The 66845-nt window shown below is 33.3% G+C and overlaps 1 protein-coding gene across 1 annotated transcript; it reads left to right on the top strand.

Moving 5' to 3' along the window:
* The first annotated feature begins 6266 nt into the window (after window positions 1-6266).
* Window positions 6267-50329, top strand: Cog4 (conserved oligomeric Golgi complex subunit 4). Its single transcript, XM_076475809.1, has 22 exons — window positions 6267-6499; window positions 7171-7253; window positions 8050-8164; window positions 8488-8589; window positions 9559-9634; window positions 9996-10189; window positions 26047-26203; window positions 26852-26958; window positions 27594-27640; window positions 28149-28245; window positions 29409-29451; window positions 29712-29830; window positions 30556-30641; window positions 33068-33290; window positions 34265-34327; window positions 39442-39498; window positions 40133-40279; window positions 42148-42240; window positions 43319-43420; window positions 46691-46819; window positions 48027-48118; window positions 49320-50329. Exons 1-22 carry the CDS (start codon window positions 6341-6343, stop codon window positions 49360-49362), a joined length of 2334 nt encoding a protein of 777 aa, XP_076331924.1. The 5' UTR covers window positions 6267-6340; the 3' UTR covers window positions 49363-50329.
* The last annotated feature ends 16516 nt before the right edge of the window (window positions 50330-66845 follow it).

Raw genomic sequence — 66845 nt, 5'->3', positions numbered from 1 at the left:
AATGTAATACATACATTAAAGTCTGCATAGTTTTGTAGCTTGGAAAGAAATTAATGCTCTTTCCTTTTAATATTGCAATCGAAAGATCATTCTAACAGTGATGGTTATTCTTATCTGTAGCCATCTGAAAGTCTATGTCGACAGTTTCTCTAGCAATTGGAGCAGATAGTCACTTCTACTTCTGGTGACTACTCATCTGATTTGCTGAACACCATCAGATACGTATCCACGACTTCCTTATTATCATTAGGCAGAAAGAGATTGTTAAAGACAATATTCTCAACCTCCTATAACCAACTGGTTTCCTCTCCAGTACACGAGGTGTTTGTCTCTGATGTATGGATGCAATTTACTGACACATGCTTCACACACGTTTGTGTGCCTCATGTCTCATGTAGCTTAAATGTAGTAATCGGATCGCAAACTATTTGTCCATCACTAAAAATACTCGCCATTTCGCCCATGGGAGAATTACAATGTGATGGTCAATCCAACTATTTGTTGGTAAATAGTAGACCAAGAGTGGGCAATGGTGGTCTTGACTAGCTGTCTCCATCTAGTCTATCACTATCTCTTTGAAATTAAGAATGGCTAGCATAAAAAGCCCTTTAGCAGCTTTGCACAAAATTCAACAAACAAACACGGGAGCTCGTGCGCTGGATGACGAACTTGTCAGAGTATCCGTTACAGACTACTGCAATAAAATCCCAACTACCTTCATACAGCTAGCACATACCTCAATCACTTCCAGTCGCTGCATTGAAGCATCCATTCTTTCACTTATTCTGTCTTTATACTGCCTTACCAAATATTTGTTGGGCGAAATGATGTGCATACGAGACCTTCATACCATCTCATATCATACTCGTATACCATCATTGATTTTACTACTCCACATACTTTCTGGAACATTGATGAATTTTCCTCATAGTAGAGGACCATAAATCACATCGAAAGGGAGTAACAATTCCTATCCAAACTTGACTAAATTCGGCAAACAGCCCGTTTGTCCCTGTTACATTGCTCCATATTATCAATCATTAAATATGACAAGAGTTTATCCAAGCCAGTTCTCTTAGGATTAACAAACTTGGCAAGCATCTACTTGGTAGTCCGTATTACTCATCAAGTCTTCATCACAACTAACAATCTACACAATTTAGTAAAAGTTAACTATTGTAATGAACTTCCTAGTCAATGTAGGTTTACTCCTATGCTCTGGATTATACTATCTAGTACTGGAGTAACATATTCATGATAATTTATGTTGACACACTGCTCAATAAATAAGCATCAGCCCGTTTTGTGAAATAGTAGAGGACAACAAGTGTATAATGATAACATCTTGCAGCCTTATGAATGGACCAGCTATGTACAGAAATCTTTTTTTCTCCAGGAAGACCCAAATATTTTTACATTATTTTAATCAGGTCTGTCAATACTTCACTCCTCTCCTCAATGTAATCAAGAATTTTCTTCCATTTTCATTCACATAAGCAAATACTTCCTTAGTTTCAGTTTCATGTGCACTTGAATAAAACCTTCAGCTTCTTAGAAACAGGCTGAAAAATATGGCTAAACACCAGAACATCATTGACATAGTCCAGGCGTCTCTTCCATTGCAGTTCCTTGAATGTAGGCTCCACCAGCCACTCGAAAGGAGTTGGTGCATTACATAGACTAAAAGGGGTGAAGTGGAATTCATGTTGACTCTCTCCCATTTTAAAAACAGTCTTAGCTTTGCGTTCATCGTCTAGTGCGACTTATCAGCATTTGAACACAAGATCCAAGGTATTAAACCAATAGGAGCCTTCTGATAAATCCAGACATTGGTCTAAAATAAAAAGAAGGCATCAATGTGAGCTACTGCATTCACTAGCCGACTTCTAGAGGACATTCTTATACTTTTCGTTTTATAACAATCGTTACTTGAGATGACCAAGCATTTTTTGAAGTCTGTAGTACTCCGTCCTGCAGCAGCCAGTGCTTGCAACCTCCTTAGTGCTCATGGAAGTCTTTAGAATGGTTATTTTTATCAGACTATGTCACCATGTCTATATGATGATAAGTCACTGTTTTATTGGTATATGTACTAAACACGTCAGTGAGTTGCTTTCTTTGCAGGGAATCCAGAATGTCAGAGCAATCAACAACAAACTCTCCCAGGTGTGATGATGGTTTGTTTGCTCTTTAACGTCGTGTGACGAAAACAACCTTAGAGCTACCTCTAGTATCCTTTACTTCCACTTTGCCAACTATACCTATGATCATGTTAGTGTCCAGTTGGATAGCTTATAGTCCGTACTTGCAAAGCAGCATTATGACTTTATTCCTTGTCATGCTGATCACAACACAAACTAATATTACTTGTTTTTGTTGGATAAAAATTAGTTTATTTTGTTTGTAGACTATATAACCATGTTGCAAAACATTGATGCATTAGATCTCGTTCGTATTAAACTTGGAACATTATCTATGCACATTAAGGTCGTATTATTTATTCTTTTTGCTACACACTCATGCAGTCCACTTTTCCTGAGTTCAGTTTGTGCAGCATTAAATGACCTTTATTTGGAACATCAGCTCATCTCATGCGTAGGCGAAGCTTATTATAAACACCACAATATATCCATCCCTAGAAATGCTTATTACTGCCCAAAGATCAGAAATAACCACCTTCATTCAGTGGGCAACAGAGCACAGATTAAGCCAGAGATAAATCTCTCCCGTAACATCTAATCTATCAAAATTGACAGGAAAAGTCGATATTTTCACTGACTGTAGTAATGTTCTCACTCAGAAGTCTGGAAAGATCACAAGTTACGTTAGGTTTCTTGTTTATTCCATGTATATCACGATCTTAGCCTCTCGTCTTGCACTCTTATCAGTGCATACCAAGCATATGGCTGGTGTAAATATCCTTGTTTGATTTACTAATTGTAAACATATTGACAAAGTAGATTAGTAAGTTATTGGCTGAAGAAATAGCTTTGTTTTCTTTACTGCATTGGGAGTACAGGCATTTCTATCATCAGTGCTCCACAACTGCACAAGCAATTCCCATTCTGAACAATATCTAGACAGAGTAATCAACCATGGCTGCAATATTTTACATGGATAGTCCTTGTGGAGGAGCATACCCTTGTTATAGCACATAACTCACAAACAGATCTCGCATGACATGCAGCATATAACCCTTGAAAAGACATGCATTTACTATAGAATAGAATGGTTATCTAATATTTCTGTCCCATAGATGTAGCTAGGTGTTAACCCTTTGACTGAGTTCAGTCTACTGCAGTGGAAACACCTGGAGTGATAATTCCACCAATGGATGGTACAACTCTTGAAAGCTTTTTCAATGAGCTTATGTAATAGCACCTTCATAAGTTATTGACCAAGATGTCTTTCAGATCTGAAGAGGCCATATCTAAGTATATTTTTAGTGGCAACTGGTAAAGACAATCTTCATATGGAGCCAGTCCCTTCGTGTCAGTTCTCTTCTGAATCTTGATCATAGCCTGAATGATTCCATGAATCTTTTCTGCATCAAACTCTAATAACATAACTCAAACATTTTGGTTTCCCATTTGTATTGCTGGTCCTCATTCAAGTGTTCAACAGCATTAAGGGCCAGATCAACTAAGCTCAGAGCCAAGTATTACAGAGGCTGCTTCTGAGTCCATCTATTTCAGGCAGTGATGTGCCTCAATAATTTCAGGAATCAATCTATGTCACCCATTTCTGTTTCCTTGAATATTTTATTAAAACTGTTGTATGACTGACTTCAATCAAAGAATCTAGTTTGTCGAGCCACAATCTCTCTCTCTCAAATCCCAATGGATGCCATTGACATCCTTGGTTCCAGATGGAAGCTACTCACAGGGATTCCAATACCCAACTAACAATCAATCCATGATTCATGGCTATAGGGTGATGAGCTACTGCAATGGTTCGTTGTTCAGTTCTGCACAACTTCATGTGTCTCTTACTACTGTCACTGTTATGGGGAGTCTTTCTGTTCTGAAAGGTGTCTTTTCCATGTACTACACTCTTTGTCCGTAGATTTACGTTGCCACACTTGCTTGAAAGACAACTCTGACTAACAAAAATTAACAACCAGTGTTATATTTAGCATCTGTCCACTTTTATGGTCTTGACCAGAGTTGGATCTCATATAGTCTGACTAGTGACAGCCTGGGAGCTTAGTATATGCTTCCCCCCAACTGAAATAAAACATCAGGGTAACTGTTTACTTGAGTGGGCTGGGTCCACCATATATGAGAAAATATTTTGAGTCAGTAGTTGCAAGAAAAGAATTCTCGTGTACTTAACAGCTCTGACAAAAGTACTAAGTAGAGGAGACGAGTTTTCTTATACTCAACACCTTTCCAATAAAACTGTCTCTCTTCTTTTCTGTTGCAAATGCTTCCAAATCCAGAAACTGTCACTCTTTTCAATAGAAGTACCACTTGAATCTTTTTAAACTCATGTGATCAGGCAAGTGATTATAAAGATATTACCATTTGAGATACTTTGGTATTTTCAGTTAAATACTAATTTCCCGACGAGTATCAGAGCGTTCTTCTTAGTGTGTGAACAAATGGACTGAGCAAGTTTGAAACAAATAAGCAGAATCTTTATTAAAACAACAAAAAAGATTCAGTATGCATACCCCAAAATGATAGTTAAGTCTTGCTCCTCCCTAGCTAGCATTTCGGGATGAAGTTTTCCTTCACTCGTGGTCCCCCGCTTGTACAGCGATAAGTCTACGGATTTACAACGCTAAAATCAGGGGCTCGATTCCCATCGGTGGACTCAGGAGATAGCCCAATATGGCTTTGCTATAAGAAAAAACACACCCTTCACTCGTCACTGAAAGCTCCAGTACCAACCACAAGTGTCTTCTAGTAGAAAATATGTCTTTTACTGCAGACAAATCAGGAGCACTGTTTCAATGGAATTTCAGACAATGTAGAAAGTTCGAGAACTTTAATGGAGTAAAACCGCTTTTGAAAGACAAGTGGACAAAGTTTCGTCTTCTATACAGTCTGAACTATATATCACATGGCCATGAGACTCTACATAAGTAACTACAGTTACCTGAAGAAGACCTCAGTATAAAAGCTAAAAAGTTGTCTCTATTTATTTTAACAGGCAGTTGTAGTCAATTAAAATTATCACACCTAGCGCAATAAAAGAAAACTGGTTGATAAAGGAAATGTATTTGTGCTCCAAATATCAACTTGATTTCCTAGTCCAGTGAACAGTTTCACCTCTTGATCTCTGTTAACTGACAACATTGGTTAGCTGTAAGTTTGAATTAACTTTACAAGTGGTCAACAAAGGATATTCCAGTTTCAGCTCATTTAATCTAGATTCAATACATAGCATCAAACGATGTCACCTACTAAAACAACAAAAGGATAGAGCACCTAGAAATACAATGTCAGCAGCCTTGAACCACTTAATACTACCATGAAAGTGTGAAAATTAATAATCAATAAGTTAGAAATGTTACATGATACGATAAAAGGCGGAAGACCATGATATGCCTGAATACTACAAAACTATGCAATAAATTCTGATGGCACATCTCCTGTGGCCTGTCTACTTGTATTTTCAAGTAAACCCGATTTTCTGACGAGTGTCAAACAGACAAACCAGTAAATAACAGCAGATTCGAAGAATAAATAAGAAAAATGTTCTGTAAATAATAACGATTTCGGATAAGTTTACATAAATTAACTATATCTTTATCAAATAAATTGAAACACAATGTTTGTTTTTGAATTTTTGTGCAAAGCTACAAGAGAACTATCTACATTAGCCGTCCCTAATTTGGAAGTGATAACTAGAGGGAAACAACTAATAAACACCATTTAAAGCCGATTCTTGACCTCTTAGAGGTATGCTAAGAATGATTGTTATATATAACGTTTCAACAGCTGAGATGATAACATATTCGGCGACAGGTTTCTATCCCACCACTCACATGTTATGGGTCAAGCGTCCTAACCATCAAGTTAGGCGAGGCCCAGAAAAGCCAGTATTAGAAAGTATTCAACAAATAATATGTAGAGTAAGAAACATACTGACAATGCGTCTACTTTGGAGTAGAGATTATTTAAATAATTTTTATATTTCATCATTAATATCGCAAAGATTTCTATGTAAATAGCTTTAAAATGCTAAAAAAATTATCATAGGTAATGCAACACTCTTTGTTTCCTTCTTAAACAAGATATCAATTTATTTGAGAAATTTATGAGATTAGCTTGAATATATTTTCAGACTTCAAAACTAGTCTAAAAGAACCATATTATTTGTTGTGACGATAATGGCGAGAAGTAATCTTACGTATAACTACGATTACCAAACAAAAAGTGTTAATGCATTTGCAGATGAAAATTTTACTACTAATATGAATATAGATTTTGCTGAACTTAGGAACTTAGATGATGTAATTAGTGCTTATGACAAAATATGTCAAGAAGAGGTAAGTGCACGTCACTGGATTAATGCTTGACTGTTTACGTTATTTACTCTTTTTAAGTTATAAACTTATTCTAAGCCTATTGCGCTCAATATACCGGTACTGAGATAGTGACACTGACATACGCCATAGACTTTAGAAACGATTATAGTAATACTAATGGTTCTATTTAGGTCGTAATTTCTGATAACATCAACCCATCAAAATGAAATTATAACTAGGCACTAAAATTAATTTATCATTACAGTTTGTACTATTCTAGACAATTTATTGTAGTACTAGTAGATTCAGAAATAAATGGGAAATCTGAAAGAAGATAACTAAGCATTTATTTTTAGTAACATTTTGTATCGTATCTAATAATTTAATTTATTTTTGGTATAGTTTTGAACTTATTGGTATTTTTGATGCTATATTTACAAATACATACTGTTTACACATACTAGTGGTTATTTCAGTAATACAACTTCTGTTGTCCCATTACTAGTATAGCAGTAAGTATACGGATTTACAATGCAGAAATCATGGATTCGATTCCCCATGGTAGACGCAGCAAATAACTCGATGTCGCTTTCATAAAAGGGAAATGCACTCAACTTCTGTTGGCCCAAAAGTTTATTTGTCCTTTCAGTCTATTTAGTGTTAGATGAGCCATATTTACATTTTCTTTTTAGGATAAAGCTGAAAAAGAGTTAGAAAACTTACTTAAACAACAACCTCATTTGGAAGCCAAAGTTATGTCTCTTCAGAGAATGCTGTATGTATGAAAGTTTATATTTAATATAGTTTTTATGATTAGTTTCACATTTGTTTGTTTTTTAATAGCAAATCAGTCCTAGAGACCAGTGCTGTTTGTAAACATTTTATGTGGTTAAATATTCTTACTTCACTTGTCTGCTAAAACTAATTGTTGTAATAACAATATCAACACAAACTTTATTTTAAATAAAAGTTAAACTTAAATGTGTGATAGAATGTTTTATAATCATATTAAACATTTAGTTCCATGTTTAGAGAAGCATGTTCAATCTCAACTAAGAATAATGTACATTTGTTATCAAACATTCATTGTGTTATCTACAACATAACTGTAATGCAGTATTTTTAACTTTTTTACTGAAGAGTTTTATATACGTGTATATGTATTTATTGTTTGTATCATCAGATTCAAATAAAGCATTATTTTTAAATTGCATTGTAATGATAGTCCTCTAATGTATTTAATCTCAACTTGTAATACAGTAATTGTGATGTCGTATCCAAAACTCAAATGTCAGAAACATAAGTATTAAATTAATATTCATATAATTTAGACTTTTTTTTCTTTGTTGTATGGAGTATACTACTGTAAATAAACTCAGTAGTTTAATGTTTTATTTATCATTTAGTAGTTTCATTCTATGTTTAATAAAAACATAATGATTCCAATTTGCTCAGAATTAGCTAAAACAAACTAACATAAAAGACTTATACTGGTTCTTCTTGAACGTATTATCACAGTAAAATGCTTAAAAAATCGTTAAGATTATGTGACTATTTATCATTATATTCAGACCGAACCTTCAGTTAGTTCATACAGATGCCAAACAATTATCTAGTATGGTGGCTTTCACTTCAACATTAGCAGAAAATATAAGCAGTAAAGTTAGACAGTTGGATTTGGGAAAGGTATGTCACTTTTATTATGATAACAGCTAATTAGGTTAGTACAAAATGTGCTAGTTGGAAAATTCAATCTTTTGAAATAATAATGTTACCAAGAGTTACAAGTGAATTTGAAAACCATGAAATATTTAAATGTGTATTCATGTATAGCAGTTAAAAAAGGATTTGTTTGGGAAAAAAAAAGGTTATTTCAGGGTTGTGCTCTTTAATATATTATAAAGGCAATGCTGTATGTACAGTTAAAAAAGACGTTCAGAATTATTGTGGTCAGTGCAGTAATAAAGTTAGGTTACGTTTGTTGATAGAAAAACTTAATCTGATTTTAGAGTCGTGTCAGTGAATGCATGCAGAGAGTTGAGGATATATTGGACTTGAAGTTCTGTACTGATGGAGTGAGTACAGCATTAGAAAATGAAGACTATGAACAGGTATAGTGTTGATTATTATACATTAAATTTGTAAAAGCTGTACTGATGGAGTGAGTACAGCATTAGAAAATGAAGACTATGAACAGGTATAGTGTTGATTATTATACATTAAATTTGTAAAAGCTGTACTGATGGAGTGAGTACAGCATTAGAAAATGAAGACTATGAACAGGTATAGTGTTGATTATTATACGTTAAATATGAAGAAGCTTTACAACATTTGACTGCCTTGATACATTTGTCTATCTAGCTTAATTACAGATGAAGCCTAAATTTGCATGTGTATAAATCATGAACATAAAATTAAAAAAATAGGTACCTGTTGATCTGTCTCGGGCATCCTGTCCAATGAGTTAAGCTTAAAAAATTTTCTTTGTTTTTGAATTTTGCACAAATTTACATGAGGGCTATCTGCACTAGCCATCCTAAATTTAAGTGGTGTAAGATTAGAAGGAAGGCAGCTGGTCACCACCACTCACTGCCAACTAATGGGTAATTCTTGCCAATAAATAGTTGATTGATTGTCACATTATGGTGTCCCCACACCTGGAAGAGTGAGCATGTTTGGTGTAATGGAGGTTTGAAGCCATGACCCTCAGATTATGAGTCAAGTGTCCTAACCAGCTAACCATACTGGGCAAACTATTTGGAGTCAGTATTTTTTTAAATGTTTATCAAGCTTTGCATAAACACTGTCTGTATTCACCACTTCTGAAGGCACCCTATTCCAATTGCCATCCAGACATTTAGAAAAATATATAAAACTATCATAGTTAATGTTTTATCTCTTATTTTTCTGTTTAAGAATCAGTTTCATTCAGTTCATATTTAATTGTTTAACGGTTCTTATGTTTATAGAATTATTAAGTATTAGTTGGTCATGGGTAAACTTTATTTTGTTAAATTAAACTCTCTATTATGTGAAATTCTGCTAGTCTGAATATGTTTTCACACTTCTATTCAACATAGGCAGCAGCTCATATTCATAGGTTCTTGAGTTTGGATGAGTCTGTGTTGAAAAGGTCTGCTGCAGATAGTAATGAAGGTAATACATTATGATTAAATGACATGTTTAACTCAAATTTTGCTCATTTTTGAAAGTCATCATTAAGCTCTTGTCCTAAAATCACAAAATAGTTTTTGCAGTTTCCTTTGTTTTCATTTGAAGATTGAATAAAAAATTTATTAAATTTGCTCTAAATTCAATCTTGCATTTCTGATTTATGATAAGGAGTCTTAAATGTTCACTTTATTTTGCTGAAAATAAGGATATTTTCATAATTTTTTAAAATGATTATTAAGTATTTTTATCTGGTTTTAAGTATTATTTAATCCCATGTTTGTTAGTATTATTAATCCATTGAAAGTTCAGGATGTATGCTTGTCAATTTTACTACCTCTTGAAGGAAGTAGCTTAGAAGAAGCCTTCTCCAGACTTCATGAAGCTGAATTCAAACTGAAGACTATAGTCATGCAGAAGTTTGACAAAGCAGTGTGTGATGGTGATGTGGCTTCAGTGGAGAGGTTTTTCAAAACTTTTCCACTTTTGAACCAACATGCTGAAGGATTGAAGAAATTCTCTACCTATTTGTGTTCACAGGTGTGTTTTGTGCTTGTGATTTTTTTTTAATGTTTCTAAACCTAAATGTGTGTTATACATATATTTCCCATATGCCAGTGTTGTTGTTTTTTTTTTTTAAAGAGTCACAAAGGATAAATATTTGTGATGATGAGAAACCCACTTGAAGTAAAAATATATTCTTAAGACAGCTGGTATGGGTATTAAAACTAATTGAAATGAAGTACAGAACAACTTTTCGACCTTCTTAGGTCATCTTCATATAAACAAAGACAGTCTCGTTGTTAACCTGAAGAAGACCTAGGAAGGTCAAAACGTTATTCTATATTTTAATTAAAGTTTTAATACCCATACCAGCTGTCTTGAGAATACAGGGGATAAACATGTTAATCTTAAATGCACATACTAAAATAAAAAAAAAAATTACAAAGCTGTTGGGCATAAAACAGTTCTTGATTGTTTATATATATAGTGTGGACCACTAAATAATATAAACTAATTGGTCAGCAGATGCTCAAATGTAAATTTAAACAACACTGATAACTAGTGCAGATTGTCAATGTTGTTTCAAAAAATAACTTGTAACTGATGTGAGTGAGTTTATGGATTGTATTTGGATAATCTATGCATGGAAGGTTTTAAAAAGGTTTAATCTCAAGAGCAAGCTATTCAAAAATAACTTTAATTCAACTTGATTATGCAAATTTTGTCATGCATATTAATGCCTGAAGTTTGATGTTGGAATATACTAAAATTATAGGAAAGGCATTGTTGTATGAGAATCAATAACTTTCTAAACTTGCATCGATAAACATAATTATTTAGCTTTAACAGCAAAAGTATAAAGGTTACCAGCAAAATGTGTATTAGCCAATAAAGAACCATTGGTGAGGAAGGCATTTTACAATACCATACATTATCTCCACTCACAGATATAGCTATTCTCATTCAGTATTGCCCTCTATATGCATTTCTTTTTCACTTACACAAGTCTTGCTCTCTTATGCTCCCCACAAACATCATGGTTCAACTATGTGTTGCTTACAAATTATTATGTGACAACTTTCAACCAACTGCAGTGGGACACACCCTCTGATGCATATGAATTCCTCTATTCGATTCTGTCAAACTATCACTTTTTATTTTCCAGTGCTGTCGTTAAGACATTTTTTTTATTTGTGCTCCCTTTCCACATTTACTTCTAAAGTTTCATACTTCACTCTAACAGTTTTAAGTGACAACTAACTTATATTGTTCTTAACTTTTTATGGTTTATCACAGAAGTTTATTTTTCCACTTCAAAATTGATTTCATTTACTTCAAGCACTTCATTGCAGTGGCAAAGCCCATGATGCCTATGATTGTGAAACAGACCCTCATTGCATCAATTGCAATGGTTCTCACCTGTTCTACCTTTGTTCTTGGCTTAAAAGGTCGGAAGAAAAAGAGGTACAGTATTTGAAATTGATTCAAACATCACTTTACCCTAATGCTCTAAAGTTACTGTCCAACACTTCATCTCAGATGTATGCTGCCGCACTTTGTTTCATTACTACAGTGGGAGTGCAGAGGAATCTTTGCACCTCCAAAAGAATTGTTCTCAAACCAAATGAAAAGTCTTTTGAACTCCATGGTTAAAAAAGTTGATGAATCAGCTTCAACACCCATCTCTGTCCCTAACATACAGCAAATCCCAAGATCCACTTCCTTTGGTTCCAGGTAAGGGCATTTCCTCAGGTACATCTTCTTCTCCAACCCTAAGATGCAAAACAATCCTTCATTCACGTCCTCATTTGCTGGAATCCTTTTCCAACAGCAAAGACCTGCTCAATCAACCCAGGGCAGGATCCATGTAGGTTGATAGACCTACCTCGAATAAAGACAATAAAGAAAACTGACCCAATCATAAAAAAAAGGGCTCTCCAATTTGCCTACACATAAATAAAAATGGTCACCTTGATACAATGGAACTGTTGAGGTTTAGGTTCTAATCTGGATGGCATCAAAGCACTGAGTGCTTCCTACCATCCTATATGTCTTTCCTTACACAAAATATTTCTGAAACCTGCTAATACAGTCACCTTTCAGCAGTTTTCTTTGTACAGAAATGACAGGCTGTGTGATGGACAAGTGCATGGATGGGTGGCACTGTTGGTTGATCAGCATGTGCCCTCCCTGTCTTTACTACTTGACACACCCTTGGAGGCCATAGCCATCCGTGTTTCCTTGGGTCATACCATCACTGTTTCTTCTCTCTACTTGTCGTCTGGAGAGACCTATGATCAATCGGACCTTGATGCTCTCATTGAACAGTTGCTGTCTCCCTTTTTAATCCTGGGGACTTTAATGGACATCATCCCCTTTAAGGAAATGCTGTTATTGATAGGAGAGATCGCTGTGTAGAGCATATGCTCTTTGATCACAATCTTTCTCTTTTCAATACTGGTTCTTCCACTTATTTTCACGCACCTAGTTAGTCCTTTACCGCTATTGATCTCTCGTGCTCCCCTTCATTATTCTCCCATTTTTCATTGAGGGTTGACAATAAACCACTGGGCAGTGATCACTTTCCTATACTTTTGAGAGATACTGGCCATGGTCGATGCCACCCTACCCACATGCCTCGGTGGAAGCTGGATCAGGCAGACTGGTTTACTTTCACTGCTCTCGCAGAACCCGATCCTGCCATCGTAAATCAGCCATCAATAGACGACTGTATGTCAGCGGTAACTGACTGTATTATACAGACAGCTGGTCAATGTATTCCTAAAACCTCAACGCGTTTTCCATGATATCCTCATCTGTGGTGGAATCCTATCACATGGCACAGAAGGCCTAAAAACAGACCTGGGAAACTTTTCATAGGTCACATGGGACAACATTCAAAAGGTCAGTGGGCAATATCTTGTTCTCTTATGGCTAGAAAGCAGCTGATACCCGGAGCATCGCTGATACTCTAGGTGAAAGCTTTTGCTGGGTATCTAGCACTTCTGCTTCTTCCTCCATCTTTATAGCCATGAAGCCTCAGACAGAGCGATCACCTCTTTCCTTTTGAGCTGATTGTCTCTATGACTATAATCGTCCCTTTACGCTGATGGTACTCAAACTGGCCCTTCATTGGTCTGGCAGTATATTGGCCAGAACTGATGATGTACACTATGAAATGCTGCGCCATCTATCTCCTGCTTCTCTTGCTATTCTTATGATTTTTTTAACCGGATCTGGCAGAAAAATGTTTTACCTGATGCCTGGTGCCAGGCTATTGTCCTACCTTTCTCTAAGCCTGGGAAGGATCCCAAGATTCCTTCAAACTCCTGCCCAATTGCTTTGATGAGCTGTCTCTGTAAGACCTTAGAGAGGATGGTTAATGCTCACCTTGTTTGGTTCCTGGAATCAAACAACCTCCTTTCGCCCACCCAGTATGAGTTTGAACAACAGCGCTCCACCATGGACCACCTGACTTGACTTGAAACGTCAATGAGAAAAGCCTTTTTGAAACTTCTTGTATCAGTATTCTTTGATCTTGATGAGGCTTATGATACAACATGGAGATATGGCATTTTGTAAGACCTCCATGTGTATGGGTTACTGTGCCATTTGCCCATTTTTATTTAAAAAAATTTTTTAATTGACAGGCAATTTCAAATTCATGTGGGTTTGACACTTTGCCATTCTTTCCTACAGGAACTTAAAGTCTCTCAGGGCTGTGTTTTGAGTTTTACACTTTTCAGTATAAAGATTAATGCCATCACTGAACCACTCCCTCTTACTGTTGCAAACAGTCTCTTTGTTGACAACTTTCACATCTCATGTCAGTCATCAAACATGAGATATATTGGGCAGCAGCTACAGACTACCCTCAGTCGTTTACTGAAGTGGATCATAGCAAACGGCTTTAACTTCTCTCTCTCTAAAACTATTTGCATGCACTTTCACTGCGAACGGGGTATTCACCCTGATCCTGAACTCTGTATTGGTGAAGTTGTGCTGCCTGTGGTCTTTGAGACAAAGTTCTTGGGGCTTATCTTTGACCATAAGCTGACCTTTATACCACACATCAAGCTGCTACAAGAGCACTGAACATCCTCAGTGTCCTCTCTTCCACCACTCATGGAGCAATGATGTTCTATGCTAAAGATATATTGTGCTCTTATTCAATGGAAACATGACTATGGATTGCTGGTCTATGGTTCTGCCAGGACCTCGACCTTAAAGATGCTGAACCCCATTCATCATCAAGGATTGGCTCTGCACTGGAGCTTTCCTTACTTCCCCAGTTCAGAGCTTGTACACAGAGTGTCATGAACCTTCTTTGCACCACTGCTGTTTGCAACTGTCTTTACTATATGCTTCAAAACGTCATTCCTTACCAAAGAATCCCACCTGGGGTTGTGTTTTCTTATCTCAATGGACCATACTTTTTCAGAACAGATGATCTGCCATTGCTCCTTTTAGTCTTTGTATCCAGGTGCAGTTGGATGAATTGGGTCTGCCCTTGGATAACATTGCTGCATCCACTAGTTAGCATCCTATTATGGCTTATTACAGTTCCCAAATGTGACCTATCTTTAAGTTACCTGATTAGAAGTACTGTCTTCTATTTGCTTAACACCTTTCAAACCATCCTTCCGTTCCTATTTATATAGATGTTTTGAAATTAGGTGACTGTGTGGGCTCTACCATGATTTGTTGTGTTCAGTGGTTGTGTGCAGAATCTCCTCTATGGCTTCTGTGTTTACTGCTGAACTGTATGCCATTTCTCTTGCCCTAGATCACTCAGAAGTTAAACAGTACTCAAATTGCACTATTTATACTGACTCGCTTAGTTCTCTACTGGCCCTGGAATTGCTTCCCATTAGTTCACACCCTGTTCTCTCCAGTATTCAAAATCAACAGGCTCATTTTTCTTTAACATCTACTTCTGTCTAGTTTTTCTGGATACCAGGCCACATTGGTAACTTCAGGAACGGGCTCACCAACACTGCAGCTAAATCTGTCTGCTCTGGCACTATCACTGCTGTGCCTGTTCCATTCATGGACTATGGTCTGGTGTTCAAGGCTCGTCACCATGCCAGTTGGCAGTCGACTTGGGGTGAGCAATGTGAAAACAGGTTTTTTCTAATAAAATCCTCTGTTGGACTTTGGCCATCTTGCTTCCGTACATTTTGGAAAGAGGAAGTTGTCCTCACTAGATTACGCATTGGTCACAGTTTTTTTACTTATTTTCTTTTATCTGGGACTGATGCACCAATGTGTTGTCTGTGTAACACTCAGTTCACAATAAGCCACATTTTACTGTTTTGCCGACGTTATGACTCTGAACAATGGCACCATTTTAAACATGTTCTGCCCCAAGGTTTATCTGTAATGTTAGAAAGTGTTAGTGGCAATGGTTACACTGTCCACCTTAGAAATGTTTTTAGTTTCTTAAAGGCCATTAATCTTTTTAATGCTACTTAAGTTTTTTAATTTACACATTAGATCTTTTTTAATGTGATTCCCTTTTAAGTACATCTAGTTCGATTTGAAATTATAAAATGGCCTTTAATTTCAATTAACTCAAAACCAGGACTGGAAAGGCCAACTTCAGATGACTAACACTGCTATTTGAACAACTCATTAGTCATCCTGGGGAGTTATAATTAAAATTGTGCTACATGTCTTTTAGAACTTTTATTAATTTTCTTTCTGCAAATGGCCATAATGTCAAATAACTTGAAACCAGGACTGGAAAGGCTAACTTCAGGTGACTAATGCTGGTTTTTGAATTTGCCTATTAGTATTTCTGGCGAGTTATGATATTTACAATTATGTTACAGAAAGTCCTTTACAACATGTATTACTGTAGTTTTTCCTTACCATTGTAGACTAAATGTAAATATTGGTTTTAATGCTATTTATGTTTTTTAATTAAAAAATTAAACATTGTTTTGTTTTACCTTAATTTCCTTTTATGAATTTTACTAATTTTGCTCTAATTTTAAATTTTTACTGGATGTTTGGTGCAGATACCCTAGCTGCTTTGTGCCATAAAACACCAAAACCAACCAACTGCACACCGCAGTTTGAGAAGTCATTTTCAGCAACCAACTCTGTCTGGTCCATCTTTCTCGTTTTTGATTGTATTTGATGATGCCTTCAGTTATCCATACCATTAATGTTAACTGCATTACTGCTGGGAAGGTTCAATAGAGTTAGGGGATGTTGCTTCTGTGAGAGTAAGTATCACTTTGAGTTTAGCACATATGCAATCTGTTCAGGGGATGCTACATGTCTAATGGAATGTGGATAGGGTTCCTTCGGATTCCCATAGTAACTTTCCTTCTTCCCTCTTCAATAATATACATTGGTTGAATAAAGCCACCATGTTATCAGGTTTACTGCTTAATCCTCCTGATCTGGATTTATTTCTCTTTCCAGATGCTTATCTCCAAAGTTGGGTGTGTGGTTTAATCATCATGAGGCTTCAGAACAGTAGTATATGGCTGAAAAGTCTTACCATGTTAACACCTTGGTATTTCTGGCAGCCTAAAGTGCTTCAGTTCACTTTCTTTCTGTAGTCAGGATTTAACTAATCATGAATCATTCTCACAATTTAACGGTGGTCACTTTTTACACTTACAAATGCTGCCTGTTCTAGTTTCCTTTCTGGTCGACCTAGAATCTCTTTTTGGAATGCCACACTTCACATACATCTCCTGGTGTGTCTTGTTCCAGATACTTTCAAATTTGTTGTGGATCATCTTTCCAGTCCTGACACACTTTATCCCACAGAGTGATCTCTTGATCCTTTATATTTTCCAGTGGGGTACTCCTCAGAGAAATGAATTTGTCTTTTTACTCAATTCTTAGTTACCTTATTTTGGTCTTCAGTTCCTCATATACTCACCCTTACTGTTTATGCCAGCGTTTTCCAAAGTACTGGTCCATGAAAAGAAATGCTGGTCTGCAGAAAACTAAAAAAATTAGATTAATTTTAACCCTTTTACAACCAACTGCCATTTTTAAACTTTCTCCAAGCTCTTGTTTTATATTGAAGAAAAATGTAATTAAACCAGTTAATATAAATATATTTTAATAAAATTAATATTCAAATATATTATAATTTAAATTTTCATTTCATGTAACATGGATTTCTCAATATTTCAGTTAAGCTAATATAATGGGAAGAAAAAGTAAAAGTTTGTACTTAAGCTATGGAACTATAGAATTCACATGTTGACAGTTGCCTTTAAACCTTTAGTCCCCCAGGAATTAACGTGTTCTCACTTAGTACAATTTAGAGACCCTAAGATTAAGTTTTAAATTTAAACCATACATTAACTAGACATGTCCCACTGTAGAGTCCAAGTTGATCTTCCCTTGTCTGCAGGTAAAATCAAAGAAGGGATTTTGTCTTGGATAAAAGGACCATTTGTTCATTCAAGTTAACCAGTTCTTCAATACTAACATTTTAGGAATTTTGCTTCAATGTGTTAAATTTGCTTACCTTATTAATGAAAATTGACAGGTATGCGAAACCTGAGTCTTACATCCGGTAGCACAAGGTGGCAGCAGACAAATTGCTGGTGGCCAGTGCTAGAAGCATCAGTTTCTTCTGAGAAGAGTGATAATTGTTTGTAACTTAGTTTGTACTAACTACAAATTGTTTAAGTTCATCTCCAATATGGATAGATGGCCAAAGAAACATGAGTCACACACAAAAACCTCAAGTGATGTGCAAATGCAGCCTAGTTCTAGGGAAACTGAAGTTAGTGAAAATAATAGACCTAATTATAAATGTTTAAATGATGTGCAGTTTGGTGTCAAAGAAAATAAAACAAAGACCTCTTGGACTTAACCGTATTGTGATGAATATTTGAAATATGGTTTTATAAGTGGTAGTAGCAATAATGAATTGCCACTGTGCATTCTTTGTTGTTCAACATTATCAAATGAGAGCATGAAACCATCGAAACTGAAATGTTGCTTGGATACTAGACATCCAGAATACTCATAAGCCAATAGATTTTGTCATAAATAAGAAAAATAAAATAGTTTTTCCAAACAAATAATTTTGCACACTTTTTCCACGAGATCTTCCAATGATGGCTTGGTCATGTCCACATATGAAATTTCAAAACTAATAGACAGGACAGGTTTTCTGCATACAATTTGTGTAACATTAACACTTTCTGCAGTAAAAATAATTATATCTCGTGTTTATAAAATAACAAGAAAATCAGTTGAATTTACTGTCCCTATTTCATAATACAGTGAAGATAGAATTGTGGATGTGGTGATACATATTGAAGAAACTCATACACTGAGTTCACTGTAGTCCATTTTTTTCATTAAAAGTGGATGAAAGCACAGACAGTAAATAATGCCAGTTTAATGTACTTTGTAAGATTTAATTATAAGGATACAATTCATGAAGAGTTGTTATTTTGTAAACCACTTCCAACAAGATCAATGGCTGATGAAATTTTTAATTTAATCAATAATTTTATAATTCAGAGTAATATTCAATGGGAAAAAAATGTGTTGGATTGAGTACCAATGGTGCTCTCTCATTGGCAGGTTTCCATACAGGAGTTTTCCAGAGAATCTGAGCAGTGGCACCAGTCTCTGTAGCATTGCAGCATACACTGTGAAGAAAATTCCCTTACTTTTGAATTCAGCTCTGCAAGAATGTGTTAAATTCATAAACTATATAAAATCTAGTTCATTGGATTCCAGAACCTTTACTGGTTTGTGCAAAGAATTAGGAAGTGAACACAAGCACCTTTTATTACACTGTGAAGTTTGGTGGTTATCAAAAGGAAATGTCTTAAAAAGGCTCATCAAAATGAAGAATGAGGCTATGTTATTTTTGGAGCAACAACCCCATCAGCAAATGATGCAATATTTTAATTTAGAGACAGGTTTCATAATTTGCATTGGTTAATTAAGGTGGCCTCTATATGATGTTTTAAACTTCTTAATTGCATTAAATCTAAATTTACAAGGTGCTAACATAAATATTTTTAAAGTCCATGGAAAGATGGAAGCAGCTATAAAAAAATTAACTTATGGGTACCTCGAGGTGGGTAGAGAAATTATAAGTTTTCCTCAACTTTAAAAGAATTAGAAAACCAAGATAAAGACAGTAATATACCAGATGAGATTTCTTCATCAATCAAAGAGCATCTTTTGTGGCTAAAATCATGCTTGAAGGAATATTTTCCTCCAATTGATAGCAGTAAAATGTGGATCAGGATCCCTTTTACTGTTGACATGGAAAATGAGGAAGGATTACAACTCGATAAATCAGAAATTGATTCTATTATTGAACTGTCCTGTGACACTGCACTGAAAGGCCCTTTTAGCCAAGTCTCATCAATTAATTTTTGGCTGAGCTGTCATGCTGAGTATTCAGATTTATTGGGAATAGCAGTAAGATTGCATGTGCCCTTTGTCACGACTTATAAATGCGAATCAGGCTTCTCAACATTGATTTTCTTAAAAAATCATGTACAGGAACAGATTAGATGTTATGTCAGATTTGAGGTTTAAAATATCTTTTCTTCCTGAAGTTGCTGTGTGATGAAAAACAGCATCATCCTTCTCATTAGGTAAGTTATTTCTTAAAAGAGCATTAATAAATATACAGTTAATGTAAAGATTAAGTAACATTGAAGTATTATTTCTTTTTACACAGTAGTACTATAACCACCTGTACATTTTACAATCAATGATGTTTTGATAGAACTATTGCTTCCAGCTCGATGTTAAGATTTAGCCATATCTTAGCAAGTTACCTAATTAGATACTGAAGGAGGACAGGCCTCATAAAAATTACAAAAATAAACCTAGTTGGAAAAGTTTAGGAAATGCTGGTCTGTACATTCAAACATGTTTAGGCCAGTTTGTACAGTTAATTTTCTCATTCCATCCCTCATCCTCCCTCGGTGATTTTGTACATCTATGCTACTCCATATCAGGTCTGTCTGATTGTTCTTTCTTGGCTGGTGCAGATTTGGCTTTCTTCACTGGATCAGGTCAGTTTATTTTTTTTGTTCTGGATTAATTTTTTCACATTTACACTTTGACAACACATGTGGAATGCTCTTCCATTTCAACATTTTTGTCTCCTTCCTTCTCCCATTGTTATTTTTGGCTGGATTTGGATGTGCATGCCCTTGGTTGTTTCACTGCCTTTAGGGCTTTTTTCTGTGGTTCTCCTTCCTGCATTTTCATTCCCTGGCACCATTTCTCTGTTTATTACTTTTTCTTTTTTTTCTTTCTCCCTTAACAATTGAATTTGGCTTCTAATTTTCATTGGCCTTTTTCCTCCATGTCTTCTTCTTTTCGTAATGCATTCCTGATGTTTTTACTCCAGTCAGGCACCTTATCTTTTACCTCCATCTTAACTCTGTCATACATTGGAAGTAATTCTTCCAGTGAGCACTAGAACTACACCTCAATACCCTCATCTCCCATTATCCTATACTTTTGGTAGCTGTTCCTTCCTTGTCAGAGTACTGTCATTTACTCTGCAGTGACACTGTGCATGGATAATTTATCCATATTACATATACCTTATATTTTTCAGGGACATGTTCCTTTTTTTCTTCAAGGATCCTATTTTGTGGCAAGTGTTGCCTGTCCAGGTATACTTAAACTAATCCAATCTGAAGTGCAAGGCCATGATTACTTAACGACTATAATTTTCATGACCACAAAGCTTATGCTGGTGAGATGTGTTCCACAAAATTGCTTGTAGCTTTTTCTTCATAATATATTTGCTTCATTAATATGCCCATTTCTGATCGTACTAATCCATGTACTTCATGAGTAAAGCAGAAGGAGATAACTGCCCATCCCTGCCATTCCTTAAACTGTATAAATCTGGAATGGTCTGCTTTTCAAAATAGTGTGGTCATGGTTGGTCACCAGTTGCACTATTTCCAGTGTTGCCACTTTTTCAGACTTTACACCATGTTTTCCCTGCTTTTTCTTCCAGTGGAGTATGGGAGTCCTTACAATCTGCCAGTTCCCAGCTGCTGGGGTGGACTATGAATGTTATAGTGATACAAACAATAAAAGAATTCATTTGGTTGAGAGTAGGGTGATGATGTTTTATTGGTTTAGATAAAATACGTTCTCCAGTCTGATACTCTCTATCTCTTAATGGGTCTATCCACAAGGATGTTGTAGCTTTTGAGTGAGCCATTGAAATTGCAGTTCACCACTTTAATTGGAATCCCTCATCCTACCCCCAAGTATGTTGGCTCCCAGGGGCTGGGTTTCAAATTCAGAGCAAGACCATTCAACATAAGTTCTCACACATGTGTTACTGGTGTTACTGTTCCTTTGTTTATTTGGCCTCATGTTCATTGTTGATGTGTTGTGAGTCACAATGAATGAACATGCAGGTTGTAATAGTTTTTCCTTTTATGCTAATCATCAAAGAGTTGCATACACCAAGGATAATACTACACTGGAGGTGGTTTCTATCTTATTGATCATAAGTGGGATGTCACACATAATGGTGATGTCTTTATTATTCTGACTTTCCAGATGTCAAGTTTCCAAGTAAATTTATTGTAAATTTGTTTACGTGTTTTGTTCATAGGTCAATAGGCATAGCTACCTCCAGTCTGCTGAACTTGAGATGATGATTGTATGATCCTCTTTCCAACCTCCCATTGGATTTCAGTTCCTTGTGGCCGGGTTTGGATGCAGTTGCCTTGCTGATTAAAGTCCATCATGTCCTAGCCACTGCACACCTTGAGGCACATCCTTTTTACTCTCACCCATATTACCTTCTGTAAAAATAACTTCTCTGATGTTTCTTTGAAGGGATTGATATCCTGATATAAGGTGGTTTGGATTCCTATCTAACTATTTTAGTCTCTCTTTTAGGATATGTTTCTACAATTTTCCACCAATGTCTGCAACACGTCTTTCCACACTGACTTTGAGTATACATGATACAGAAGTGATGTGATCTTCCATCTATGGTTCTCTACTGTGAGGATCTCTCTTTTTAAGTATTCTTCAGATGCTTTCAAAGGATACTTCTTTCTATCCCTTGCACCAATCCCTTCACCTATTCAATGTGGAATTTTAACTATTTGTGAGAATTTTCTAATTTTCTTATACTAAAAATATATTTCTGATAGGTACTTTTCTCTTTCACACTTTCAAATCATCCTCCCCATTAAAAAATGGTGCTTATATTTTCTGCCAAAACTCATGAAGTAATAATTTGGTAGAATTTAGTAGAGGGAGTCACATGCATCAAGAGGATGTGCTGCACTTCTATTGGTGGAGGGTTGTTGCATAATACTTTGTATGCAAAATGCAGTTGAATCACAGTAATTAGAAACATGGGAGTGGGAGTGCAAGGCTAGTACCATGCAAAAAATGCATATAGAGGGCAGCACTATGAGAGGATGTAAGCACTATTGGAAATACGTTTTCAATACACGAAAAATATAACTTTCGTTCTGTTACCAGACTCCCTACATCTCTGAATAATTAGTCTAGTATACAAAAGGCACAAAATCAGATTGTTAGAATGGTCTACAACAACTTGGATGATTTGGGCTATACTGCCATTGTAATTGTACTTGTAAAATTCAGACTTAGTGTACATTTCAGCAGAATGAAACGCATGAGAATTTACTTTAACAAATTATCAGCTTATGTACCTTGAACCACTTTAGAATCTTATTTTAGACTGTGTATTCTTGTTTATTTTGTAACCAAAAGTTACTGCATGTATAGTGAGGATGCATGTGAGATGCTTAGCAACAATCTCTCAGCAACAAAGATTTTGAAAATGGAGTTCAGAAATTTGAAAAAATTACATTAACAATAGCCTCAAATTTGGTACTTGCTTTGGATCACATAGAAGCTAAGCAGTGCTCAAATTGTACTATTTATACTGACTCACTTAGTTTTCTACTGCCCTGGTATTGCTTCGTGTTAGCTCTCATCCTTTTCTTGCTGATATTCAAAACTGATTGGCCCATTTCTCTTTGACATCTACTTCTATCCAGTTTTTCTGGATACCAGGCCTTATTGGTATACACAGTAACAAGCTTGCTGACACTGCAGTTAAATCTGTCTGCTCAGGCACTATCATTGCTGTGCCTGTTCCATACATGCACTATGGTCCTGTATTCCAAGCTCAGCTTTGTGTCAGTTGGCAGTCGACTTGGAGTGAGCAACATGAAAACAAGCTTTTCCAGATAAAACCCTTTATTGGACCTTGGCCATCTTGTATCCATAAGAATCAGAAAGAAAAAGTCTCCTAATAAGTTTTTTAACTCATTGTTTGCTTTTATCTAGGGCTGATGCACCAATGTGTGGTCTGTGTGACAATCAGGTCACAATAGTCCACATTTTACTTTCATGCCATTGTTATGACTCAATGATGTAGCACTGTTTTAGACAGGCTTACCCATGATGCTGGACAGTGTCATTGACAATGGTGACACTGTCCACCTTACAAATGTTTTTAGTTTTTTAAGGGCCATTGGCCTTTTTAATGCTATTTAAGTTTTTAATTCAAAAATTAGATTGTTGTTTTAACATGATTCCTTTTTATGAATTTGAATAATTTTACTTTTAATTTTTACCAGTTTGGTGCAGGTAGTATAGTTGCTTTGGGTCATCAAATGCCAAACAAACAACCAATGAAATTTAGTACTTGCAAATAGCTGTTTTTCTAGCACAATAAAAATTAAACAAGCTTAATATGACATAAATTCTCTCACATGAATAAGGTATTTCTACAGAAATACTTAATTTTTCTTATTTCACTTTTTAAAGATCATATTCTCCTCTGAAGTAAACAAAAAGTTATCTACTTTTCAACACTGTTTAAAACATTATTTCCACTACAGTGTCTTCTAAGTAAGCAAACAGACTTTATAAAGATATTTCCTTGAACTTTCGTGTGCTGGCTTTCTGCCATACGAGTTCCACTGAAGGGTAGTTTAGGTGAAACTGTTGTACGTGGAAATATATTATGTACACAACATAACATGAAACCTTGTAATAAGCTGAAAGTACAGTTAATATCATTCTTTTTGTGTCTCTGTACAAATTGTCACAAGACTACTGTATTAAAAATAAACATTATTTGATGATATGAGTTTTAAAGCAGAAAAGTAATAAATATAAACATAGTATTCCAAGGTTTTATTAGGCATTATTCTTGTATATGGCCTTTAAAAATATTACTTGTATAGTTACAGATATCGCACCCCAGTAAGAGTTAATAGGGTAGACAAAATAGCTCTAGGTAAACCTGTAGTAATATGGAAAACAATGGAGGTATTTACTTGTGTCAATGTTACCCTGTATTCTTATAGGCTGGGACTACTCACAGATGAAGGATTGAAACAAATCTGTAAACACCTTCCAGGTCAATTATAATGGTTACATGGTTACTAAGTGAATAAAAAAATGTATTTCTCACTGTTTAAAAATAGTTGAAATTGCAGAGCTGTTTGAGTATGACCATTTTTTAGTATATACTTTTTGCACAAATTTTAAAATTTATGGTCTCTATGCCTCATGTCACTCTGACTACATGTATGTAGCAAATATTGAATAAACAGTATTCATGATTTTAGGAAAATGCATTGGTTTAATATATCATTTTAACTCTAAAATACATTTTAGCGTTATACAGCCTTAAGCATAACTTAGTGGTTTGGGTTGTTATCTCATGGATGAAGAACTGGTGTAGTGTCTGATAGTTGTCAATTTCAAATATGGATTTTATTATGGCATTTTGGAAATAATTTTTAATTTTGAAGTCAAATAAAAGTAGTAGGATTCAAATGTGATGAAAGAAACAAAAAAAAGAGGCTTCAAGATTGACCATTTCTTGGTAGTAAATTTTTTATAGTTATTTAGAGTTAATGTGACATATCAATGACCATTGAATGTGAGTAGAATATTAAGGCAAATAAAATGAATTTGAGCAATATTAAAACTTTTAACAGCAAGCTTTTGGTCCTAATTATAGGCCAACTGAAAATTATCCTGAAGTTACAACCAAGAGCATGCTTTAAAAGGTAGTTCTGATGTGGGGTAAATCTCCACAGTGTATCTTAATATATAATTAATTAACAGTAACTTTCTTTGTTCTTTTTCATACTTTAATTAATCTCCAACCACAGGATCAACAAGTGGCTGAGCTTAAATTTGTTGGAGGAATTTTCTGAAGACTTTTTTAACAGTTTTTATTTGTTATATAACTTAGAATATCTAGTGTTTCTTGATAGATAAATATAAGTACACTTTTCATAGAATTACATTTTTTAAAGGGGGGAACAAGACAGTTGTCTTGTGAACTTAGAATATTTGGTTAAGTATTTAAGTAGACTAGGACTAATCTGAAAAATCAAGTATTAAATATTCATATGATCAGTAGTGTATTTTACAATGGTGATTGTATAAGTATTTTAATATTTACATAATTTGCTTGAATTTTAACCTCTTATCGAAAATCAGGGTTTTGTGCTGGTTGCTGTTGGTTAAATGTTAAGATTTTGCCAGTTATTGTCCACAAAAATTGCAGGAATGATAAAATATTGTAACATTCGATTGTGCTTGCTACATTTCTGTGCAACTGAGAATCTTGCATTGACAGGTACAACTTTAATACATTTAGCTTTATCTATTTATGTTTTATTTTTTCGTACAAGATTTATTTTGAATAAGAGTAGATATTAACAACAAATTTGAAAAGTAACATACATTAGAAACCTACCTTTAAATAATGTTATGGGAATTTTAAGTTTATTCATGGAAGGTAATGTAGTTATGTGAATCAGTGCCATTTCTCTGATCACATTGTTGAAACAAAATGTTGGGCTTATTAATTTCAGATTACTGAAGCTGCTCAGGAAAATCTTAAAAGTGCTCAGAGCTCTGATCCCAATGAAAAGAGAGCAAATGTTATCTATGCAGACACATTAACTCTGTTGTTTGAAAGTATCGCAAGAATAGTGGAAATCCACCAACCGTTAGTAGAAACTTATTATGGTAAGTTTATTGAACAGTGGTTAGTTATCAACCAGTTTCTTAACATGACACTGTTTAACCATAAATCTTGTTCTCACTCAAAAGGTATTTCAAGTTTTCTTCAATTTTCAACAATCGGTCTTTGTCATAGTTGGATCACATTGTGCATACTATACAAGGTTTTACCTTACCAGAGGAAGAATGATCATTGGTAATAAATAAAACACTGAACTACAAATCCCAGTCATGAAAATTTTGAGTTAAAATAACATTGATCATTGTTATAGAGTTGAATTCTTATGCCTTTCTGTGATCAGAATTGTTTTACTATGGTCATCTAATAATTTGAGTTGAGTAGTTAAAAATGAGAAATAATTATTTTTGTTTTTTAGTTGTTAAAATATATAACATTAATTGCATGGAAATGTAGTTTTTTACTATGTTCATGCCAAATGGGTGAGTGTTGTGTTTTCAGAACATGGCAGACTACTCAATGTTATTTTTTAATATTTCAGCCTGTGGCAGATTACTGAGTGTTATTTGTTTCTTATTTTAGGCTATGGCAGACTACTGATTGCTATATTTTCAGACTATGGCAGACTACAGAATATTATTTTTTGCTTTTTTCGGGTCATGGCACGATTGACTATTATTTTTTGCTTCTTTCAGGTCATGGCAGACTACTGAGTGTTATTGAAATCTTACAGAAAGAATGTGATAGGCAGGTTAAGAAAATACTGGATGACTTCAAGTTAAACAGAAATTTTGAAACTAAGGTGAGGATTGCTTGAGTGGAACAACTGCAACCTAAAGCAGTGAATTGCAGTTTAATGAAGTTACTGTATAATTTGTACATTTACTTTAGTTCGATCACTTTACAACCATTTCTAATTCAGAAGGTTAAAAATACAATTGGCTAAATCTTGTGGATAAACATTAATAAATTAGAACATCACATATATTGTGTAGTGTTGTAATTGAAACATTAGTAATTTACTCTCAAGTTGCTGATATCTATGGTTTCTGACAGAATTGACATCTTACATGGATATTGTCAAAGCTTTTGTTGTTGTTATTGTTGATGATCTTGTGTGTATCCATTGCAATTCAATTAAACCAATCATCTTTAGCTCCTTCTCATACTTAGGTTTTAAAATCAAATTTGCAGTTGAACATGTGTGAACTACATGCATGAAGTAAATAACATAAAGTTCTATAAAAGTGTTGATATTTTTGAATGAAAAAAATTGATAATTTTCTAGAAACTTTTGTTCTAATGTTATATAATTTTTTGACATACTAATTAAAATGAATAATTTTTTTAAAATATAAACTAGACAATTATTTTAGGGATAGTCCTGTATGAGTTACAGCTGAAATCTAATCAGGACTGGATATACTTTTATAATAGGCAGCAGTCGTGGCAAAATTGGTGGAAAATCCAAATGAAGGAGAAAAGTAGGTGTCATTACTTCGTAATATTCCAGGTTGTTAAATACATCTTTATATAAAGTACTTAAATAGGTCTTCTACATATAGAACTGTTTGTGATGGATAAAATACATTTTATTTTCATATAAAAGCACTATAACCTTGCAGATTATTAGTATCAAACTTCATATTTTATTTACTATAGAATTTATTGTAAAAGGTTCATACCTAAACTTTAATTTTCCGTCATAAATGTGCATAATTGTTTCATTTGCAGCTCCTGACATTAGTGAGTAATACATTTAGGAATTGTCATAATAATACCTCCTATGATATATAATAAGACAGAATTAACCAATTTCTAAACTTACAACTCTTTAATATTTTCTAAGTTTGCTAAGGTTGTTTCCTTTTCAAATAATGTTTAAGTTAAAAACTGTAGCATAAGTACCAAATCAAAAGTTCTATAGCACATGTCATTAGTTTTGTAGTTGGAATTTATTATTCTTTAAATCTTAGTTTTTCTTTTTTGTAGGTTAGATCCAAGGGAGTTAGATGTGCTTTTAACTGAGATGACTTTGATTAATACTCGAGCAGAGCTGTATTTACGTTTCATTCGACGTCGTGTTTCAGTAAGAAAAATATCTCATTGTTTTATCAACTTAGGTTTTTTTTTGTTGTTTTTTTCCATAATTTAATATTTTGAAATGCAATATAACATTTGTAAAATTGATCCTCTGTGAGTTGGTGCAAGGGTGTTATCTAGTATGAAAAAAAATTTGTAAAATATGAGTACTTGAGGAAACTTTAAATAACAAGACTACAGCTGTGAAGAAATATTTCTATTCTTAAGTCCACTACTTATTGTATCTTGTACTGAGATATGTTTTAGTGTACCTTTTGTAGTGCAAGAAATAATATTAAAAAAATCATTTATATTTCATTAAAAGTTTGTAAAAAATCTTGCTTAAAAGTTTACTTGTGATAATACCTGTGTGTGTGTGTGTGTGTATATGTATGTATGTGTGTGTATGTGTGTGTGTGTAATATTTGCTTGTAATTAATGAATATGTTTATAATTTTTAATTCAGAAATGGTAATAATACACTACAAATTTGATAATCATGTAATAAATACACATATATATATAAAACAAGCGTTTGTAAAATTGTTGGACCTAGTTTTGAACTTGACATCATAACAGATAATGCCTGTGATAATAGCACCCAAATGAATTGTGGATATCCCATTTAATGGACAGTATCCAAATAGTAATGATAAACTAGGCAGTTATTATAGAAAACCAATAAAGGGTATGAATTCAATGTTTACACTTGCAACATCTCAACTTTTACTGCCTTTCACACTCTACAGCCACTTGTCGGAAGGCTGTTAACCTCATAGCCATTAAAGCTTCCTTGATGCTTACGTTATATTGTAGTTTTATAGTACGAGTTTTAATCATGTGTTAACAGTTAATATAACCCAGTGGTTCCCAACCAGGGGTGCGAGATAATATTTGTTTTGGCCACCTTCACCTTTATTCTTAAATAAATAATTACTGTGAGGGGTGTGAGAACATATTAAAATGTTTTAGGGGTGTGGGGCATAAAAATGGTTGGGAACCACTGATATAACCAATAATAATGTTACAGCTATGTATTTATGAATATATACATATTTGTTATAAGTTATCTTTGTTATCAAACTACTAGAATGTTGACGGTTAGAATCTCAAAAGAAATTAATGTCTCAAGTTTAATTCTTGAATTGTTTTTGTTTCGTAAATGTCTAGGGAGATATTGAAGTGGCTTCTCAAGAAGAAAATGTAAAGCAAGGTACTAGTTATTTCCCCTACTCTATTTATCATATGTATCGTTTGTGTTCGAAATAATAATCTGGTAAAAATGTATTTAGATAAAATGTTGTACTACAGATTTGATAAATTAGGTTTTGTCCATGTATTTTATAATTAAAATAAGAAAGATATCTGAAAATCTTGCAAATTAGCATTATAATTTCTGTAAAACATATTTGTAAGCTAAGACTGTATTTGTATAAGCTATGTAATTTTTAATCACAAAACTCCTTCTTTCAGAGCAATTGAAAAGGCTAACTGTATTAATTAAAGATTGTGAGCTGAGTCGAGCCATGCAGGAGTTAATTTGCCGATACATTACAATGGAAAAGTACTTTATGTGTGAGTCTGTCAGCAAGGTATGTTTTAGTTAATATAGCTGGAGGTGCTAGTCAAGAAACTGTTTTTTGAACAAAATTAACTAGAAATAATTTAAAATATTAACTGAAAGAGTTATTTTGGAAAATACTGAGAGGATGTAACACCAAAGTCCTTTATGTTTGCTTACAATTATATTTATTTTTCATACATTGTTTTTATGAAAACTTATGCCTCAAATTTTATTTGAATAACTACTAACTAGAAACTGTTAACTAAAGCCTTTTTTTGTTGGACGTTTACACAAATTGTTCAATTTATCCAAATGTTATTACTTTATGGATTCTCTTTGCTACACTCCAAAAATTTGGCAAGAAGCTTGTATTTCACAAATTTCTAGATTTGATTATCAGCAGAGCATTCACTCCTTTATATCTAGAATATTTATAATAATAGAAACTTTACGAGATATAATGTGTTTTTCTTGTATGTATTTGTGCTAATTAATTTGTTCATAAAAATTTTGTGCAGTGTTATTTATTCAGAAAATAGGTTTAAAGCTTTTATTCGGACAGTAAATGAATATCTACACATACAGTTTGATAACAGTTTCAGTAATTAATTTTTATAGAAATAAAAATAGACCATAATAGAATTACATGTGTTATTCAATGTAGTCATAACCAGGTGTTACAGAGCAACACTACTATTGGGCCAGAAGATACACACAGAAAAAACTATGACAATAATTGTTTTTCACTCACAGGCTATCATTCTGGACAGAAAAGAAGAAAATCCACAAACCTCCAATATGGTAGATGATGTGTTTTTTATTTTAAAAAAATGTATCAGGTAAGATATTCACTTGACATACGAGTAAAACTTGTATGACCTTAACTCATATTTGTGGGTCTACTAATGGGTCAATGGTTAGTGTGTCAGGCTGTAGTATATAGGGTGCAGTCTGAGGTGTGATGCCACCAGTCGTGCTCTGCACAGTCATTCAGCTGTAGGCATATTACAAAAGTAACAGTCAGTCCTGTTATTTGATTGAAAGAGCCAAACAGATAACTTGTGGTGGTGAGAGCTGCTGATGGCTGCCTTTCCTTTAGCCAGGATCTCAAAATTAAGGATTGTTTGAATTTGTTATAAGAATAGTTAAGTCAAGTGTTTGTCATGAGGTATGAAAGATTTATGTTTCTAATACAGGACAAAATTAAGTCAAGTGTTTAAATTGTTGTGAGGTATGAAGGATTAGAATTTTTAATACAGTTAATCATATTATGATCACCTTTCAGGTGTCAAGTGTACATTACATATCATATTCCAAATTTTAAGTAGAATTAACAATTCTAGCTATTTTAACAACTTCTAATATAAAATGTTTTTAATAGTTTTAACTTTCATATCTGTATAATTCTGAGAAGTTTTTCCTGTAAACAACACAGTTATTGTTTTATTTTATAATATTTTCTGCCTATCCCAAAGCATAAATTTTATATTTGTAATAAACTATATATCTTGAAAATAAAGTACTCATTTATTGTTTTTTACTTGATTTTTCTAGTCTTTTATTGCCATGCATTTATGATGGCACAGCATGTGGTATGAACAATTACCAATGACAATGAGCTTTTAAAATAGTTATAGCAGCAAGTGGTTCAATACAGGTTAAATCCATCTATGTCAGTATAACGCATAAAAGACAAAAATGGTTTTAGCTGAAATATATAGTTTTTCAAGATATTGTCCCTCTGGAATTCCCATATGGGGTGGATAAAAAAATCTTGTAGGCATTTTAGATTACATAGGAGCAAAACATAGATAGTAAAATTATTTTCATAATTTACTGATGGAATTTTTTCATTCCTAAAAAAAATATTTACAAGCTTTTCCTTAAGCTCCCATAATTTAACCATGTTCAACATCTCTGAAACAAATCTTTCCAAAGGCCATTCATCCTGTTAGGAAAGATAAAGCTGTCTTATCTCAAGATCTCTCCTATCTTGTCAGAATTTGTATTTTTATCCCCTAGATCTGCCATTCTCACCATTAAGTAGAAAAAAGATGATGCTTCAACAATATAACTTCCCTCAACAATCCTAAACACCTCAATAAAATTCCCTCTTGCTTACTTTTTCAAAAGAAAACAATCTCAGGAATCTTAATTTGTCCTCATATGACAAACATACCATCCTAGGTATCATCTTAGTAGCTCTCTTCTGAACTTTTTCCAACATTTCAATGTCCTCTCTAAGTTAAGGAACCCAATATAATTCTCCAAATGTTACCTAACGAGTGATTTATGCAATGAAATTATAACCTTTTTAGGCTTTTATTCAGTATTTCTGTAAATATAACTTAAAATCCTATTTGACCTTCCATTACAACGGCACACTGAATGACTTAAGAGACTGATCAATCAAAACATCATTTTCTGTAGCACTGTTAATGTTATTGTTGTCAAAATCATACTCATAATCCAATTTTATGATATCCCATAAGCATTACCTGTCAATTATTATGATTGGAAAGTTATCTGCCATTTATTTGATCAACTAACCAAATCAAATTTTTTGTAAAGAAACATCATAGTCAGCAATATCCAATACCTTAATATGATAAGCAAATTTAAATAATTTATTTATCATACCTTCATCTGTATTAGTGATCTAAATCTAAAAGAGCAGAAGTCCTAGCACTGAGTCCGAGATACCTCACTTATGACATTAATCCAGTTTGACCAAACTCTATTTGAAGATTATATAAATCAAATTTGACAGTTTTGGGATGAAAAAAATATTTTTAATCTTAAAATCACTTTGTATAATCAACATTCAAAAAAATTAAAATTAATGAGTAAATCATTAATTTAAAAAAATTTCAATACTTAATTTAAAAACCTGATATTTTATGTATGAAAGCCTTGAAATGTGAACTGATATATATAGTCTGAGAAAGTTTTGTGATGATACACCTACATTATCAACAGTTAATAGAATAACTAATTTCGTGTTTACATCGTAGGTGTTGTGTTTAAAACAAATCTTTTTTCATCAAACTGCTACTTTGTTTCAATTCTTGTCCCTTTTGTCTTTGGAAATAGTACGCTGCTGTCTGCTTCAAACTAAACCTTGCAATTTTTCTTCATTAAAAAAAACACTATTACATCTTTCAATATCAGTTCTTGTTTTTCTCCAAACATATATTAGTGTCTCCTTTAAGGTAAATTCTTAATGTAATATTTTTTTAAACCCAGCTATTTTTATTTTTTCTAGGAGATCATTATCAAGTTCAAGTGTAGACTGTGTTTGTGCCATGTTAAACCACACATGTTCTTTGTTGGAAGAAACATTTTTTGATGTGTTGAATGGACGAATACGACAAGGCTTTCCTTCTGGAGGTATAGACCTTGCACAAACAATTAATGTCATACAGTCTAGTCTGCAGCAAGGTCGCCTTCAGGCTTCAGATACTGAAAAGGCCCGTGCAGTATACCTGGTAAGTGTGCCAGAGATGTTAAACCTAATGAATTGCAATTTGTGTTGCTACTTGTTAATCTCAACTTGAAAAAATAATACTGAAGTGAGAGAAGTATTATGTTTGATAAATTTACAGTTTCATCTTATGTACATAAAGTTGTATTCTTCGTATTTTCAATGTGATGTTATAAGAATAATGTTTTACTATATTTTTGACACGTGATTTCAGACAACAGTAAACAAATCCTGGAGTGTAATTATAGAAAAATAATTGTACCATGAGGTTAAATTGTTCATTATATTTGTATGTTTAACATAGTACTTTGTGTAATGATTCTAATAATGTCAGTTCATGTGTGATCAATCTTGATACAACTTTAAACTGCTTTGAAGGATTTTCTGCTATCTGTGAATGGTTTTAACATAATTAAGCTCTGCATGCATACTGTAGACAGAGGTAGTTAATTATAGCTAATATCTATTGATTTCTTTTTTAACCTAAAAAAATGGATTAGTAAGTATCCTGTGACATGGAGTTACAGCTTTGGAAAATGTTTTTGTTTCCATTAAGTAATATACACTAAAATGTTTGTATATAGCTGACTAAGTAAGATAAACATCTCATTACTTTCAAGGAGGTGCTATTATTTTAGAATTAATGTTTGAAATTTTTGAAAAAAATCTTTGAACAGCTCTTTGAGGACCTAGGTATTATAATGGATTGTGTTATGAAACTGTTTTAGGACTGCAGTTATATGAACATTATATTAAATAAGTTAATAGGTTAATTAATTTAATGAATGCTAGGTGTTTTTGTTTTTTCCCAGAATTATTGATGTTTCTTTAATAGATATTTTACTAAACCAATTTTTATTCAGTGGAATGTTACTGAAAGTAATTGTTTTAAGATCATTTTTTCATTAATTGTATAATTCTAACAGTGCTGATACTGACTCTAAGTTTATTAATTTTCATTGTTTATCATATTTCTAGAAAACACTGGATAATGCAGAAATGGCATGTGAATACATTCGAATGCTAAGAAGGAAACTGGAGGTAAACTTTGTTTTCATTTCACCTGAATACATCTTTACATGTATGTATTCAAAACATAACTGTGTTATAGCTTTGGGCAGTACTGTTTGCTGCTTGTTTAGTGTTCAAATACTAAATAAAAAGTTACACTTTTTTCAATATGATTCTTAGTTTTCCATCTTAAAATTAAACATAGTACTTTCATGAGTAATTTAATGTTTTAACTGACTGCTCATTCATTTTAATTGTCATAATTGTAATTCTTTATTGGGTAGGTTATTTTCACTTGTATGTTTATAACTACAGTGGTGTTCTAACGTAACACAAATGTTGCAATAATGTGTCACAAATTAAAAGTCTGTACAGGATGATTTGTGTACATATCACATAATTGCAATGAATTGTCAAAGCATAGAGATACAATTGCACCCTATTTAAATAATATATCTAAATTAGTGCATATAACAAATAACTTGTACAAATTAGTGTATGATAATTAGTTATCTAGGTTTTTTTTTGTTAATGTTGGTTTGAAATATAAGCTGTAGATATAGTTTTGCCATGGTTTAAACTAGAAAGTTAAAAAATTTAGAACACTTGAGTGTATTGTGTCATAGACACATGAAAGAGAATATGTTACTCTTTTTTACATATTTAAACTGAATTTTCCTCTCACCAGTGTAAAAGTCCATGATATCATCTATGTAGAAACTTCTTGGAAATAATAAAGTAGTGTCTTTTTATGAGAAAGATAAACATGTTTATCATTAAATCAGAAATCATGTCTGTGGTAAGTGTAAGCCATGTTATTGATGATGGATTTTACATCAAGAACAATTTAATTACAGCTACAAATAGGTTTCATATTAACATGTTAACCATGGATATACCCAGCGGTTAAACTCTCACTCAATGGGGAGTTAATTTAGTCGAGTACTGTCAAATTTATTAGAGTCAATTGGCTTCTGCATATTGAGTTTTTCATGGGGAAGACGAGTTAACTCATCCTGATGTCATTTTTGAAATGGGAGACTGTTTTATCTCGTCCGAGCAATTATTTTTTCATTTATAGCTATTCTATATTGTTTACCAGATGTTTTGGTTATATGGTCATGTACTGTTGGTGTAATTTAACAGTTTTTTTACTGCTTAAATAATGGCATCAGACAGATGTTGTAAACACATAGCTCTGTCAATTTTGACAGAAATGTTAGCTAGTGACGATTCCTATCATCAGATTTTAAAATTGATGACAAGTCTGAGTTTGACTAAACTATCAACGTAACACTCGGACTTGGCATCGGTTTCAGAATCTGATGATGATAAGGAATTGTCACAACTGATGCAGCCATATGCTTACATCTGTTTGTTGCCATTATTTCAGCAGTTAACAACTGTTAAATTACTCCACCAGCACATGACCATATAACCAAAACATCTGGTAAACAACATAGGATAGCTATAAATTAAGAAATAATTGCTCAAATAAAATGGCCTCCCTTTTTCAGAAATGATCAAATGACATCAGTACAAGTTCACACATCTCCCCCATTTAAGGGGTTAATAAAAGCATATTGATCAGTTGGTATTGTTCTTGATCTCATAGTAGAAAAGGAAATTTCAAGAACAAATAAGATATAATAATAATGAAACTTAAATTATTAAAGAATTCAGTAACTTATAACCATAGGAACCACAACAGTTATAACACTGTAGTAGAAAACAATTGTACTAGTTTGAGGTAATATAAAATTTTGTAGTTTAGAAATTCTGCAACATCATAATTCAAAAATTACAGACATATAATTATTACTTGTATGTTTGTTGCAAAGTTCACTACAACATGATGGGCAAAAATTTTGGGTAGAGTAAAAAAACAGTATAAATTGGTAATTTGAGTGAACATGATTGTTGATTTCTGTTGTTACTTGTAGCTTCTTTTAAGTGAGATTTGTATTGTGAAAAACTCAGAGTTTTTTGTTCATTGTTTTAAACACCACTAAAGTTGCTCACAAAATTACCTAATGTAGGAATGGCAAATGTTTTTGAAAGTGTGTACCCAAACTGGGGATAAACTTCTGAAAAATTCTCCCATGTGCCCATGGTAGTTTTTAGCAACAGATTATCATTAGTATTATTTTACATGAAACAGCTGTAGGAGTTACATGTTATTAATAACTATAGTAATTTTCAAGAAGTACAATTAATGAATTAGTAAAAATAATAATGGACTTCTTTTTTAAGGAAAAGAAGAGTTATCATCTTGCTTATTTATGTTTATTCATTGTTTTACTATTAACAGAAAGCATTTTGTGAAATGATAAGTTTGGTTCATATTATGTAACATAAAAAAAATACACCTTGGAAAGTTAAATAAGCATATTTTACTTCTAGTGAGGCTTTTGCTGCTGTACCAATGATGACAGATATTTTGTATCAGGCTTGTATTTGGTTGTTTTGAGGGTGTGTATGCAGCACTAGCTTCATCAACAAGTATATTCCTATAATTACACTTTACAAAGTTCATCACTGAAAGTAATGACTCACAAAATATGTTGATGAAAATACTGTTAATACTGCCATTGCAACATTTTTCAGACAGTCAAACGTTTCAGGAATAAAAATTCAGAGTTTCAGAACCTCATTTTCTGCATTATTCCAATCATTAACCAATCTCTTTCAATACTTTCTAGTTCAGCTCTTAATTCTATAACTTTTTGCCTCCGAATTGAGTTGCTTTGTAAATCAATCTGTTGCATCTCAAAATTATCCAAGTCAATCCACTGCAACATTTTCAAATTCAGTTTGTCTAACGTTACACTGTCTGCATACTTTATGAATTTTAAGTTTTTCAAATAACCTAAACTTAATAAGTCTTAAAGAAAAATGTAAAAAAGAAAAAAACCTCTGAATGTATATTTTTTCTTGAATTTCAAGATCTGTCATGTGTTTTTTTAAGTTTGGGAAATATTTATCAGTTCCATTGTAAATGTCTCTTTTAAACATTTTCAGTTTGATTTCCAAAGCTTTTATGTTATCAAACATAACATCAAGTGTTTTGTCAGATCCCTGCAATTTGGTGTTCAAATAATTTAAATGTAATTTAAATCTATAAAAAAACATCAATCTACAAATCCACACAACATCAGATAATTCTTGACAAGAAAATTTTTCATTTGTCAAAAACAGATGAATTTCGTAAAAACACTCAACAAATTATTTAAGGACAGCACCTCTATTTACCCGACAAATATTGTTGTACATAAGTAGTCCTGTGTACACCGAATTCACCTCCCTTGGTAAATTATGAAATTTTCTTTTTTCAAAGCATGCACAGAAATAAAATTTAACTACCTTGGGTTCAATTTCCATCATTTTTTCAAGCTCCTTAAGGCCAGCTTTAGCACACAAAGCATCCTCGTGTATAATACAATGAAAGCCTACCAGTGGATGTTCAACATAGTTTGCAAACAGATTTACAGACCATGCTTCTTTACCAATCATGCTGGGTGCACCATCAGTTGTCACGGAAACTGTTTTTGAAAGGTCAACCTCTCAATAGGATAACTTTTTTACTACTGCCTTATATTTCAGCCCCTTTGGTATGTTCAGATAACATTATCAAGTTAACCAGTTCAACAGAGTTCATCACCCCTACAAAATCGAGTAATGATGGCTAGCCTAGCTGATGGTGTAATATCAGTGCTCTCACCAATATCTTTTGTTAGCTGTTCTGACATGTGTGTTTCCATCTTTGATGTTTTATCTTTTACTGTGTTTCTACTTACTGGCAATTCCTTATTGTGCTGAATATATTTTTCTTTTTCTGGAAAACCATCAAAAAGGAAAGTAGCACATTCTAGCCATGATTCCTTAACTTCATCCCCATCACTAAGTGGTTTTCCATGTTGAGCAATAATCTTTGAAATCTCAAAACTAGCAGCAACTAAGATGAAACTACCTGAAACAAATTTCATCGAAACATTTGACTGCATGTTGTTATTGCTGATGTGTTGAGAAATGTGTTCTTTTTGTTCTTGCTCATGCATATCATAAAGCCATTTATGAACAGTTTCATAATGCCACTTTACAGTGGAAGTCCTACACACCAGAACATGAGATGCATAATTCTTTATCACCCTTTTTGATCATGTCAAATCTTTCAGTCCACGATTCTTGAAAAATACCTACTGCTGCTCCTTCCATTTGAACATTTTTGTTTCTATGCTGATTGAGCTGATATTCTGAAAAGATGAAAAGGGTAAATACAATTAAAAATATTTCTCCAATTAAATTAAATACAGTAAATTTACTTCCCATAACATAACAGCAGGTGAAAATTTGATATAAAAATCAATATAATTAACCAATTGATCAAATATACACACCTTCCATACCAAATTACATAATTTTAACAATTCTTATATTTACTGCAAAAAAATAAATGCATATTTACCGTTATTATCATTAACTATCTAGTATTCACTCACAAACAACAGAAGAAAAACATAAGCAGAGAGAAGCCAATGCCAACAGGTTATTTATATTTTTTACCCATACTGATATGTACACTGAGTCTGCGAGGAATTCGAAATGTGTCATATGTTCTTGCAACCTCAAAGCTGGTGCCAAGAGGGTGCGAGATGTCTCCTGTGAACATTTCTCACTGCTCCAGGGTTGAAAAAAAATCAGTTGGTGATAATGCTAATCATTATATATATATATATTTGTTTGTTTATCATGGGTTAATGTTATGGTTTAAAGAATCTGCCATAAGTTTGACATCACTGACCTAAAAATAAGGTATACAGGCATTTTAATTAATTGAATTTTTTACTTTTTTTTTTAATAAGAGTATGCTCTCAGAAACAACATTTTTATGACCACATGAATTAGTACTACATTGTTATATATATTGTTGTTTTTCTCATTATTTTTAATAATTGTACAAAGGTACAAAGTTTTGGAACAACTATTCATGAGGGTACGTAAAATTTTATCGTCACAGGAAGAGATAAAGTTATATAAAATATTTCAATAATAACAATAATATGAGTGTTGTGTAAAAATAAGATAACTGAATTTTCTTGATTTTGAAGACTGATAAGTAGTTAATTTCAACACTTTCCCAACAGGAAGAAGCCAGCAAAAGTTTTCCAAACTCAACAGAACAAGAAAAGGCAAAGTTAGAGGTGCGATACAACTCTAGAAAAAAAGATATTTTATAAAGATGAAAATATTTTACAATTGTAAAGATAAATTTTCAGTCTGATTGGGTGGCAACAAATAGGTGATAATATGCTAAATAGAAATTCTAATTAATTGAACAAGTCAATTCTAAAAGGCACCAATTGCAAAGGTTAGGAAAAAACGTTTTGTAGAAATAACTAATTAGTTTGGGAGGCCCATTTTAACAGGAAACAAATTTTAGTGGAAAAAGTGTCATTGTCAAAATAAATAGTGGGCATAAACTATACAGTAGGTATTACCTTAAATGTAATGTATATCATGTCCTGATGATGCTTTGTTTACAGTAATAAAACATTGATCAGATTGCATGTTACATGTTTAAAAATCATTTCATCTTGAAATGTTAATGTCCACATCTATGTTTATTGTTTTTTATCTCCATTTTATGTTTGTATTATTTTTTAGAATTTCAACTGTGATGTCCTTAGCATTTTACTATCCAACCTATTTGTAAATAAATATTTTCAGAGTTCAACATGTGTAAACATATACTTGTGTGTATAATGTGTTCTATTTATGATTAATTGACTTTTATATTGTGAAGTAACAGAGACATATGTATTGTCCTTTTTTCAGAGTGGTATTTCAGACTTAAGTTCTGTAACTACCAAGTTCCAGTTGATTCTTAACACTGGAATGACTGAATTGTGTGAAAAAGCAATCACTCCTTGCATTGAAACATGGGTGGACAAATTTAAATCAACAAACCATGAGGTTTCTGAGGTGAGACAGCTGTCTTGGATATAAGCTTATCAAAGTTTATATCAAAGTATAAGTAGCCAAAAATATGGTGTAAAAATAACTGTCTCCAGTTTTACTCTTTTTAATTTTATTAAATATTTTTTGATTAACCTATCTTGTATTTTTTATTGAATTGAGATATGTTTAGTTTTCATTTCATTCAGATAGTCTTGTATATTGTGGCACTGAACCTTGTTAGTGAAGTAAACTGTATTTTGTTTTTTTATGTAAGTGGCCATTAGGAGAATTATCGGTTATCATGTTTAATACCAGTACAAGATTTTTAATTTTTTATTGTTTTTATGAAACTTATTCCTTTCAGCAATAATTAAACTTTTACTTTGAACGTAAGTTTGTGTTTGAAGTAAATACTTTTTTTTTTGTAGTTGATCAAAGTAAAGTTGATTTCAGTTTTTTTTAGTTTGGGCAGATTCTCTTAACTTATGTATTAGAATAATTATATCAAACTTTGCATTAGGTTGTGCATTTTTATTCCAAAAACGTAACTGTTTTGTTACTTAAAATGTCAGGTTTATTGTTAAAATTCTAAGTCTTTAATTTGTTCAGTGAATTATCTTGAATTTTATCATTTATTTTACATGACCATTATGTCATGAAGGTTGTAGTTTAGGAATTTAACTTGAGAGTTTTAATACAAGTATTCCATTAAAATCCTAGTGTCAGCATTCTATTTTTAATTCCTGATGTTATGATACTCCCATGTCTTCTGTCTTTAAATATCCAGTTAAAGAAATAACCTTTCATAACTATGCTTCTGTTCAATAACCACCCATTATCATGAAGAGATTATTGTTGTTTGTTACCAAACTGTCATACTACTTTCTGCACCATGTAACAGTTAATGTGCCACACTTTGGAGCTGAGGTTCTGTGGTTCATGTCCCGTTACTAACATAAGTGTTTGGGATTGTGAGTACGTTATAATTAGTTTAAGAGTTTGCAATGGGTGGTGTTAACTTCCTGCCTTTCCTCTAGTTTGTCATTTCAAAACTTATATTGGTGAGTGAAGATAATTTGCTTAAAATACAATAAAACATTCAAGTAATTTATATTTGTGCATTTCTTTAGCTCAGAAAAATCTCTTGATACGTCAGTTGTTCATGCATCTTATATGTGTGAAAAAATTTGGTGTTATCTTTACTTGTGTGTGTGTTTAGAGGTCCAAATAGAATGGTTAGTTGATATAAACTTATTGATTTGAGCAATTCCAGTATTTACTACTGAGGTGAACATTTTCTGTTTTTTTTACACAAATTTCAAACACAATGGATATTAAGCTAATGTTGTGTATTTCTGGATTTGTTGCTGGGATTGATTGATTTTTATCATTTTCAAAAAATATAATTGGAAAACATAACTTGTACATTTGAACTCTCTGCTCTTCTTATGTTTAACAATATGACAAATATTTAACCACAAAAGAATATAATTAGAAAACATAACTTGTACATTTGAACTCTCTGCTCTTCTTATGTTTAACAATATGACAAATATTTAACCACAAAAGAATATAATGAGAAAACATAACTTGTACATTTGAACTCTCTGCTCTTCTTATGTTTAACAATATGACAAATATTTAACCACAAAAGAAAACATAACTTGTACATTTGAACTCTCTGCTCTTCTTATGTTTAACAATATGACAAATATTTAACCACAAAATAATGTAATTTTTAGTATTAAGTTTATATCATTTTGTTCACGTAAATTTATATTAGTTTAACATTATTTTTCTGTTGTAAACTTCACTTTCTTACTGATCATTACCTCCCTGTATTTTAAATGCAGTTAAGATCTTTCTGTACTTACGTATTCTGAAATTTTTAGGAAAAGTTCTCTCAGTATGAAGCAAATGATGGATTAAGAAGCTTTATTCAAGATTTTATTATGAAGATTGATGAAACTCTTAATTCTTTTAAAGTAAGTATTTTTATCCTAAAGAGTACAGATCCAAGAAAAGTAACTGGATGTTAAACCCCATTCTCTGGTAGGTTTGCAGACTTACAACACTAAAATTCAGTACAGTTTCTAACAATGGACAGATTGCAGATCTCTTTGTATAGCATTACACTAAAACAAACAAATTAAACTGTTGTAAATTTGACAAAGATCTTACATCTAATGTTAGCCAAGTTTGTATCTCAAGATGGCTGGTATGGGTACTATAACTTTTAGTAAATTAAATTAGAGAACAACATTTCAACCCTCTTAGGTCATCTTCAGGTTAAGAAAGAGAGTTGCAACTTACTTGAGGACGAGAGTGTAAACAGGTATGGGATTGAAGGGGGCGTTGCAGTATATGTTATTAATTAGTATAGGTATAAAGGTGTTTCTTTATATTGGTTTTAGTTGTTGTATAAGTAGGGCTTTTTTAAATTTATTTTTCACTTTAATTTAATAAAATTTATGTATCCATACCAACCGTCTTGAGATACAGTTTTACTTCAAGTGAATTTTTCATCATCACGAGTTAGCAGAGACTTTTAATTACTAAAGAATACATGGGCTAGTGCACATTTCAGAAGATTTTGAAGAGAGCTATATATTTTAAAAGTTGTTTCTAACAATGAACTATTAACACATATAAGCTTTGACACAAAGAGCATAATGTTGTCCACTTTCAATGTAAGTAGAACAGTTGTTCATACATAACTCATACAATCTCAAATTTAATATTCTCAGGACAGTGATAACAAAGTACATTTGACTTGTGGTAATGTAAAATGATTGTGCTATCTGTGTTATTAAGACAATAAAAAATTAAAATGGTATGTGTATCCATGTATTTGTATAGCATGTAAAATGGGAAACAAGATTTGAATAATATATAGAAATGTGAATTCACTTTGGGTTGTATAAATAAGTTAGAAGGAAGTTGTATTTGTTTTATTGATTATTGATATATTAAGGTTGATTAGTATTAAATAATAAAAATAAAACACACTTGCAACCTTAAAGAAGAACAAGCAACTAATTTATACTTATTTTACACCTTTAGGCCAGTTTATCATCCAGTAATTATGATGTTTTGGTGAGTCTTCTTGCAACCGAATTGACAAAACAACTAGAAAAAGCTGTTCTGGAGTGTAGATTTAACAGAGTAAGTTTACTGTTTAATTTATTGACAACTTATCTTGTAATTTCAAGGTAGTATTTGTGTAGTATTTCTCAGTTTATAAGTTGAGGAGTTCAGTCATTTGAGGTCTTGCTTATGTAGTTGTTTTTTGTTTCTATTAAAAAATAAAAGAAGTATTTTATAATTGTATAATCCAAACCACATCTATTGAAATAAAAATGTTAAGCTAAGTCATATGTCATTATTTCTGTAAACTAATGCAACTACTTAACACTGGGCACAGGTTAGACAAAGTATACATCACAACTTTTCATACATAGTTATATTCAAAAGTTAATTAAATGACTTTACTATCAATGTAATACCAATAAACTTGGCATGAATGTGCAGTTTATAATTCAAGTTTTAAAGTTGTATAATTATTAATTTCTTAATATTCACTTCTCTATATCACATGACACTTTTTTACCTCTGAGTTGGCCATTTTCATTTTTTCTTTCCATCTTTGGTAATATTTAATATTTTTAAATTGGATATCTGAATTTGATATGTAATTTCTGAGGCACTACCACAAATACAAGTACAAAATAAAGGTTGAAAAAGACAGTATTACAAAAGCAGTTCTTGTTTTTCATGTGTATTCTTTATTCATTGTTATAAAAGTAACTAAAATATAAAAATTAGAAATTTGTTGGGTTACATAAGGTAATGAAGTTGAATAAAATGCACATTGAGCTGCACAAGGTGTACTTGTGTGTTTCGATCATGCTTGCTAATGACTCAAGTTTGTTTATGCTGCTGTCTGACATAATAAAAGAACTATTTCTGTGTTGTAAAGAAATAAAATGAAAAATCTATGAGTTTTGACTGTAAAAAATACATAAAATGTAATTGTCTGTTATGAACTGCAGTCATTCTAGAAAGGAAAAAGGTAACTTAGATTTATTTAGTTGTTTTTTTATTTGGTGGTTATAAGGTCAGTTAAATAGACTAAGGTGAGTAAAGTTAGTGTTAGGGTAAATAAAATAAGAAATAAAATAAAAATATAGCATTATTGAAAAACTTGGTATTTGTTTAGGAGGCTCCAGAGGTTATGCTATTGAAGTTTGAAAACTGAAAGATAAAAAAATAAGTTTTTATTCTAAACATGAAAATTAATTTGTATTCAGACTGACCTAGTAAAGACTGGAAATTCCCATACAAATCTTTCATAAAAATACTTTAATAAAAAATCTTATTTTTTTATGTACAACGTCCTTGTAACGTTTACTAAAAGATTGCAAAATTTAATCATTTACTACCTTAAAAATTATAGCTTTGTGTTTGCTATTGATAATTACATGATCAGATAAAGTGACTGAGCCTGGGTATGGAGAGTCAAACTATTTCCTTTCTTAAGGGATTTTCTTCGTAATATACTTTACAGGAAGAACTAGTTTTCTTAGTTGGATCTTCTGCATACTATACATTACAGGAAGGGCTAATCTTGCTGGTTGGACTGCTTTCTGGGTTAAGAGATTTTGTGTGTATTGTATTTTACAGGAAGAACTAACCTTTCTGGATGAAGCACTTAGTGAGTTATAAAAAATTATATTCCAAAACATAATTACCTTGCTGCAACTATTACTCAACTGTGTTTTCTTCCTTTTTCCATCTAAGCACATGTCTGAATTTTCCTTACTTGCTCTTGTATTTTTACTTCCCACTTAATTATCCTCGGTGATATCTGTCACATAACATTATTCACCTATGTCAATGCACCCTCCATCTTGGTACTCTATGTAAGCATCTCATTCAGATAATATTCTCTTTCTTTCTCGACAAAGCATTCTTTTTTCTTTACTACAATTATTGTAGATACTTTAAACATTCTTCCATTTGTAAAAAAAAAAAAAAAAAAAAAGTCTATAAAAAACATGAATTTCTGGAGGGAATTTAGATTCACTTTTTCCTGTACCTTCCTTTATTCTGTTTGCTCCTCAGGAAGTCAGTTTGGGATCTGCTGCCTTGGGCTCCTGTTTTTCAGTTGGTCCATCAAGCGTGTTATGTTTTGGGTCTTTCTTCAGTTGCATTTGAGCCTGCAACTTTCTTGATGAATGAAAGATCTGGGAACAAATATTTAGTTATACATCATATATAAACCTCAATGCTCAGTTACTTGAAACAATAGCTATTTGTTGTCCTCCATGGTTGTCAGAACTGTGTGATTAAACCTACCACTGCCAGATGGAAACATTTTCTGACTCTCAAACAATACATCTGCTCCTGGACATTTGGGATTCTATAGTGGAGTCTATAGTTAACCTTAATAGATCATAACTTTCTGATTCTTTCCACCCAAAGTTATTCATTGTCCCTCTAAACTTTGTTGGAAGAATTTCAGGATGAGATGGAATCATTGTTACCATGTGCATTGATTTGATTATTAGCTTCTACATTCATCTCTGTTATCATTGGTGTCTCGACTTTCCTTGGCTCATATAGGGGTTTGTATTTCTGCCCATATTCAAGGGTCCCAACATCAGCCTCTCAAGAAATTGATATCCAGAATAGATTCTGTCCATATATGTTGGTTCTGCTTCTTGGTCAGAATGCTGCCAGCTGTAGGGGTTTGGCTTTGATAATTCCTGGATATGTGGTACACCTTAATCATAAATACAGTAATGCTACAGGTCCTTGAGTCAGCATTAGCAGTTCAGTTCAGAACTTATCTCTCATTATTCATCCAGACTGTAGTGTTTTTATCTTTTGCAGATCCTTAGATTTCAAGCGTAAGGTCTTTTAACTGTAGTTGAATTTGATGTTATTGAAAACAATTTGTTTGAACAGATGAATTTATTCTATTATGAATCTATTTCACACTGTAATTTGGAATAGTATAGTTATAACTTTTCAAAATAGCTGCTATTTATATTAACTTCAAAATAGAAACCTCTAAATGGCATCATTTTCAATCCAGGCTGTAAAGCATTATTAATTTAAATTTTACATTGATTATATCATATATCTTCAATAAAAATAACTTTATGTAAATCAACTTTTCTTTTTTCCAGCTAAGTTGAATAGTTAACTTGATCAGTAAGTTCTGATGTAGAATTCAACTTATTAATAAAGGTGTTAGCTTTTTTTTTTTTAGAATCACATTGTTAATGTTTTGTACTGTTTAAATTTTAATGTCTGAGTTTCTTTCCATAAGTGACTCTTTTTATCTTTTAAATTTATTCCACTTAATGATCATCTCATTCCAAATTCATATATTATTCTAAATTATACTTTTTTTTTCATAATTTTTAGCTGGGAGGTCTGCAGTTTGATAAAGAGCTGAGAGCATTAGTAACATACTTAACTTCCATAACTACATGGACCATTCGAGACAAGTTTGCTCGTCTGACTCAGATAGCTACAATTCTAAACCTGGAAAGGGTATGACTAATTTTCAGTTGTTTTTTTTGAATGAAACTTTGTAGTGTTAATTCTGCTATCATATTAGCAGCAGTTAAAAGAACAGAAATAAAATCAAACTGTAATAGTTGGGTAGACTGCTCTAAGATAGAACTGTTTATTTTATCAAAACTGACGTAAGAAAAAAAATGTAAGAGTTGGGTTATTTAACTGTTTCATTTCATATAAGTGTTAAAAAAAAGAGAGAAAAGCTCAGGGAATTTATTTTAAAAACTATTCACTACTTGTGGCTGTGAATGTTGTTAATCTTTAGACTCTGAACAATATTGGCAGCTTACTGTTCATACTGAGTAGGAATCTGTGATATTTTAACACCAACCCAAAAAGAGAGAATGAGTCATCTCAATTTATTTATAGTGCATTTGATTTGTCAGAGTATCATAGCTGCAGATGTTGGTTTTGTCATTGTGGCAGACAACACGTAAATATTGTTCAACCTAAGTCTGTATATTTTAATTGTTTATATACTTAAAAACACTGAATAATCACATAGTCATTGATCACTATAGCATCATTTGCTTCTAATATTTACTAACTTTTCTTAAAATAATTTTCCTTGGTTGTTTTCAAAATCTATATTCACAGTGACTCCGTTATCTGTGTGGCTGGACTTGAAACACTTAGTAAGCTTTGTAAGAAGGCTCATCTGCTTTCAACTGTCTCTATTGCAACACAGATAAATTTTTAAAACCAAGCTAAGATATGTCACCTCAAAGAATAACATTGCAGCACAGGAAGATCTTTGAGTATGTTGATGCAAAAATGTCTAGCTTTTTGAAAATTTTACCTCAAAAACAAAGTAGATATGGGTATTTAAATACATAAGAAATATTTTATTTGTTATAAATCCTTGAGGAGGTTATGGATTTCTTTTCCTCTGATAAATGACCACAGTTTCATAAGTACTTTTTTCTGTATTCAGGTCAGGCCATGGTAAAAATTGGTAATGGAAAACTATTTAGAATTATGCAAACATTACCCAAAGTCTGCACACATGATGCTTTAAAAATATTCTGGATTCTTTATTTTCATGTTCCTTTATCTCTTTTGTTATAAAATGATCAAAACAGTAGTTGCCCATCATTTAAAATGTTATTCTGAAGTACTGAATTACACTCTATCAGGTATGTATTCTTAACTAAATATTTTTACAACATTGTTTTATCAGGTAAATGAAATTCTAGATATATGGGGATCCGATCCTGGAAGTTTAACGTGGAGGCTGACTCCTACAGAAGTGCGAACTGCCTTAAAACTGAGGTAACTGACAAAGTTTCAGTTTCAAATTTGTACTGAATATTAGTAGTTTACAAATATTTGTGTCAGTTTTGTTGGTTTTTTTTTATATTTTTGGGTAAATGACAAACCTCAAGTCAAATATGAATATTCAAATTTGCAAGTCAAAGTTGAATACAAACTTAGGTTAGCTACCAAACACTCAAGCCAAACTCAAGTCTGAGCTTACAAAAAAATAGTGAACTCTAAGGTTAAGTAATCTGAATAAGTAAGGTTCTGTGTCTTGTTCTTTTATACCTCACCAGCTGAATACTTCTGTTAGCAGGAATGTGTGGAATAAAACATGTTACATTTCAGAATTAAACAATTATCAAATGTTGATATGAAGTAGAATATAAGAATGAAATAAAAGCTGTTTCATTACAAAAATATTTACACCACCTTAGCCAAAATAATTTAGTGTTGGAATTAACTTGATAAAACTAAATTTTACAAACTTGATTTTGCTTCCATTAACAGGAAGTAGTAAATATCACTTTATGTAAATAAAAATTTTTCATTTTCAGAATAATAAAATGAATGAGGTATCTTAAGGGAAGGTTAAGAACCACTGTAAGGGGACAGCTATGTGGGAAACGATAGTCATGAAATTTCATGTTAGATGCACCAAAAGAAAAGTGATGATCATGAACCATGATATTAAGAGATACTTCTGGAAAAATGAGATCATGGACCCTTATATTAGAGATGTTGTGGTCTTTCTTATATCAAGAAAACATGATAGTCATATTTCTGTTGTGAATCTTGATATTAGACGTACTATAGGGAAAATGAAAGTCATGTTTATATCATGAAATTTGATGTTAGAGGCAGTGTAGGAAAAATGACAGTCAGAAATGTTGACATTAGAATGCTGAAAAGATAATAATATTATTTTAACCTAGCACAAAAACAGATTTGACAATTATATTTGTGATGGCAAAATTACCTCTTGATAAATACAGATTGTAAATTAACTAACCAATGCTAAACATGTCATCTAAGAAAGATGTCGATTATGTTCTAAGAAATTAATGATAATTGTACTGTGGATTAATGATTGTCAAAATATATTGTTACTCATAAAAAGTGTGTTAATTACATTATCTGTAAGTAATGTATACAAGCAAGTTTTTTTAAAAAACTGTATAATTTACAAAATTAACTTTGTTTTCTTTCTTCTTAGAGTTGACTTCAAGAAAGAAGACATTAAGAAGTTAAAACTGTGATGTGTACTTTTATATCATTGTTTCACATCTGTTGAAAGGGTAGAAATATTTAAACCTTGCATACATAACACAACATTCCTGGAGTCCACACAACTGCCATTCGTTTTAGACATGGGTGCACTGGTGTCAGTTGTAACAAGCCAATTATTATTGTAATGTTACAAATTAAATCTGTCTTCAGAGATGTTATTTTCCTCTTATTCTGTTAAATATATTTAAACAAGTGTGTATAGCTTAAAAAGTATCACAATAATCTGCATTTGAAGGATTTTATTTTGTTATATATGACTATTGTGTTCTTGAGATTTTTAAAAATCTAATACTGTATATCTAATGAGATACCATATTGCCCCTAATTAACACTCCTGGGGATGTTGCAAACTGTAAAGAAGGTGATAATTATAGTATTTTTGTCAGATTCTATTTTTCACATATGATTTGTTGACTTCAGTGCTAATGCATTTCTTTGTTTTGTTTTTTTCAAATAAAGTTACAATAATAAGATGGGTTATATGTTGGTTTATTATTGCTTTCACACAACATAAGCTTTATAAAAATAGTCGGGGGGGGGGGCAATAAATAGAGTGGAGGCATTAATTGGGGTAGTTTGGTGGATTTAAATTGTCAATAATATATTACATATTGATTGTAGCAGGACTTATTTTTGATTTATGAACTGATACGACATTTGTTTAGTGAACGATTATGAACCAGAAAATGTTCATTGTTACCAAAAAGTATTGTAAACAGTGTCTGTGTATTTGTTAGGGATAAAAGTTGGTATTAGGAATACTTGTTGTTATTGGAAACACAGGTACTTCAGTTATTTAACTAAAGTATAAAGTGTTCCCTGTATGTTAATAAAAAGTCTATATCTGTGTCTTAAAGCATGTAATATTAAAGTTTTATGTAGTTGTTTTTTTTCCCTTCCTTCCAGGAATAAAAAAAATGTATATAATTTGATGCCAAATGATTGGTATGTTTTGTGTGCACTGACAGTCATTTTGGTCCATACAGAGAGATTGTTTATACTATTTTACTTTTATATATCATGTTGAAAAACATATTGCAGTTTTAAAACTAAATTATATATTTGTTGGAACTTACTGTCTGTTACTGAATAGCTTTTATGTGTGGTTCCATGTTTTAATAAAGACATAAGGTGTTAGTAAGTTAAAAAATTACAGCTGGCTTAAAAAGTTTATTTAGGAAGTTATTTTATGGAATAGAAATTAGTAGAAGTCATTATAGTTGGCTGTGTTTACAATGTTATTTATTTATGAAGTCATTTATGGATGTAAATTAGTAAAGTCATTATAATTGGCTATATTTATACTGTTTGTTTAGGAAGTCATGGGATATAAATTAGTAGAAGTCATTATAGTTGGCTATATTTATACTGTTGTTTATTTAGGAAGTCATGGGATATAAATTAGTAGAAGTCATTATAGTTGGCTATGTTTACACTGTTGTTTTTTTAGGAAGTCATTTTATGGAATAGAGATTAGTAGAAGTCATTATAGTTGAGTGTGATAAGTAATTTGTAGCTTTTCAAGAAAATAGAGATCTGCTGTCTTTGTAAAGATTTATTAGTGAAGAAACAACTGAGAAATGGGTTGTTAGTGACTAACCAACCCTTTATTGGAGAAGAATTGCTGCCTATTAATTCCAAATTTACATCACGTATCTGTACAAAATGTACATTTTTTACTAAAATATATACAAGTCTGTTGCACACAAAAAGTTGAATGTGTTACGAAAACATTTATATTCAGTGTATGTCTATGAATTGACAATCAATCTGATTCAGAATCTAATAAATAGGAGTATAAGGTAATATTCAAGTGAAGAATAAAAATATTTTTTCCATCATACAATTTCCATACTACACTTACACAATCTCTAGAATATCCAAAATGCATAATGACAGTTCGATATCTTTGTACGTTGTGTCTGGTATTTAATCTTTTATACCAATAACTGTTGCAGTGGCAGATGAAATGAATAGATGATAAATCTCTCGCCAAATGTACAATATAATGTTTAATAGTATTTTGTGAAAGGTCATTGTATTCACATTTTCACCCCAATCCATGCACATAGGATTAATAGAGCAAACTGTAATAATACTCAAGTGATTACTTTACAAAATATTAAGTCCTAAATATTGAGTCGTTTTGTAGTTCAAAATGTATACAATTTTCTTGGAAAGTTTTTTTTTTCTATTTCATATGTTTAAAAAAAAAAAAAAAGTTCATGTTTGCCTCGAAATTTATGAATCATATTTTTCCTGGATGTTGGCTTAACAATATTGTTTACTTTCAGTTAGTATTAAATGTTTGACTTATAGTGGTGCATGATCATGAATTACAAAATTAGACTTGAACAGGTTCTTTCACAATGAAACTGAAACGTCTTGATTCGTTGTCAAGTTTTTTAGTGAAATAACATAAAGCTCCACATAAATTGACTTTGGACAATAAAGTAATGGAAAATGTAAAGATAAGGTTGATGATTGTATTAAAAACCATGAATTCTTCAGTATATCACTGATACGCCCTTTAAATCACATTTATATACATATTACATAAATAAGCTGTAATTCAGACTTATAGTGTTTCTTATAGAATCCATAACAATGCAGTAATAACTAATATAGTTGCTTTAACATATAACTAAGTTTGTAATTAAACCTGTGTGTGTGTGTTTTATTATAGCAAAGCCACATCGGGCTATCTGCTGATCCCACCGAGGGGAATCGAAACCCTGATTTTAGCGTTTTAAATCTGTAAATTAAACCTGTAAGCATGGAATATAATACAGAATTAAATATAAGGCATGAATGTTCTACAGAAAGCAGGAATAGACGCTCAGTGGTTTTCACATACATTGTCTTTGCAGTATATCACATTGGTACAAATACACCAATAGTTAAGAGGCCAGGTGGGTTAAGGCGCTCAAATCGTAATCTGAGGGTCGCAGATTCGAATCCCAGTCGAACCAAACATGCTTGCCCTTTCAGCCATGGGGGCGTTATAATGTTACGGTCAATCCCACTATTCGTTGGTAAAAGATTAGCTCAAGAGTTGGCGGTGGGTGGTGATGACTAGTTGCCTTCCCTCTAGTCTTACACTGCTAAATTAGGGACGGCTAGAGCAGATAGCCCTTGTATAGCTTTGCGCAAAATTCAAAACAAACAAACCAATAGTTATGTCAATGAGCATATCAATATGCAGAGCATTTTACTGTTGAATCGGAGAAAACTGAGATCGCTTAGACACAAGGTGTACGAAATTTGAAAGAATACCAAAACATTCCTGGCAATGGTAGAAATATCAGTTGGATATCTCTATATACAAGAACGCTTGCAAATGGAATATTAAATCTTTTTATATTTGTGTTGACAACTGGGAAGAAGCAAAAGAAATTAATTCTTGATTGCGAGAAACTCGCTTGAAATAAAAATAATCTCAGAACGTCTGGTATGGGTATTAACCTGAAGATGACCTAGGAAGGTTGAAACGTTGTTCTCTCCTTATCAGTAAAAGTGTTAAAACCTATACCAACCGTTCTGAGAAGAAGTTAACGATTTGGAAAATCCGTGCGAAGGAAGGCATGAATAAAAAGTACCAACAAGCAGAAGATAAAAGGAGCATCAGAAAATTTCGGCACAACAGTCATACCCAACAACAACCTTTGCTCACTCAAACTTCAGAAGTGTGTGCTTGTCCCAAATAGGACTATATAATGACCGTATAGCTTTTTTGTGTGACTAATACTGCAAGACTTACAGATGCTCAGTGTTACTACTAAATATAGTAAGCAGTTTGTCACCATAAACATCTCATTATAATAATATTTTTAATGAGATAAAGTAAAGAGACTGCTAAAATATAATTTATGAGATGACAGATACGCTAATGTAACAGCCTTCAGCATGCCAAGTGAAACTGAGAAACAAGTTAAAATGGAACTAGTTGAAAGAATCGTAACATTAAAAAACAACGCGATAAACGTTAACTTGCACAAAGTCAAATACTTTGAGTCGTGAAAAAGTCATTTTAAAGCTAATTCATGTTCACTTTGAAAGATGAATGAAAAAAAATAAAGGTTAAATATACGATCAACAAACTCAGATTTTTGTTTCACTTTTTAATTATTTTTCTTCGTAAATGTATCTGATTTTGTTTGTTTTTGAATTTCGCACAAAGCTACTAGAGGGCTATCTGTGCTAGCCATCCCTAATTTAGCAGTGTAAGACTAGAGGGAAGGCAGCTAGTCATCACCACCCACCACCAACTCTTGGGCTACTCTTTTACCAACGAATAGTGGGATTGACCGTAAATTATAACGCCCCCACGGCTGAAAGGGCGAGCATGTTTGGCGCGACAGGGATGCGAACCCGCGACCCTCAGATTACGAGTCGCACGCCTTAACATGCTTGGCCATGCCGGGCCATGTATCTGATAAACTTTTGTAAATGCAACAACTAGATAATTCTGGTTGGTGGGTTCTCCATTTTAGAAGTATATTTGTGTATATTACTTACTTATCTCTACGCCCCTCGGTGTGAATTCCTGTACGTGGTGAGGGGACCTCCCAGGAAGGTTCTGTTTTTCCGTTTACCTCCTCTGGGATCTAAACATATACCCACGTGTTTGCCATGCGTGGTGACCTGTGAAGAGTAGGAGATGATCCTAGTGGTTGAGGGATCCAACCCTAACACACCACTTTGACTTTGAATTCCTGTAAACAGTCGGCCTTGGGTTGGCTCATTAGGCTCAACCGAGTACCAGTGTTGAATGTTCTTAACAGGTGTTGTGGACATTGTATCTGATGCTGGTGTTTGGGTATAGTCCTCACGACATCCCGGCGTTGCTGCAGTGGCCTTGTTTCGCATTATAGTGCATTCCTTCGTAGGACTGCATGGTGGGTGGGGTCAGTGCGCGCCGAAACATTCTCTTTTATTATGGATCCTCCAAATAAAATCTAAAATAAGATAGTGAAAAATAGTCCATAGGTAAACAACCATGTCTTAAATATTTTGAGAAGCAATTTTCAACATCTGTTACACCTATACCTCATTTTATTATATTACATTTTCTTTCAGACAAACCTTTAGGGCAAATGTCTCCATTTTTTTTTATTCAGAAGGGACTTGCTGACTCTCTAAAGACAGTCAAAAAGCTTCGTGCTGGTGACATATTGGTGGAAACAGTCATATCTAAACACAGTGAACTTCTCTTACATTTAAAGGCAATTGGGATATACCCATTGAGGTTACGCCCCATGCTACTTTGAATCCATTAAGAGGAGTTATTGTTGAGAAGGGTTTTAAGAACATTCCCGAGTCGAAGATTCTCGATGGTTTCTCCACCCAAGGAATTTCTGCAGTGAGGCTTATCTCCACTCGCAAAGATGGAATTATGATGCCGACCAATGTCTCATTTTAACATTTATATCACCTGCCACCATCAAGGCAAGTTACCTTAATTGCAAGGTACGGTCATATGTTCCAAACCCTCTCGGGTGTTTCCAGTGTCAGCGGTTTGGTCACTTGAAGACATCATGTCATGATTCCTTGACGTCTGCTCGTTGCAGTGGCAAGGATCATGATGCCTATGAGTGTGAAAGGGACCCTCATTGCTTCAATTGCAATGGCTCTCACCTGTTCTACTTTCTTTCTTATTCTAAGTAGTTGTGCAGCGTTTGAAGACGATTCAAAACATTACTTACTCTGAAGCTCGAAAGTTGCTATCCACCACTTCATCTCGGACACATGCTGCTGCACTTCGTTCCACTCCTACAGTGGGAGTGCAGACGGATCACTCTGTGCTTCCAAAAGAATCGTTCTCAAACCATATGAAATTTTTTTTACCTCCATGGTTAGAAAAATTGATGAATCAACGTCAACATCCATGTCTATCCTTAACATTCATTCCAGCAAACCCGAAGATCAAATTCATTTGGTTACAGGTACGGGCATTTCCTCGGGTACATCTTCTCCCGCCCCAAGATGCAAAACGATCATTTGTTTACGTCTTCAGTCGCTGGAATCCTCTTCCTGCTCAATCGAACCAAACAGGATCCATGGAGGCCTAAAGACCTCCCTCGAATAAAGAAAATAAATAAAAACACGTAGTCGAAAACAGAAAAGCTCTCCACCCAATTCGCCTACATAGATTAAAATACATGCTCGGCAGGTATAACGTCAAAGCTAGAAAGAATCTTTGTAAAAAATCACAACCAGCATCTCTTCTACCACCAGTTCCAAAGTCATATGGGACAACATTCGAAAGGTCAGTATAATTCTGTCCCCCTCTCAATCTTGCTCATTGAAGGCAAGGAAGTACCTGATACCCAGAGCATTGCCGATACTCTAGGTGAAAGATTTCGCCAGGTATCTAGCACTTCTGCTTCATCTTCCACCTTCTTAGCCATCATGACTCGGGCAGGGCGATCACCTCTTTCCTTTCGAGCTGATTGTCTCTATGACTATAATTGCCCCTTTACACTGGTGAAACTCAAACTCGCCCTTCATCGGTCTGGCAGTACATTGGTCGGATCTGATGATGTACACTATGAAATGCTGCGCTATCTATTTCCTGCTTCTCTTGCTATTATTTTGATTGTTTTTAACCCGATCTAGCAGAATAATGTTTTCCTGATGCCTGGCACCAGGCTATTGTCCTACCTTTCTCTAAGCCTGGGAAGGATCCCAAGATTACTTCAAATTATGGTCCAATTGCTTTGACGAACTGTCTCTGTAAGACCTTAGAAAGGATGGTCAATGCTCGATTTGCTTGGTTCCTCGAATCAAACATTCTCCTTTCGCCCACTCAATGTGGGTTCTGACGACGGTGCTTCACCATAGACCACCTGATTGGACTTGAAACGTCAATCAGAGAAATCTTTCTCAAATGAGACATCATCTTGTATCCATATTCTTTGACCTTGAGAAGACTAATGATACTACATGGAGGTATGACATTTTGCGATACATCCATTTATATGGGTTACGTTATCATTTGCCCATTTTTATTAATTTTTTTTAATGAACAAGCGATTCCAAGTACATGTGGGTTCGACACTTTCCCATTCTATTCTACAGGAACTTGGAGTCCCTCAGGGCTGTGTTTTGAGCTTCACACTTTTCAGTATAAAGATTAATACTATCACTGAATAATTCCCTCTTACTGTTGTAAACGGGCTCTATGTCGACGACTTTCACATCTCATGACAGTCGTCGAACATGAGGTATAATGAGCGGCAGCTACAGACTGCCCTCAATCGTTTACTAAAATGGGCCACAGCAAACGGTTTTAACTTCTCTCCCCTTAAAACCGTTTGCATGCACCTTTGCCACTAAAGGAGTATTCACCCTGCTCCTGAACTCCGTATTGGTGAAGTTGTGCTATCTGTGGTCCCTGAGAGAGTGTTCTTGGGGCTTATCTTTGACCGTAAGCTGATCTTTATACCACACATCAAGCTGCTACGAGCCAAATGTACAAGAGCACTGAACGTCTTCTGTGTCCTCTTTTCCACCATTTGGGGAGCGAATCGATGTTCTATGCTAAAGATATATCGTGTTTTTTATTCGATCAAAACTAGACTATGGATCACTAGTCCATAGCTCTGCCAGGACCTCGGCCTTGAAGACGCTGGATCCCATTCATCATCAGGGACTTTGGCTCTGCACCGAAGTTTTCAGCACTTCCCTAGTCCAGAGCTTATACACTGGATCTTGTGAATCTCCTCTACACCTCCACTATTTCCAACTGTCTTTACTGCATGCTTCGAAACTTCGATCCTTACCACAGCATCCCACCTGTGGTTGTGTTTTCCTTCCTTTGTGGGCTATACTTTTTCAGGACAGATGATCTGCCATTGTTGCTTTTGGCCTTCGTATCTAGGCACAGTTGGAAACTGGGTCTGTCCTTGGATAACATTGCTGTATTCACTGGTCAGCTTATCCCACCATGACTTATTAAAATCCCCAAATGTGACCTATCTTTAAGTCATCTGAGAATAGCAGACACTCCTGATTGGAAATACTATCTGTTATTTGCTGAACATCTTTCGAACCACCCTTCCATTCCTATTTATACAGATGGTTCAAAATCAGGTGACTCTGTGGGCTCTGCCATGGTTTGTTGTGGTTCGGTGGTTGCGCGCAAAATCCCCTCTACAGCTTCTGTGTTTAAACTGCACTATTTATACTGACTCGCTTAGTTCTCTACTGGCCCTGGAATCGCTTCATGTTAGTTCTCACCCTGTTCTTGCCAATATTCAAAACGTACTGGCCCATTTCTCTTTGACACCTCCTTCTATCCAGTTTTTCTGGATACCAAGCCACGTTGCTGTTCGTGGGAACAGGCTCGCCGACACTGCAGCTAAATCTGTCTGCTCTGGCACTATCACTGCTCTGCCTGTCCCATACATGGACTAGGATACTGTGTTCAAGGCTCGGCTCCGTGCCAGTTGAGAGTCGACTTGGAGTGAGCAACGTAAAAACAAACTTTTCCAAATAAAATCCTCTATTTGACTTTGACCGTCTTGGTTTTGTTCGAATCTCAGTCACACAAAACATACTCGCCCTTTCAACGGTTGGAGCGTTACAACGTTACGGTCAATCCCACTATTCGTTGATAAAAGAATAGCACAAGAGTTGGCGGTAGGAGGTGATGACAAGCTCCCTTCCCTCTAGCCTTACACTGCTGAATTAGAGATAATTAGCGTAGGTAAACTTCGTGTATCTTTGCGCGAAATTCAAATACAAACAAATTATAAAAGACTGAACATTACTTGACAGTGTAGCAATATGGACTGTAACGATGTGTTGAGGCTCTAAAATCGTATTAATATAACATACCCAACTTAGGGTCCTTCAAAAACGTTTGTTATAACCCGTCAACTTCTTGTAGTTTCTGATATATCGCGAAGTTTCCATTTATTAACAAGTGTTTGAATTATATAACAACAACACAGATAAAACTTTAGCGTACAACAAAAAAACGTATTAATGTCAGGGATTCTGAGCACAAATAAGCTGTGAAAAAGTACAGCCAACGCCACAAACCATTTGGAAAAGTTGGCGCTAATGTGTGTATACATGTTTTAAGTATATATGTTTTGTGTATACATGTTTTAAGTATATATGTTTTGTGTATACATGTTTTAAGTATATATGTTTTGTGTATACATGTTTTAAGTATTATATATGTTTTGTGTATATACATGTTTTAAGTATATATGTTTTGTGTATACATGTTTTAAGTATATATGTTTTGTGTATACATGTTTTAAGTATATATGTTTTGTGTATACATGTTTTAGTATATATATGTTTTGTGTATACATGTTTTAAGTATATATGTTTTGTGTATACATGTTTTAAGTATATATGTTTTGTGTATACATGTTTTAAGTATATATGTTTTGTGTATACATGTTTTAAGTATATATGTTTTGTGTATACATGTTTTAAGTATATATGTTTTGTGTATACATGTTTTAAGTATATATGTTTTGTGTATACATGTTTTAAGTATATATGTTTTGTGTATACATGTTTTAAGTATATATGTTTTGTGTATATATGTTTTAAGTATATTTTCTGATATTTAATGAGATTTCTTTCTCTAGATATATTCTAGTGTCTTATTTAACAGTCAAAGTGTTTGAAAGGTACGACTGTTGTCTGTTTTTTTTATAGAAATTACGCACAATGAGCTATCTGTGCTCTGCATTGGAATTGGCATCTGATTTATAACCATATAAAACGTCAGACTTACCGTTTAGCCACGCGGGGTCTGAAACATGTGCAGCATAATACTATGTAGCTTCACTTCAACCTTCCTGTTACATGAAAAAATGTTTTATTCATAATGTAGGCAAACAAGTGCACTTAGAGAGTTATGGATTGTGTTAAATATTATATTTGAGTTTTTATTTACATTTCAAAAGTAACCAGCAATCTGTTCTTCAGGTAGCCTTATTTAACTAAATCAACTCGCTTCTAAAAAAAGCAGTTCGTATTATTTCATATTAGAAATGCTCAAAGTTACAATTTGGGGTTCGTTTCTACTGTGGCGCATAGAATACTCATAGCCGCCACTTATGTAGCGTTGCGCTGTAAGAAAAAACAACTATAAAAAAATTATTTTCGAAAGAAGTTTGAAAACGTATAAATGATATTTTTGAGATATCATCGACCTAAATAATGGTTTAACAAGCACATAAAACCACTAAAACATAGACCTGTCAATAATTCCTATTTTATCTTGTATTCAGGGTACAGAAAGTTTTTACGCTTTTTAATTTTATAAAAAATTAAAATCTTACTTGATTTTAAAATAAAAGTCATTTAATAAGTTCAGCAAAAAGAGTTAAGAAAGAGTGCATAAATTATGAAAAAATTTTATTTATAGAAAGACGTTATGAAACACGAGAAATATAATTTAACTAGGAATATGTACGCTTATTCAAGATAGGTAGTATTCTACCCGATAGATGGCAATAAAACGAATCGCGATTACTTTATTTATCATCATCCCTGAGGGGTGGTTTATAACATTAAAAATCGAGTTTCGATACCCGCGAGTAAGCAAAGCAGAAATAGCTTGATGTGTAGCTTTGCGATTGATAAAATAAAGGTGAACAATTCCATTTCATTAAATGAGTGAATCGACTGTATAAAAAAATGAAAAGTTACACAATCTTTCTGGTTGAAAATTTCATGTAGTTTTACTTTACAAATGACTCCCAGAGGGACAGCGTTAAGTCCTCGACATTACAACACTAAATTCATGGGTTCGATTACTTTAACTGTACGAAGCAGATATCTCGATGTGGTTTGTCTATAAAAAAACACAAACATACTTTACAAATAAATGAACAGAATTAAAAATAATCCTTCCTTTCTTCTATCTTCATAAATGTTGATAATTTAAAGTCGTTCTTCTTAAGTAGTTTCTTCACAGATGCTGAAAAAAAGTCTTTCAGGTCTTGGCAATTTTAGGGTGCCTAGTATTTTCTCTCATTTTATTTATGCTTTAGGCTGTGAATCTAGAAGAGTTTTGAGCTCTCGAAAATCCGGAACTATTTTCGCTTTCTTTGAGTCCTAAATCGAACTTTATTTCTAGGATTTTAATAGTGGATTCAGCATTTTTTTCGTGTTTTTTTAGGGAGGAAGTGCTGCGGTTATACAACACGTTACTAATTTAGCGCCATCTTGTTTTTCTTTTTCCCTCAATTCAACCAATCAGCAATCTGTCAATAAGAGTCCAAATGCAGTTAGTTCAGGCAATACTGTTAAGTGGTTGCTGATATCATGTGATCGTTATCATGTACTTGTTGCTGTAAAAGTAAATAAATATACAATGGTGTCTCGATTATCCGTATTGGTCCGTGGAAAGCATAACAAATCATGAATAACAGGAACAGCGCATAAACAAAACACTAGTGCCCTCCAGTGGCCCAGCAGTATGTCTGAGGACTTATATCACTATAAACCAGGTTTCGATAGCGAGGTAGGTAGAGCACAGATAGCCCATTATGTAGCTTTGTGTTTAATTACAAAGAAACAAACAGAACACTAACGTATCTCACTATTTAACCTAAATAAAAAAGTTCATTATATATTTGTTTAAGTTTCTTGTTTTAAATTAATGTGACTAAAAGACACATTATCAAGAAATATAGCAAAGGTCGTCCTAATCATAAAAGCCTATTATCGGTCATGCTCGATTTCTCTGAATTTTGCGAGTTACGCGGGTCCAATTCCACCGTTTCTCCTGTTATACTTCCCATTTTAATTGCTCGTTTTTTTTTTTAGTTTAACTTAATGACAACATAGGCGTAATTAGATTCTATAATTCAGCATTTTCTCTGCTATAAACATGGAAATGTATTCGCATCCTATCAACGTCTGTGATTAGTAAAGAAAAAAATTAGTGCAAACCCATGCCCGGAAAGTGTTAGTGTTACAAAAAAGTCTTTGCTAAAACGGTCTAGAGATATCAATTATCTGTAGGGATGGTTTGGTTTATTTTGAATTTCGCGCAAAGCTACACGAAGTTATCTGCGCTAGCCTTTCCGAATTTTGCAGTGCAAGACTAGAGGAAAGGCGGCTAGTCATCACCACCCACCGCCAACTCTTGGTTTAATCTGTTACCAACGAATAGTGAGATTGACCGTCACATTATAACGCCCCCACGGCTGAAAGGTCCAGCATGTTTGGTGTGGCAGGGATTTGAACCCGCGACCCTCAGATTATGAGTCGAGCGCCTTAACCACCCGGCTATGCCGGATCTATCTGTAGGCACGAACACAATGGGTAGCTGAGAGACACACTAACACAACCTGAACATGTATCAGTGGTTAAAAAACACCAGTCACGCGACATTGATGCATACAGATACCAATTATCTGTAAGGAAGAAGACAATGTATAACTGAGAGACACTCCATCACAACTTGAACATAAATACGTGGTTAAAGAACACGTGTAACGCAACATAGAACAGTGGACGACAACTGAAGTTGAGAGAAACCTTTAAGAAATCTTAATGTGTGTATTTGGATACTTTGTTTTTATCATTAATCAAATAAAGTTTACAGAGCTACAAATATTTTGTATTCCTATTTTAACAGCTAAAGACAAAAGGGACAAGGTTAGGCTTAAACCGGCTGACTTACGATTTGATTGCGCATGCGAAAACCTTGGATACTAATCAACACCTGAACTTTTGGAACCACAATTAATTTCTGGGCGATAATTTCTCCAAAACATGAATCTCATTGCGTAGAATTGCAATGGCACGATTATTTTGAGAAAATTTGTGGAAAAAATAAAGCTGTGGATAATCGAGGATACAAAATTTAGCGGTACAAACAGTAGTGAAGTTAGATTAGGTCCACCTGGCTGCTGGAGCTTAGGTCTGAAAAACTTTCTAGGCCTAAAATAAAAAAAGGGAAACAAAGAACTTTGCCTTCGTTTTATATATATATATGTATGTGTATATTTTTTATTATTGAATTTGTTCTAGTCGTCCCTAATTTTCCCTCTGCTAGACTAGAGGGAGTGTGTGTTTCTTATAGTAAAGCCACATCGGTCTATCTGCTGAGCCCACCGAGGGACTAGAGGGAAACAGCTGCTTAACATCATCCAGAAGCAAATTGAGGACCACTTTCTACCAACAAAACCTGGGATTCTCATTTACATTATAGCATTCCCACGCCTGGAAAGGCGAGCATGTTCGGTGACGGGATTCGATCACATGATCTCGCAAGACGAGCACCTTAACCAAGATACCAAACTCTGCTATACTGATTGATTTACTCTATTATAATATAAGGGCTTCTTGCTGAATAATCACTTTAGAATAACTGTACAAAAATAATTGAAAGTAATTCTAGTTACTCCTATGAATAAAACAACGTAAAATATTTACAATTTCTTTTTCTTAAACAAATCTTATGGGTTATAAAACCATTCACCTTATTTTCTCCGCAGAATTGATGTTATTGATGTCTATACGTGTAAGTGTATGTACGAATACGTGCATTACCAGTCTCTCTCTCTCTATATATATATATACAAGCGATTTGTTTGTTTTTTGAATTTTGCGCAAAGCTACAGAAGGGCTATCTGCGCTAGCTGTCCCTAATTTAATTTGAACCCGCGACCCTCAGATTATGAGTCGAACGCCTTAACCCACCTGGCCGTGCCGGGCCCACTGAAAGGGATATTTGTGCACTGAAAAGGACTGATTGAAATTTATTGAAAGAGGATGTTCGCATTATTCCCGTGTTCAGTTTAGGAATATGCTCGTATCAAAGTTCGTGTTTCGTGACCTTTAGTGCCCTTATTAATCCTAATGCTGTCACTGAAAGATGTTAAATTAAAAATTTGATGTTCACTGAGAAGGAATTTCCAATTACCTCTATGTTCACTTAAATAATATATTCAAACTAAAGTTTTATATGTAGTAGTAGCCTTAGACATCCATATTCGTAGTTTCTCATAAAATACGCAGTAAAATTTATTTACATAAAAAAGATTTTAAACTTTCAAACTAACACTAATAACACGCAAGAACATCTTTATTATAATGAATTTGAAAAGAACAGTTTTTACTTTGTTCAAAATGTTCTTTCTAGCACTAATTACTCAATCCTATGGTTGGTTACAAGTTTTAATTTTTCACTGAAAAACAAAAGATCAAATGTAGCCAATGAATTGGTCATAACAGTTGGTTTCTTTGTCCTACAAATGGAGCTTACGGTAAAGTATATTTTACAGGATAAATATTTATGTAAAATTCGGAAATTAACTATATCATATTTGAACTCTGTATTGCTCCTGGACGAAATACTGTCCATAATTAATAGTTTTTAAAATTCCAATATATAGCTATTTATATTATTAGTGTCCATCTTTTTGTATAATATATTGTTTGCTTGCATGATTGGTAAATTATAATAATTGAACTAGTACAAATATCTAATAAAGAATGCAATAACTAAATATTTCCAAATAACTCAAAGAACCTTATTATTGTTAATTTTGTACTGTATTGTTGATGTTTAGAACTTGGAGCTGTAGTGCATCACTTCATTCCCTGCTGCATTGTTAGACCTTAGAATCGGAGATGTAGTGCATCAGTTTATTTCCTGCCGTATTTTTAGACCTTAGAACTTTAGAACTTGTTGATTTCCTGCTTCATTGTTAGACATTAGAACTTGGAGATGTAGTGCATCAGTTGATTTGCTGCTGCATTGTTAGATCTCAGAATTGGGCGCTGTAACGCATTAGTTGATTTCCTCCTGCATTTTAATACTTTGGAACATGTAGTTGTAGCATAGCAACAGAATACCCGAATGTTATATTTCTGCTGTAAATATTTTGGATTATGTGACAGCGCTTGTTGGAAAGGTGAAAGGGTTTACGGTCTGTTGAAAGCTTCTCTAAGACAAACATCATTTTGCGATTAGCATATAAAATCTTCTGAAGAAGAAGAAAAAAAAAGAATCTGGACGTTATCACGCTTTCGAACCCTTTCTAGGATTCATCTTTGTACATTCAAGACAAGTTATTACGTCACTTCGAACCCTTTCTAGGATTCATCTTTGTACATTCAAGACAAGTTATTACGTCACTTCGTGGAACTCTTTGTACCTCTTATGTTTACCTATTCTTGATAGCGTCATGTGTATGTTAAAATATGTGTGTGTAATGTCGGCACAAGAAATATGAATTAATATTTAAACATCAATTAATATGTAATCACATCGCAAACTATAGAATAGAATTAAACTGGTTCGCATTTCTAATCTCTATTCCACTATTCAGAACGGAACGTATACATTTTAAACCTACCAGTGATTTGTAAACATCCAAAAGTTGATTTAAAGTTTAGTGCAATCTAGTCTATGTTTAGACTAATATTATAAAGAAATTTATCAATAACCATATTTACTTGTTCGGGATCGCATTATTGTCAAGAATAGCTTATTATCAGGAAACTCAGAAATAAATATAAAATGAATATGATACAATGGTATGACACCAATCACAGTATTACTGGATTATTAATACATACATAAATTAATTCAACCAGAAAGTCTGCTTTCTCCCCTCCCAGTGGCTCTGATGGAAGATTGCAGACTTATAACGCTAAAATTCGGGGTTAGTCCCCGCTTTGGGCATATTCCAAATAGCCCATTGTGTAGCTTTGTGCATAAGAACAAAACAGAGAAAACTGCTAAGATGTAATTAGATAAAGGTTTGTATTTATATACCCACATTATGATATTTAATAGTCCTGTGTGTTGTACATTCGTGACGCCACTTTGCAGGGTGTGGATGGATCTTCACTAAAATTATAACGGAAATTCGTTGTATCAATGAGGGGATACATACAGATTTTTTAATTTACATTTTGTGTTTTGCAGTTTTTATGGACTTTTTGTATAATTATATATAAGGAAAACAACTTGTCATGTCCTAAGATAACCTTACGTTAATCATGAATGTGCATAACTTCCGTCCAAGTACGGGTGAGTATATATATAATATATACTACAGAGAGAGGGTGGTTTGTTTCATTAGTAAACGAGCTTTTTAATTTGATAATAAATCGGAATTTACATATTCTCTAATTCGGCTTTGGTTTAAACCGTAAAGGTGCATATGTAATAATAAACAGTGCATATGGCGTTAAGTTTCTTGTCAAGAATTCACACATAGTTACAATAGTAAAAAAAACAAAAAAAACGTTAATGGTGGTGTAGATTTTTACTGCTGCATGAAACGTAAGGTTACACTGAGCATTAACTGAGAACTGAAATTCAAAACACAAGCAAACTGGATTCATCCGAGGCTGGTAACATCATCATTAAACCACACAAGTAATCTTATTTTGTCTAATACACTTGAGGATTCGCGTGATGTACTTTAAATTAAACACTAATGAAACACACACACACAGTTCTGTTTTGTCTAATACACTTGAGGATTCGCGAGATGTACTTCAAACCACCACTGAACCACACATGTAATTCTATTATGTCTAATACACTTGAATTTTGGTATACTGATATATTCATTGAATTCAAATGTTTCGTGTTTTTTGGAAAGAGATATCTAACATATTATTATATCAGTTAGGTTTAGCTCAAACCTACACATTGCGAAGACTGAATCCGAATATTGACATTATAAGCCGTAAAGCTAAATGCTGAGCTACTGATGGATGACTGCATCAGAAGTATTACAAATACGTCACACATTACTGTATTACATTACTGTATTAAACAGAAGGTGGTGAAATTACTTTATTTCTTGTTAGAGCTGGCCACTAGAACATTACTATCTTGAACTGACCATCAAGTGACATAAACCCAAAGCATAACAAAGACAAGGATGTTGCTTGGTTTATCTTGGTATTCTAATTTTATCTTTAGCTTACAAAACATATCTCTTTCTCATTATTATTATTATTCCTACTGAAGGATATATGTGTTGTTAAGATATATTGATATGGGTAAATATACTTGTGTGTTTTTAGTTACTGTTACGGGTAGCTAGACTTGAGTGTTGTTAATTGGTAAATCGTACAGACACATCTGTATGCTGTACCCTAGTGGTATGGACTGATACATTTGTGTATTATAAGTTGATGAAACTGACAGATAGACTTATATGGATAGATATTGTTAATATGGATAGATACATTTGTTGTTTTTCATTTGTTGATATAAACGAACAGACGGGTATTTTGTTAAAAGCTTTTTATACTGATGAACAGATAAGATAGAGAGTCAGAAATCTGGTCCTAATTCTTAGCAGTAGATAATTAAAAAGAAACAACTCAGAAACTTAGTGCTCATCCTTAGTGATAGAACATTAGACTGGTCTCTGAGAAACTTAGTGCTCATCCTTAGTGGTAGAACACTAAACTGGTCTCTGAGAAACTTAGT

This window comes from Tachypleus tridentatus, chromosome 13 (genome assembly GCF_004210375.1).
Source record: "Tachypleus tridentatus isolate NWPU-2018 chromosome 13, ASM421037v1, whole genome shotgun sequence".
NCBI classification, from domain to species: Eukaryota; Metazoa; Arthropoda; class Merostomata; order Xiphosura; family Limulidae; genus Tachypleus; species Tachypleus tridentatus.
Note: the sequence above shows the minus strand (reverse complement) of the source record. Positions and strands in the feature narration are given on the sequence as shown.

Excerpts from the sequence above, each read along its gene's own strand:
- Cog4 (XM_076475809.1), top strand. The coding sequence starts at position 6,341 with ATGGCGAGAAGTAATCTTACGTATAACTACGATTACCAAACAAAAAGT. Across the intron at positions 8,165-8,487 it reads GACAGTTGGATTTGGGAAAG|AGTCGTGTCAGTGAATGCAT; the intron begins GTATGTCACTTT and ends ATCTGATTTTAG. Across the intron at positions 43,421-46,690 it reads TGGAGTGTAGATTTAACAGA|CTGGGAGGTCTGCAGTTTGA; the intron begins GTAAGTTTACTG and ends CATAATTTTTAG.